A 61128-nucleotide genomic window follows, 5' to 3' on the forward strand; every position below is an offset into this window, starting at 1 on the left:
CTTGTATTTGAGTCCCAGGATTCCACAGTTTAGAGAATGACTTTGACATTATTTCATCTTTTTGGATTGCAGTTTACATATCTGTAAAATGAAAGCAGTATTTTATAATATTTTATAAAATATTGTACATATTTTATAATGTATAATGTATAATGTATAAATTCCTTTCCAGTTCTGACATTCAATGTCACTGTGATTCTTTGTTATTCTGCCTTTTGGATCAGGGCACTCTCTTTCATGTCTTTTAATGTCTCCTAAGTTCCTCAAATGAAGACCATAACTTTTCATTCTAATGTTTGATACATGTTAAAAATATGTGTGAACATCTAATCTAAATATCTCTTGAGCTCATACTTGTTTTTTTCTTTTTATTTTACTTTATTTCTTATTGTTGATACCATTAAATGTCCCCATTTTCCCCTTCTTTGCCCACTTCCTGCTACCCTTCCCTTCCCTCTGGCCATGACCACACTGTTGTCTGTGTCAATGGGCTATGCATATATGTTACTTGGCTCCTTCACCTTCTTTCATCCAGTCCTCTACTCTCCTCTCCCCTCTGTCTTTTGTTTTATCATTGGTGCTAAATAAACAATTTCTCTTGATCAGCCATAAATGAGTAAAGTAAAATCGAGAAACATGATCTGACAAGAATACTTAAAATCAAGACTTTCAGGAAATATAAGCAGTACCTAGGCCATTCAATTTATTTTCATTAGCCAAGAAGAACCCAAATGCTTTGTGTTAAGTTACTTGTAATGATTAATTAAATGTCTTTATGTTCAATCCCCCCAATTTAACTTGAATAATCAAGTGTCTTCTTTTCCTATATCAAAATGCTTTATTTTTTTAAAATCTATTAAGTAGATCCCATTCCATTCTCCGTACAGACACCAATTTAGTTCAATTCTGTGCCGAGCCGGCACAACCATGGGTAAACCTGAGAGGGGGTGGTGAAGGATTTAGAAAAGACAGACAAGAGAAAAAAGCTGAGTATGGGTGGGACGCTGATGGAGAAACAGCACCACGGCCTGTGAGCTGAGTCTTTATTTTATAGCCAGACTAGCGTTCCCATTGCAGGAAAAATCCTGCAATAAGGTTTCCTGCTGCACTCTACCCCGCCCTGCCTGCTCTCCTCCCTTGTCCCCGCCCCGCCTTCTCCACCAGCCCCCCTGCTTTTCTTCCTTCTCCGCCAGCCCGCCCGCTCTTCTTCCTTCCCCCCCCCCTCCGCTCCTCCCTTCTCCCCCAGCCCCGCCTGCGCTCCTCCCTTCTCCCCCGCCCCGCCTTCTCCGCCAGCTTGCCTGCTTTTCTCCCTTCTCCCCCGGCCCCTCCTCCGCTCCTCCCTTCTCCCCCTGCCCCTCCTCCCCCCAGCTTGCTTGCTTCTCTGCATCTTTGCTCCCTTCTGCAGCTCTTGGCTTCTTTCTACGCTGTCTTGGTATGCAAATTAGCCACCATCTTTGTTGGGGTAATTTGCATACTTGTCCTGATTGGTTGGTGGGCGTGGATTGGCTGGTGGGCGTGGCTTGGCTGTAGCGAAGGTGCGGTCAATTTGCATATTTGTCTATTATTAGGTAGGATTCCACGAGGCAAAGTAAGGGCGTGATCAAGATGTTTACAATGTTCTAATCTACTCAATTACATGTACCTGAACTTTATCAAGCCCACATCACTCAGCCACGTGGGACCACAGGTTCAGACCATAAGGTCAAGCTTACAACTATAGCCTTTAGCTATAATTGTGCTGGGAGGGCTTTGCCCTCCAAGCTGGGACATGCACTTTGCCACGAGAGGATCGTGCCCTCTCATTAATCCCAGGCTTGAACCTGTCCAAACACTGTAGCCGCTCTCCACACACTTCCTCTATAAAAGTTTTCCTACCTCACCCTAACCACTCTATCTCCACCACCAATTCCCAAGGCAAAAATGATCCCTCCCAGAAAGAGATTGAACTATAGCCTCAATTAGTGGTAGAGAGTGATGTGGGTGAACTTAAGAGAATTTAAGTACATTTTTTTTAAAATAGAGGCCAATTAAACATGTAGGAGGAATCAAGAATAGTAAAAATTTAGCTGACTGACCACATGCATTTTCCATCTGTGTAGGTCAGAACTATCTGATATTGGCACTGTCATATGGTTCAACCTAAAATTATTATTATAATAATGTATAGATTTTCCTAAGTCTGGTACCTGGGGTAACTATTAATTACTCTGTACACTATAATCATTTTTGTATGTATATATATATGTGTGTATGTGTGTGTGTGTGTATGTATATATGTGTGTGTATGTATATAAATGTATGTATGTATGTATAACATATAGTGTATATGTAAGTAGAGTATATAACATATAATGTTTATACACTAATACATATTCAATGTAGATATTATCATAAAATCCCACTAAGAACATAAGCTCCTTGAGGGCTATAATTGTGTCTGTCTTACCACCCCTCTATTACAAACACCTGAAATGGATCCTAGTTTATGGTAAGTTTTGGATAAATGTATTTGAATATATTGTTATTTCTATGGGACAGGTATTTTTTTCCCTATGAGATAGGTCTTATAACCCAATTTTCTCACAAAGAAACTTAAGCTTAATGGTTGAATGGGTTGCCCAATTCATCCAGCCAGTAAGTAACGGGATGCACTAAAAATACAGCACCTCTTCCTACCGTTGATGTGAGGATAACAAGGCCCAGGGGGCAACATGAAGATTAAGGTGAGTTAGTGGCAGAATGGAAACTTCAAGCTAAGTCTCTTAAATTTTAATTCATTACTCTGTGCATTAAACTGTGTGTCCTCGGGGACAAGAGGGCCTAGAAGAGCAGTGGGAATGGGGGTGCCAGGAAACAGGACTCCTCGTTCTATTTCAGGGCCTACTTATAAGGAAGAGTCCCAACAGTCTGTTCAGTTAGGAGAAGAGACCACGCATCTCATCTGTCTGAGAACCTCTGAAATTCACACTGAATCTACAATAACAGGAAGAACCTCCCTCGCTCTAGCACTTTCCACCATCCCTCCCAGGAATCCGGAATCACTGGGATGATTCTATCCTATCATGAGAAATACCCAGCTGCTTAAGCACCCATCTCATAGGCGATAAGCAGGATGGGTGCAGTGATGGAGCCCATGAAGCAAACAATGAGTTGTTGCAACCCGTCCTCAAGTCCTGAAATCAGAATGTTTTCAAACTTCCCAATATAACGAAATTCACTGCCTTCTTGGAAAATTCATTTTAATCACATCATGTCTAAGAACCAGTTCATTCAGCACTGCAAATGATTACCAGAAATGGTGTTGCCCTGCCAGTGTGGCTCAGTGCCTGAGCATCAACCCATGAACCAGGAGGTCACAGTTTGATTCGGATCAGAGCACATGCCCAGGATGTGTGTGGGCTTGATCCCCAGCAGGCGGCGTGCAGGAGGCAGCCAATCAATGATTCTCTCTCATCATTGATGTTTTATTTTTCTCTCCCTCTCTCTTCCTCTCTGAAATCAATAAAAACGTATTTTTTAAAGGTATCTGGAACATAAAAAACAATCTCCAATTTTTTTTTTTAAAAAAAAGGTTGTTACTATTGAATGATTCTCAACTTTTCTAATCTTATTTCCCAGAAACACTGTTGTGGGAACTAGCAAGTGAGACAAAGCAAAAGGCACCAGCCAGGCCAACAGAGCTTTCCTCTAGGCCTGCACCCCCACGAGGCCCTGGCCAAGGCCTTGGTAGGGGTGTTTGCAGTTTCTGTGCGGCCAGCCAGGCTCCAGGCAGCCTCCCTGATTCTCCCTGCTGCTCAGACACCCCACCGACAGGCTCGCCTGCAGTCCATCCTCCCTCTGTCACAGACTCTTCCCAGTGGAGGACTGTCCCTTGACTCTGTCCGAACCTTACTTCACTCATGCCAGCACGATCCTGGCACACGAATCGCTGGACCTTCCCCAGGCAGCTGTGAACGAATGTCTGCCTGTGAGTGGCAGAAGCAAAGGGCTCCAATGAGACGTGGGGGATGGTGTGGCTGGGGCGGAGACATAAGGATGCATTTCATGAGCACATGAAGCTAACTTCAGGAAACAGGGTTTCAGAACTGGGGGTCAGCATATAACCAGTGCCAGGTAATTATAAAGATAAGCTGGGCAGAGGAGGAAAAAGAATCCCTTCTTATGAAATAAACTCAGCTTCCTCACCAGGGCACCTTTGGGCAGGAAACAATGGTCTAAAGACCAAGAAGAAAGCCCGGCCACTCCCTGTGTAGTTCAAGCATGTCAAACTCAAAGGCAAACACAGGCCAAATAAACAAGGCATGAGTTTGCCATGCTTGTTGCTTATTGTAGTTCATTCTGGCACCAGGTTGCCTGGATTGGAAGCCGCTGGTTTTGCTACTGATGAGCTGTGTGACTTCAGAAGTTTCCATTCTGCCACTAACTCTCTGTGTCCCAGTTTTGGGGACCCTGCTATGTTGCAGGAATTCTCTGGAGAAAGAATGACAGCAGTGGGCCTACATACTACTGACATGTCTAAGTTTCGAGGACCATAATGAAAACCATGGCAAGTCCTGAGCGTGCAGTTCAGTGCTTTCCCTGTCTATGATGCCCTATGGAGGGCATCATAGCTGCTGGCATCTGAGCTTCCTGCCCAGTTGCATCACTTTTCAGGGAAATATTGGCATCCGGGTTCTGAGGAAGAACCTCCACTCACTGGTGACCAGGTAGAGGCCTTCCCAGGGCCAGGCCTGCGGTGCTGAGAGCTTGGCCTGGCAGCCCTGCCACCTCCCTCCTGGGCGGGGATGGGAGGGGCAGCTGACTATCAGAAGTTCCCCTAACTCAAAGCCAACAGAATGAGTGACGTCATTTCCTTTTCCTGCGTTTTTTCCATCTTGCTCTGTTTAACCAGCTCAACTTGCTGTCATTCTTTCTCTAGAGGATTCCTGTAACTTAGCGGGGTCCCCAGAATTGGCTACTTCCTACTGCTTCAGCCCCTGGGAAATCCTCTCCCAGACATGAAGTCTGGGAACAAAACTCCAGCCTAGCCTTGAATGAGCAATTTCCTCACCTGGGAGAATGGCGATATATGCAATTCCTTTCCTTATAATTCCACAAACAAACAAGGAGACTCTTGCCAGCACCAAACAAAATGGCCCAAAGGTACCAAAATGGACAAGACATGGGCGCTTGGGACCTCAGAGCATCATAGGGGAACAGACCCTCTAACGCAGGGGTTCCTAACCTGGGAAAGGTGGATTGGAAAAAAACCACATTCTTTTTTTCTTTTTCCACTAACCTCTGTTCAAAGCATTTCCTCCCATCATGAGGCTGGGAAACAAACACAAACCACAATAGTATTAGCAGCACCTGTGCATCTGTCACTGCTAGAAATCACAGCTATTTTGTATCCTATTCCAGCATTATGTTCCTCGCAACTTAGACATGTCAGTAGTGTGTAGGCCCACTGCTGTCATTCTTTCTCCAGAGAATTCCTGCAACATAGCAGGGTCCCCAAAACTGGGACACAGAGAGATGAGTTAGTGGCAGAATGGAAACTTCTGAAGTCACACAGCTCATCAGTAGCAAAACCAACTGCTTCCAATCCAGGCAACCTGGTGCCAGAATGAACTATAATAAGCAACAAGCATGGCAAACTCATGCCTCGTTTATTTGGCCTGTGTTCACCTTTGAGTTTGACATGCTTGAACTACACCGTTGACAACAATGTCACTGAGGTGAAAACATGACTCACGCCTTCTCCTTTACTCCTCATAATAAGGCAAAGGACACCCAATTAAATGGACGAAGAAGTGTGAAGTCAAGTAAGTTTCAACGACACACCTAGAGTCATACAGCTCTAGTTATGGAACTGGGATTTGTGAAATTAAACAAGGAAGTCATTAGACTGAGGTGAGACTAATGCCATGGCAGCCTGAGTAAGCAAACTATAATCTAAGCCTGGAAATGCCTCAAGTCATGAAATCAAAATGCCAAGGACAGCCAGTCCCAACAGCCACGTGGGCTTTATGCTGTAGCCAATCAATTTCCTTTCTTGGCTTTTGCACCTTCTCTCTCTGAGTCTTTCCCCTGGATCCTGTCAGCGGAGCGCTCCTTCTGGTCTGGCACTGCCTGATTCCAATAAACACTGATTTGCTCAAATAAACTTGTAAAGCTTTTGATATGCCTCCATTTACCTTTTAATAGTTCCAAACTCAGAGTGTCCTACTCAAAAGCCTGGGTCCTCAATCATGATGAAATGCGGCCTGCACCTCTTGCATGCATGATGGGAGGTTGGGAGAGGAGGAGCCTTACTGGCGTAAGGAGCTGTGCCTGCATGGAGGACGGGTTGTTACAGGGATGGTTGTAAAGGAGGAGAAGGGGAAGAGAGAGGGAAGGAGAAAGAGAGGAGAGGGAGGGAGGAAGTATTAACTCTTGCCTGCCTACCTCACTTTGCCCACTTCCCTTGTACACCTGTTCTTTCTCTCCATCCAAACTTGAAGAATGTGTCCTGACTCTTGTAGTCCACAGAGTTGTGTTTTTGGTTTTGGTGGTGTTGTTTCTTGTTTTATTTATTTATTATTTTTATTTTTTTTATTGATTCAGAGAGAAAAGGAGAGGGAGAGAGAGATGGAAACATTAATGATGAGAGAGAAGCATGGATTGGCTGCCTCCTGCATGTCCCCTACTGGGGATTGAGCCCGTAGCCCTGGCATGTGCCCTGACCAGGAATCGATCTGGTTCAGAGGTCCACACTCAACTACTGGTTGAGTGTTGTTGTTTCTTGTTTTTGTTTTCACAGAGTTGGTGCTTAATAAATACCTGCTAAGGAACCAAGTATAAAATTCTTTCCCAAACCATTTCTTCTCCCTCCTCCATCAGCTCCTAGCAGCACCCTTGAGAAATCTGGGCTCACCTTTAACCGCCAAGGTGCAGGGGAAGGGAGCCCATAGCTCATGTAGGACTGTGCCAGGCACACAGAGGTGACCTGCCCCCATCAATTCAGGACAGAAGCCTTGGAACCAGACCTGGCTCTTGGCCTGGTGTTCTTCACACTACACCTGGCAGCCTCCCCCTGCTGGGGTTACGGTGGGGGGCATGGGGTTGAGGGGCTTCCCCTCACTTGGTGCTCACAGCAGCAATTGAGACTGGTGTCGTATCTCCATTCTACAGAGGAGGACACAGAAACTTAGAGACACACGTAATTTGCTCAAAGTCAATAGTATTGGAACCAAGTCGTTCTGACTTTAGGGATCCTGCCTTGTCCACTAAAGCACGCTCTGTGAAATCTCCTTCTCAGGTAGAAATGAGAAAGGATGTTTCAGGCTCAGTGGATAAGGCTTCAGACTGTGGACCAAAGGGTCTGGTGTTTGATTCCGGTCAAGGGCACACACCTGGGTTGCAGGCTCATCCCTGGCTCAGGCCCTGGTCGGAGCGTAACCACTCAATGTGTTTCTCTCACATCGATGTTTCTCTGTCTTTCCCTCTCTCTTCCACTCTCTCTAAAAATAAATAAATAAGACCAATGGAAAAATATCCTCGAGTGAGGATTTTTTAAAAATAAAAAGAAAGGATACTTCAGCCAACTGGTCACGGTAGAGATACCAACCCAGGATGGCAAGTATAAAATGCTTATTTCAGCAACTGGCACATGACAGATGCTCAGTAAGTGTCAATTGTCATTGTCCTTAACCATCTGAGGAGGGTCCATCTACAAGTTGGTGCCCATTTTGGCCTTTCTCCACTGTAGCCTGGGCCCAAACTCCTCTACCCAGGATACCCCAGCTTTATCTCCATGACAACCATGCATCTGTAGGAAACACTCTTCTCTAGCCCAACTTATACACACACACACACACACACACACACACACACACACACACACACACACACATATATATATATATATATATATATATATATACACACACACCCATGGAGACTTAGGGTTAGAGAAGATGTTTCTAGGTTGGGAGCAGTAAGAAAGAGAGGACAGAGAGACAAAGACGAAGTCAGGCAGAAAGAAAAGGCAATGACACAGAGAAAGAGGAGGAAAAGAAGAGTGATGTCTAGGAGAGTCAGTGGTCAGAAGCCCTCCATCCATCTTCCTGATTCTTATTCAGAGGACAGGGTGCTGGATGGAGACTTTAGAGACCCAGTTTGGAACTCTCCTCTCTTCTCATCCCTCTCTACGCCTCAGTTTCCCTAGTTATTTATGTTCTTTAAGGCCCCATTCATTTCTAATAGTCACCATTTATGATTCCTTAACTGACCCTCCCTCCCCCCACAAATCAGAAGACACTTTCACTAATTGGTAAAAAAACAGAGTTTATTAAGAAAAATCAGTCAGTACAATATGCACTACAGGATATCACTCAGCTCACATCACAGACATGGATCAACAAGCTCACAATAAATTAGGGGAAGCCAGTCCTTTTCCTCCAGGATGGCCCGCGAGACCTTTCAAAGAACATATTTCATTATAAATATGACAGTAGACCAGTAGGTTATTTTCAGGTGGGGCCAGACAGCCTGGGACTTCCAGCTACAGAGCCAGATCCATCCAAACCTAGATTTTGCCCTACAATCCCTCAGCCCCAGAGGAGAGAATTCTAAATCCGCAGAGAAGTTGCTTTAAGATCATGCTCATTTGCATTAAAATGGGGGTCTTCCCCATCTCCCTGTCCTTCAATGTAGGCCAAGCACCTCAAACTCAAAGGTTCCCGTGGCCACGAGTTTGACCTGCTTGAGGCTGTCTCCTGGAAACCTCCCAAGCTGTTCACCTGGGCAACCAGATTCTGTGTCAGGAGGCAGGAGTTCCTTGATAATTCTTGTCGATCCAGGCCAAGAAGACGTCCAGCTCTCCCAGAGACTTGAGGGCAGCAGACCTGACCTCCAGCTGGAACCAGAGAGACCATGAGAACCTGCCTTTCAGACCCTGTAATCGTTTTAAACCACTTTCCCCATGTTCTGGTCCCCACGAGGTTTTCTTTTAATTCATCAGTTATATTTGCAGAGTATACAGACCCCAAATTATTTTCCCAACAGGCAACCCAAATTGTTTGCCACAAACAAGCAGTTAAATCATCTCAGAAACTTATCAAAATTAAAAATTCTTCATTCTTTGCCCCTTGTTTTTCTTTTTCCTGTTTTTTTAAATATATATTTTTATTCATTTCAGAGAGGAAGGGAGAGAGAGAGAGAGAGAAACATCAATGAGGAGAGAGCGACACTGATAGGCTGCCTCCTGCATGCCCCACATTTGGGATCGGTCCCACAACCTGGATATGTGCCCTGACCAGGAAACCAACTGTGACTTCCTATTTCATAGGTGGACGCTCAACCACTGAGCCATGCCAGCCAGGCTTTTTCCTGTTTTTCACAGGGGAAACAGAAATTGCCTTTTCTGGACAGTTCTTTAGCTTATTTTCTTTTTCCAATTAGCTTTAAGAGGTCTCCATCCCAGGGTGCTGTGCAGTGAGCAGGGAGAGCTTGTTTTCCCCATTGGACGTATTAAAGCACCAAAGTCCCTAAGGATCAGTGTCCTACCCAAAGTCACACAACCGGTAGTGGAACTAGAACCCAAGTCTCCTGACCTCCTCCATCTCCTCTTCAGCAGACTAAAAGAGCCCGAGGGCATGGGATCGAGTCCTACCTTCACCACTTAGTTGCAATATAAGCTCAGTTCAGTTTCTTAACCTGTTTGTGCCTCAGTTTCCTAATTTGTCAAAAGCCAATAACAGCTCATCTCACTGTTGTAAGCACCAAATGTGTTTATACTTGTACTAAGCTTAGAACAATACTTGACTCCTAATAAGAACAATAGGACTCTTAGCCATTGTTGTAACATTATCCTATGGGACCTCCCCATAAGGAAGCAGAGCTCTGAACAGCTCTCCCCACCTCCTTGCTATTCCAATAACTAGCATCTCTAGAGAGTGTGGTTGAAATGCAGAATCTTGGGCCTCATTCCAGACCTACGGAGCCAGAATCTGCATTTTAACAAACATCTCCAAATGATGCACATAAGAAGCATCGCTTCTACCTCCACCTGTGTATGAGACATGCATCCACCGCCGCATGAGCAGCCTGCTCTGCTGCACCACACAGAACACTCATGCCCATTACTGGCCACAGTGACACCTGGCAGGTAACATGCTTCATGCAGAACAGCTTCCAATTCACTGGAGATCTCGCTTCCTCCGGATCACCCCCATCTTAAGCAGTATGTGCTTTCCCCAAAACTTAGATCTGATACGTAAGGGCGTAAGAAAACAGTGGAGGGATGTGGGGGAGGAGAGCCCAGGAAATTAGCAAATCAGGTAAGACCAACACTCTGTATGTTGGCACACACAACTCGGGAGACCTGCAATAAATACTTGGTGAGTGAATGAGTGAATGAGTGTGAGTGGAGTGGAGGCAGAGGGTGGTACACGCCCACTTGTCATCCCCATCGTCCCTTCTTCTTCCCTGCCCTCACCTGATTGTAGTTGTCATGGATGATTCTGGTTGCATTGGCAGCTTCCTGCCCGCAGTGACACAGCCTCTGCTCCTGCTAATAAAGTGGAGGCAGCACCCATGAGAGGACCTTCCCATCCTGGCCCGCCATTTCAACTACCTCCCCTCCTGAAGTGATGTTTCTCCTTCTGCCCAAGGTGAGCGCCAGGTAAATAAACTCAGTGTGGAGCAGCAGGGGGAGTAAGGCCTATTTGTAGAGTCACCCTACAGAGCTTTGGCTTTCTCTGGGTTGACAGATTAAAAGAGCCAGGAAGGTAGGTGCCAAATCCGTCTTGCCCCCACTCTGAATGCAGCGCCCCACAAGGCAGGCACCCAATAGATACTTGTTGGGTTCGTTAATTAAATAATTGATTCAATGAATCTTAATGTAAGTGGGACAGGGGTCATGATTCCTAAGTTTTAGACTCTGACACAGAGAGGTGAAGTAACCCGCCACCAAGTCACACAGGAAGTCCTTGGCGGGGATGGGGCTACAGCCCAGGATGTCTGCTGTCCTCTGTTTCTGTTGGTTTGTTTGAGTTTGGTTTTATTTCTGATGTTTGGTTTTAATAGATAATAATGAATTACAGGGGATCCTTAGGGGAAGGCTATATTGAGAACCTACCCAGAGGTTATAAAAACCCCAAAGGGACAGAAACAAAGACAGCAGGGGTGTGCCTAGGATAAGCCTGGAATGCCCCTCTCACAGGCCAGGCCTGGGGTCACCTAAGGGATACTTTGACGTAAGTGGTCACCCCAGGAGGACTATCCTCAAGGGAACTTGGTTCTGGTGAGGTGTTGGCAGGGAGGAAGCCCTGGGCAAGGAGCGACCACTGGAAGAGGCTCCTGACAGTTCAGGCTCCTGACAGTTCTCCCCATGGCGGATGAGGGAGGGAGTGTCCTTTGCCATGTGAGAAGGCGACTGGGGCCAGCACAGCCCGGGCCCTCCCCAGCAGACAGCGCGCAGATGCTGGGAGTTCTGATGTGGGGACTCACGCATTGCTGCAGAACCTTCTGCATGTAGAGGAAAGAGTTGGCGATGCTGCTGATTTTTCTCAAGATCTGGGGGTTCAGCTCCTGATGGTCCTTGAACACCCTGTCCATGTAAAACGCCAGGAGGTTCTTGGTCACACAGCACACATCTAAGGGCTACAGATATGAATCAGAGAAGTCCAGGGTCATTTCTTCTTTATTATCTTGGAGACCAAAGTAGCCTATTTGAATAGGAGCAGCCAGGACCAAGATAACTAAAAGTTAATTTTATTTAATTCATATTGATTTCAGAGTGTCCATCCCTTGTTACACTGAAGCTCCTTATGATGAAGGCACTGAGGAGAGATTGTGGTTCACCCACTCTTTTTATAGGGCCAGGAGATATATTAACAAGGGGTGGAGCCCAGTCAGAGACCAGATTCTCTCTACAGCATCCCCAACAGGTCACCCCTCAGTTCTGTTTAGACCCCTCCAGGAAGCAGGCACCTGCCTTTTGAAAGCATCCATGTCTGAGCAGCTTTCCTGAAAAGCACTTCCTTACATTGTGCAGAAGTCTGCCCCTCTGAAATGTCTCCCTTTGGACAACCTGGATTTACTCAGTGGCTGTTGCTTGCCAGGCTTATGCTGGGCACATATTCCTTCTATCGCAATGGCATTCCTTCTGTTGCAATGCTCGGCTCTCCTCCAGTCTGTCCTCTCTAAACCGCAGGGATCATTTGATGGGGCTGGGATGTGCAGGAATGGAAAGTGGCCGCTGTGGAAATGCTGCATCTGAGCAGGTCCGCAGCTGGCAGAGGGCAGATCTCTCTAAGGAAGGGCTCCTGAATTCCCAGAGCACAGCTCAGAGCAGATGGCCAGGCTGTTTCCTTCTAGCAGCCTGCTGGATCAGTGAGTTGCTCTGCAGGAGGCTTGTAGCTCAGTCTGAGGAGGGAGGGATCTACAGCAGAGATAGAGCCTTCATCTTCATTAGCATTAATGCAGCAAAACCGCGTTGGCCCCAGGGGTAGCTTTTCCTGGATGGCAAACACTACTTGCCACACACACAAAAAATGCTCCTCTTCCATCACTCCTGCCAGTTCCCTTAACCAAAGGGGCTAAAGTGGCACATCTCTTTTATCAAGTAGGAAAAGGGGGAGACAGAAATGTGATAAAGTCCAGCCGGCATGGCTCAGTGGTTGAGCATGGACCTATGAACCAGGAGGTCAAGGTTCGATTCCCGGTCAGGGCCTATGCCTCGGTTGTGGGCTCAATCCCCAGTTTGGAGAGTGCAGGAGGCAGCCTATCAATGATTCTCTCTCCCTCCCCCTTCCTCTCTGAAATCAATAAAAATTTTTAAATTAACACACAAAAAATGTGAGAAAGACCTGAATCCTCTTGGACCCTTTTCTCACATCCCATCAGCTATTTCTAGACCTTGAGAGAAGAATGTGGAGACAGAGGCATGAGACATGGGCCCACCAGGAACTAGTCATTCTCCCTCCCAAGGTATCAACTTGGTCATTTGAAAATTGTGGTTTTGGAATAGGTAATCTTTAGGGTCATTTTCAGCTGTGATATCTAATGAGTTTCTTGTTCAGCTGGCTAGAATAGTAGTCCGTAAAAGGCTGCACAGCTGTTACCACAAATAAATCAGGCCCAGTACTGACTAGAAGAATCAGCGGGTGCAGAGAAGCCGCAGGAAAAAAAGTAAATCATTGCAGATATAATGTATACTCTGCTTCATACATATTGAAAAACAAAAAAATAAGATCTTTCTAGAATTCTTACAAGGACTGAAGGAGCTCACTTATAAAGGCATTTCTCAGTGACCCCTTCTGTAAGTGAATGATCACCTCAAAAGCCAACTGTTTGGTAACACACTCTCATCAGCTGTGGTCTGGACCATTGGACGGGTCTCGCTGGCTTTCCTGCCTCGGGCTGTCCATTGCAAAGAACCCCATCAGACCGCCTTTCTACAAGTTTTGTGGTCATATAGCCTTTGGCTCAGAAACCTACAGGGACTCCTGTTGCCTCTGTGATAAGCCCGAGGCTTAGCCTGTCACGGAAAATGACTCCAATGTATTTTTCCACCTCATTCTCTCACCTTCATGTCCCTTGCGCTGCAAGCCTGGTTGCCTTACCGTCCCCTGACACAACCATTGATCTTGTACACCCATTCTCCCATGCTGCCCAAACCTCTGCCTTCCTTTTATCCACTAACCCACAGCCTTCTCAGCCTGTAGGTCACGGCTCCTTTTCTCAGCTTCCCCATGAGAGCTGCCAGAATCACCCTAAGCCGCAGGCATCCTGCCCACTTTGAGCATGTGGCCCCTCACTCATTCTCTGGGTAAGTGGCGCTTCTTTAATTCCTCCCAGGAGCTTCTTTTTTAAAAATGAAATGTATTGGGGGTAACAATGGTTAATGACATTATATAAATTTCAGGTGAACAACTGTAAATATGACACCCGTATGCTCCAGTGTGTGCTCACCATCCAAGACCTATCTCATTCCGTCACCATACATTTGACCCCCTTTACCCTCTTGGTCCTTCCCCACCCCCAAACCCCTCTGGTAACCACTACTCTGTGGTTTATATCTAGGGGGATATAAAACAAAAAGCAACAAACAAACCTCATAGATACAGACAACAGAATGGTAGCTCCCAAGGGTTCAGAGTTCCTGAGACAGGAGTGTGCCCTAACGTATCTGGTGATTAATAAAAAGCTGGGAGCATTTAGAGGACACGGGAGATTAGGAAAGAGACAGGGACAGGGCCGCTTCGCCGTGAAAATAACAATACAGGCAAGAGCAGACACAGGCCAGTACCTTGATGCTGTGCAGGGTCCCCGATGTGGACAGGATGGTGACATTTTGGAAGGTGTCCTTAGCTTGCTGGGGAGGAAAACATAAGAACGCGATGAGTATCCCATATCTTCCTGAGACACGAGAAACCATGAGCAGGTACTTGTTCTTCATGTTTGGACGTAAGGTGAGGCACACGCCCTTGCCCAGACCTTCACCCGGAGCCCATACTCACGATGGCTCCTTTGATTTGTTGGAAGCTCTCTCCTATATGGCGCATGTCCATGGCAATCAGACATCTCCTGAGACCTCGGGTGTGCGCTGAGCTCAGGAGGAACACTGTGCCCAGGAGCCAGAGGGAAGCCTTCATGTTCTGCAGGAGGGGTGGAAGTCAGCTGCCCGGCCCGAGTGGAGAGAACGAGAGAGACCCCTGATGAGCTCCCCCTTGGTCCTCACAGGGCAGGCCCGGCAGCCACCAAGAGAACAGACTCAATGCCCCAGCATGTGGAGTCCAGAGGCATGTGTCTCCTCCCCTGGCTTTCTTGACGCTATTGAGTGAGCCCTCCTCCTACCCCCATGCTCCCACATCCACTCTAGGAAGCACAATACTGTTCTCTCTCTTGAGCGCTTTCTCTCTCTCTCTCTCTCTCTCTCTCGCTCTCTCTCGCTCTCTCTCTCGCTCTCTCGCTCTCTCGTCCCAGGGATTGTGTCCGTGAGTGCATATCACTCTATTATGACTCAGCACAGCTCACTTTGAAAAGCATTGTTTTTAATCAATTAAATAAGAAAAACAGCGTTGTAATATGCCCTAGGAATTAGGCAACAGATCTAAAAAGCCATAAGAGCACATTTGTGTGGTTTTCTTTTATTTGCCCCCAAAATAGGCGGCACCCTTTTATTATCTGCTTAAAATCATCATTTGAAGCCAGCTATGAAGATGTCACCTCCTGAGGAAGATGGGAAGGAAAGAAGCAAGCCATCTCCTAATAGCTAGCCACAGGGAAGAGAGAGAGGAAGGCTGCCCCCGCCTCCCCTCGGTCTCCCTCTGAGCCGGGGAGATGAGGGTCATGTTTGAGCTGGCCGGTCCCTAGGCAGGGCCAGACCCTGAGATGCCTTCTCGCCCTTCTGCACCGGCTTTCTCTGCCTTTTTCGTGTAACCGCTTCCAGCTGGTATGTGACCGTGGAGGACAGGGAGGCACCCACATAGGAAGCCTGTTAAGGGGCTGCAGAGCACCCCCACCTCCTGCCTTCAGTTACAGTGGCTCTAACTATAAAGCACATACGTTGGTTCCAGAGCGGGAGCCGCAGCTGTCCCCGTACCCCACCACCACTCCACATTTCTTCCTTGGGATTCCCACGCTCTTTTCCAGGAGGGCCAAGAAACAGCAGATCCTGCTTAGGGAGCCATTCCGCCTTATCCCTCCTGGCCTCAGCATCTCTCCCAGTGAGAGAACCGGTGTATAATGAGACCTCACCAAGCGGGGGGCATGCATCACACCACAGAGCTTGCTTGCTCCTTTTCCAACCTCTCTCTTTGTGACCAAACCAGAGTACAGACCCCACGGGCAGGGATGTCTGTAGATTCCCTCAGCGCTCTCTCCCCGCTAAAGGCAACTGGGCTGCTTCTAGAAAGCCAAGTGACTGGGAAGGGGGCACAGTTTTTCTCCTGACAAGGTAACAGCCAGAAGCAGTGGGACGTTCCCTGCTCGGCCCCTGCTGCCAGGGGGCCCAGGCATCTTGTGCAGGAGAAAGATGCCTCCCTCGGCTTGGCCACTTCAGACATCTTGGCAGATTCAAATACCAGTGGTAGCAACATTCATCATGCGTGCCATATGTCAGGCACTGGGCCAGGCATTTTTCCGAATTATTTCATGCTTACAACCACCCTCTCTCCACTTTACCAGAGGCAACGGAGACTTAGAGAAGTGAAGGAACTTGCCCAAGGTACGTGGCCACCAAGTAGCAGGGCCAGAGTGAGAAGGCAGGCAAGCTGGCCCTGGACCCTCTGGCCTCTACATCACCCCACTGACAGCTCTGTTCCCTGGAGGATCTCAGCTGGAGATGCCCACAGATGCCCTCATGCCGGCCAGAAAGAAATGCCCTTCTGATTGGGTAGACGGAACTACAGATGCTCCTTGCAGTGAAAAAGATATTTAAGCCCGGCCGGTGTGGCTCAGGGGTTGAACCAGGAAGGTACCATTCAATTCCCAGTCAGGGCACATGCCTGGGTTGTGGGTTTCGTACCCAGTAGGGGTACGTGTAGGAAGCAGCCAATCAATGATTCTCTCTCATCATTGATGTCTCTATCTCTCTCTCCCTCTCCCTTCTTCTCTGAAATCAATAAAAATACATACTTTTTAAAAAGATAGTTAATACTACAAAGGATTTAAAAGAAGATATAAAGTGCCCAGCACAGGCCCTAGAATAAAAAGGTTATAGTAAATGTTAGATTCCCTCCCCATTCCCTGCCCTTTCTTCTTTCTTTTCTTCCTTCCTCCCGCCCTTCCCCCCTCCCTCCCTTCCTTCCTTCTTTCCTTCCTCCCTTCCTTCCTTTCTCCCTCCCTCTCTTCCATCCTTCTTTCCTTCCTCCCTTCCTTCCTTTCTCCCTCCCTCCCTCCCTTCCTTTCTTTTTCCTTCTTTCCTCCCTCCCTCCCTTCCTTCCTTCCTTCTTTCCTTCCTTCTTTTCCACTCTCCATCTTTTCTTATTGAGAGTAAGGTACCAGAAAGTTCACCTCTATATTGAGTACCAAGCACCTGGGACATCCTAGGCCCGTGGTCAGCAAACTGCGGCTCGCGAGCCACATGCGGCTCTTTGGCCCCTTGAGTGTGGCTCTTCCACAAAATACCACGGCCTGGGTGAGTCTATTTTGAAGAAGTGGCATTAGAAGAAGCTTAAGTTTAAAAATTTTGGCTCTCAAAAGAAATTTCAATCATTGTACTGTTGATATTTGGCTCTGTTGACTAATGAGTTTGCTGACCACTGTCCTAGGCCATACACAATGATGGCAGGCCACCTCTCTGCAGCTGTAAAGGATGAGGGTGAGGATGAAGATGAATAAGAGCCTGAGATGGGGCTGGCAGGAGGCTCACCTGTCTCCGGGTGCTCAGGCTGCTCCTGTGTCTGCTCTCTCGGTGCTCTTTGCCACGTGGAAAGGGTGGGTTGCTTTTATGCAGGTGGATAAGAGGAAATGCTGTCAAGGTGTATTGGGTGGGTCCACCTTTGGGAGATTTTTTTTCCCCCTTGTTTCCTTAGCATCTCATTTCCTTAATTGTTTTCTTTTCTTTCAACTTTGAAATAGAGTTGATTAATCATTATGAAGAAATGCTTCCCTCTCTGGGTCTAGACATGCAGATTCCAGGAAAAATAAACTCCCCATCTACATGCAAATGAGAATTTCTTGCAATCCTGTGTCCATAGAGAAAAATCAAGGTTAGGTCACTTTCCTGAGAGCTGTGGCAAGCCACCAACTGTACCTGGCAGGCAATCTCAGGAAAGCACTCTCCTGCCAGCCACACCCTGAGACTGCAGGTGCCAGTGACTGTAACACACCCCACCTGCCCAATGGCTCACACAGCACCTGAGCAACCTACCAGGTGCCAGGCATTCGCTACTAGTAAATGCTTTATGTGCATTATTTTGTCTAACTTCATGGAGAATGTTGTGGGTTTTCCCCTCAGGAATGCAAAGGATTTCTTTGGACATCATCTCATTCCTCTTCATCTTGTCCCTGGATGGTCATTTCATTCTCAATGAACACACAGAGAGAAAATGAGACTGGGGAGTAGAGAGCCTAGAATACAGAGCCAGGAACAGAGCCTGGAATCCTTGCAGTTGGGCCAGAAGATCTTGTATCTAAATTGCTTTTATAATATATGTTTTGATTGATGTGAGAGAGAGAGAGGAAGGGAAAGAGAGAAAGGGAGAGGGAGAAAGAGAGAGAAACATCAATTGTGTTGCCTCCCATACGCATCCCAACCAGGAATCAAACCAGAGACCTTTCAGTGCACAGGGCAACACTCAACCAGCTGAGCCCCATCAGCCAGGGCTCTAAATTACTTTTTACACAAACTCTACACGATGAATTCTCCAAGGATCAGGATTTGGGGCGATGGTGATGGAAAGTTAGGGTATAGAGTGTCCCTCCCCCCAACACAAACTCTCAAAATAAACAGAGCTTGTTTTTACCAAATGAAGCAACTCTGGGGTGGAATGCAATTACAAAGGGTCCCAAGGGCCCTTTGGACAACGGGCTGGTACAATGGGCTGGACCAGGCTCTGCCCTGCCAGACCGGTGAGCCAGAGTCGTGGACAGGCACTGGCAGAGAAGGAAGAGGGACAAGGAGGACTGGAAACTTTTATGGGGGTAGATGCAAGGAAAAGGAGCCTCGGGGGCTAGGAGCCTTGTTGCCCAGCAGCTTAGACAAAATGAAATCATAATACATGTTGAGGGGAGCAGTAGACTGGAGCTCTGGATTTAAAGCCCGACTCTCCTTTCTCTGTGAGACACTGGGCTGCTTACCTTTCTGAAGTGCCATAAACTAGGCGAAATGAAGTGTGAGGATTTGAATGAGCTAATGGAGTTGGTCCACAGAAAGTGCTCGATAAATACTATGTATTCTGATGTTATGCACAGGCACCGGGAAGGAGAAGACACCATTGGTAGGAGTTAAACATAAGTGTCTTTCTGCTCCTTCTTGGGAGGAGAGAAAGAGCTACTCTGGAGTCCAGAGATCTCGCCCACTTCTACCCCTGCTTCCCTGGGGAGGGGGAGGAGCAGGCGAGCTGAGCGCTGCTTCCCAGCTGGGCCTGAGCTGCCTGGCTCAGAGCCTGTAGATGGTGGCCCAGCCCCACATGTGAGCGGCTTGCCTAACCATCCCTGGGACTCTGACCCCGCATTCACCCCCTTGTGTTCAGACTGTCTGTTCTGACCCAGCTTTCATTTCAGGGGGACGGTGTCATTGACATGAAACTGGCAGAGGAAGGAAAAATGAGCGATGTGTTTCAAGCTGCTTTCCCGCACGCATGGAGGGCCAGGGCGGCTGGGACTGTGGCTTGGAGGCAGCCAGCCCAGCCTCGGCTGACTGTCTGCTCCCCGTGGCTGCCAGAATGAAGACAAGCCAGCTCCTCTCTGTGCCTCTGTTGATTCATCTGCAAAATGGTGCTCATGACTCCTGCTGAATATTCACCATGAGGGCATGTGTGTAGATTGAAGGATTAAGCCATTAGCATAGCAGCTGGCACATAGTAAGGGATTAGAAGAGGATACCCTTTGTCATTAATCTGATAGCCTCTAAATTGGGAGGAAGAAAGGACAATAAGAAACGACTTCTCCATCCCAAGCCTTGCTGCCTAACACTTAACATAGAAAATAAGAGACGCGATGGAGATGGAATGGCATCCCTCTAGGACTGAAGTCGCACCATGGACTTGCTCCACAGGCGTAGGGTTGTCTAGCCTTAGAACTGGGTATTCTAGAACTCCACCCACTCCTGGGATACCAGCGCTCGGTTTTCCATGTTAAATGGGGAAGCAGGAAGAATGTGAAGGGGGACCAGGGAGCCAGCTGAAGAATGAATGCTCCGAGAGACGTGTACTGGACACAGCTCTCTCCCACTTCTCAATCCCCTCTCCCCGTCCTCCCCACCATCCACTCTGATTTCATGAACGTTCAGGGTGGTGCCGGGGTAATTCCCTCTTTATAAAACAGTGCAGGCTGCTCACTCATAGTGCTAAGTCCTGGAGCTCAGACAGAAGTGAGCCAGGCACTGCACAACTCCAGAGGGCGCCATGCCCACGGCCTTCTACGGGAACGAGGCTCCGTGGAGAGGAGCGAAGTGTGGCCCTACTGACTGGTCTGGACGAAAGGGACTAGGTCTAAGTGAGCAATTTCAGTCACAGTAGAGGGAGAACCCATCACTGTGAGAATACAACGCTAGAAAGTATGGTAGAGAAAGGATCTGTGGAAGAAAGAAGCATTCATTCTGATGGTGCATATTCACTTGGGAAGTAAATAGGGACTTAACACCAGAAAGAATATAATTGTTCAGACGGCTTGGTAAACTTCTGGCTTGTATATAGCTTTGAAAATAAAGCAAAAAAAAAAAAAAATGGTACATTTCCCAGTTCTGGGGGCCCTTAAACCTAAACAGTTTCTCATCTGTTTGGGATTTAGAAGTGAGAGAAAAGAGAGCAGAGAGAACCCAGTTCCACGTGCCCATTGGAGCAATGGGCGAGGGAGGGCTGTCAGTCACAACACGGAGGGGCGTGCTGTGCTCAAACCGCCATCCCTGCCTTGCAGCTCGGTGCCCTTTCTCACCCGCTCCGCCTCCTCATCTGGGGAGCAGGTGGAGTGGAACAGAACGTAAAGTAAAGCCGTGGGGAACCTCAAGCCTGTTTGACAGGAAGGGTGATGTCACGCTCCCAAGCCATGCTGTTCTGACTTGCCTTCACCCAGGAAGGCGATGGCCTGAGGAAATGCAAACTGGTGCTCCTGAGTGGTGGGGAGGGGAGCACAAACCCACCTGGGCACCTATGCTCTATCAATGAGACACCTTCCCGTTGCCCACACAGGGCTCTCAGTCAGGCCTGCTGATCCAGAGCCTCAGAGCCCAATAGACCTTATGTCAATGGGTTCTATGGCTCAATTGCCATGAAACAGCCCTGTGGAGACATGGGAGGGGGAGCCTAGGTTGGGTAATGGGAAGAGCCCAGTATTTGCCTGGTCACTGACCCTGTCTCACGCTAAACCGCCCATCTTCTCCTAGACAGCCAGACTTTCTAAAATGCAAACCCACCCTGGCCAGTGTGGCTCAGTCGTTGAGCGTTGACCTATGACCTGGAGGTCATGGTTGGATTCCCAGTCAGGGCACACGCCCGGGTGCAAGAGGCAGCTGATCAATGATTCTCTCTCATCATTGATGTCTCTCTCTCTCTCTCTCTCTTTCCTTCCTCTCTGAAAAAAAAAAATAAATATATATATATATATATATATATATATATATATATATATATATATTTTTTTTTATGTAAGCCCAGTCTTGGTGCTTCTTAGCTAAAACTCCCAGCATGGCTCCCAGGGAGCCTCCAGGATAAAGGGTGAGCCCCTTCCCATGGCATTGGAGACCGATCATAATCCAGACCCTGCCCACATCTCCCACCTCATCTCTATTGACTAGCCCCCCACACCTCACTGTCCCCTCTCACCTAGAAAGCACTGCCCTCACTTTTCTGCCTTGCAAACACCTCCCCAACTTTCAAGACTTAGCTGCAGTGTGACTTCTTTTGTGAAATCTTTTGTCTCTTCCTTTCTTCCCCCCTCCCCTTCTCATCCCTACTCCAGAAGCCACTGTGCCCACTGCCTTCTTTGGAATGAGGCTCCATGGGGTTGAAAGTGTGGCCCTACTGGATGAATTTGAATGAAATAGATTAGGTCTATAATGAATACTTTTGATTCCCTACCCCAACCCTAGCTGACTGCTATTTCTTTCATATTCCCACTGGATGGATTTAAGATGCCCAATTAACCTTGGATTTCAGATAAACACATTTCAGTGCTTACGCATCTGAAATTCCAAGTGAACTGGGTGTCTTGTATTTTTATTTGCTAAATCTGGCAATTCTCTCCTGAGCCCTCTATAGACTTCAATGCCAGCCAGGGCCAGATTCAGCTTAAATGGGCCCTATAGCTCACGGGTTGCTTTTTAAGAAAAGAAATTTTAAAATGGAAGTACAAAATTAGGGACAAATGTGACTATTTACTTAGAACAAGAAATAGATCATAAGAAATTGCAAAATTTTAAAAGCTGACAAATACCACAAGCACCAGAAAGATAGCTCAGCACTGTTATAAATTAACCACCTGACACCTCTGTGTTTGCTTCTTCTATGTCAGTGGCTTTTAACTGTTATTTTCTATAAAGGCAGCAAAAAATAAGTCAGTCTTTTCTCTGACACAATTGTTCAAAATTGGGTTTTTGGTTTTGATAGTGGAAATGCATAAAATACACTACAGGTTTGTGCCCTACAAACACAGAAATTCTGATAAATTCTGCCTCATAAGATTCCCATGAAAAGGGAAAAAAAGCAGATGATTCATTTCTAATCGTATACATGGCATTATTAAGTAATTTTTTCCACTTTGACTAGATTTTAATAAGAACCAAATCTTTGGCTTCCAATCTTACATGCCCAATGCCTGGAAGAAATTGAACACACTTCCTTCTGGCTCATACATCTCAAACCTCGCTTCTCTCTTACCACCCGCACACTTCCAGGAATGAGAGTCAGCACAGTGCTAGGAGGGAGCGTTCCTGGGTGCCATTCTCACACCATATGGGCTGCAATATCTTAACCACACACAGATGTGATTGCGATCCATTAAAGATGTTTCTCTTAAAGACCAAATACATCTCGGGTCGATTACTCCTTAGCCAGATCCCCTAGATAGTGTGGCCTCTCTAATGTCACCTGACTTGAGAGGAAGTGAGACAGAGGGGAAGTCAGAATCAGAAAGGACACTGATCTTACTGATTAAGGCCAACGCTCCTTACTCTTGTGAATTTCATAAGAACATATGACCTTGTGAACCCATCGCTAGGGCCTCTCAAGGAACTTGAAGGGAGAGCATGCAAGGGAGGGGCCCAAAGCTTGACTTTCCTTAGCTAAACAGTAAATCCCTGCTGGCCACAGACCCTGGGATAATATATTGTATTTCTTTGCATTTTATAACTTCATTTTGTTTTTAATAGAAGATTTGCACTGCGGTCTGTTGCCCCAGTCCTCCCTAACTCCCTATCCTGTACCCTATAGGCAACAGCTTCCGACGTTCACCTTCCTCTTCTACTATTTATCTCCATAATTGTAAGGAACACACTTTTATTGCTGTTTTTTTAATTCTTGATATTTGAAATGATCTATCAGCTTACTACAATGAAATATAAATATTTAATTATTTTATAATACCCCATAGAGCCCTGGCCAGTTGTAAAACTGGCTGATGGTTAAAGCATCAGCCCATGGACCTATGGGTCACAGGTTCAATTCCATGTCAAGGGCACACACCTGGGTTGCAGGTTCAATCTTGCATGTGGGAAGCAATCAATGAATGTTTCTCTCTCTCTCCCCATCCCTCCCTTCCTTCCACTCCCTCTAAAAATCAATGGTTAAAATGCCCTCCGGTGAGGATTAACAATAAATAAATAAATATAACACCCTATACAAACATGTGCACTTTCCTCCCCTATCCGACCAATATAAACACATCATAATGACGCCTCTTCAGAGGCAACGTGTCACTCAAGTCCACTCATGGAAGCCTGAGCCACTGGGTGAAGGCGAAGTCCTGCTTGCTCTCCTGACCTTGTGTCTCAGCTCCCTCCAGGAAGAATCAGAAGAATGGAATCAGGTCCAAATGGTTCATGTGTCTTTCATTCCATTATCTTATGTCCCTCCTGGTCACAAACTCAAAATTTATAGACAGAGGAGCCAGACTAACAGTAGAGCAAAGAAGTATTGAGCATGTATCTCCGCCAGGCACTGTACGAAGCACCTGCGTGCATTATCTCTTTTAATCTCCACGCCTGCTCCATGAGGAAGACAGTTTTTGAGTCTATTGTTGTAGAAGAGAACGCTGAGACTTAGAACTGTCAATGAGCTTGCCCAAGGGCACCCAGGGAGTAGGTAGGTGGCAAAGCTGGATGCAGTCTTGGCAGCCTGACTCCACCATTCTTAGCTATTGCCCTCTACCAGCCTTGAGGGAACGTCTACTCCAGACTCGAAGAGGCTCAGAGAGAAGCGCCTTGCCCACAGCCACATGGCTGCATGGTGGTGGATCAGGGACCAGAGCCCACAACCCTGGACTCTCAATCCAGTGCTCTTTTTAATTCAATGCCTTTTGTCACCTCTTCTGACTTCAAGCCTTCTTTCTACAGAAATAAAAAACATCTATCCCCATCAAGCAAAGAAAAAGCAGAGCAGCAAACGATGCAGAGCATAGCACCCTTTTCACCCAACAAATCCGGGCATGTCAGCAGAAACTGTGATTCTGAGGAAATCGGATGTGGTTTTTCCCTTATTGTTAAAATGAACCATGTCACTTGAAAAGCGCTACTCCCACGGGCACTGAGAGCCAGGGAGTTCCTGGGGAGACCTGCACCTCAGGACACTTGGTGGGGGTTGGGGGAGGGTGTCGGCTGGAGGCTGGAGGTTTACTGTGTAGTCGCAGTAAGTGGGCAGCAGGTGACAGATGGACACACGTGAGGTGTGAGCGCAGGCCAGGCTCAAGGACTGCATCTTGTGCCCACTGGTTCCTGGAGGAAACCCCGACCAGCAGCCCTCTTCAGTGGTGCCAGCCCAGCTCTTAGGGTCCTGTCTGCTCACTTGGACTTCCTTTCCCAGAGGACTTTCTCCCTTGGGTGGGCTAACCCTCCATTCTACTCAAGGTGCAAGTTCACTCCATCTGGCATGCTGAGGGGGAGCCCGTTGTCATCTCTTAGCGGCGAGCTAGAACTTCCAGCTAGAACTTAAACCTCAGCACTTGTGAGCTTACTTGTGCTGTTTACTTTCACTTGAGGTGGCTAATCTCGCCCCCCTCAGACTTGAAGCTTGAGGAGGACTAAGCCGGTCTCCCCAATTCCAGCTGATGACCAGATGCTCCTTTGTTAAATCAATCTCTCTTTTTTTTTCTTCGATGTTTTGTGTTTTTCTTTATTGATTAAGGTATTACATATGTTTCCTTATCTCCCCATTGGCCTCCACCCACCCCACCCCCCCAACTCTTGCCCTCAACCCCCTGGTGTCTGTGTCCATTGGTTAGGCTTATATACATGCCTACAAGTCCTTTGGTTGATCTCCCCCCTTTACCCCCACCCTCCCCTACCTTTCCTCTGAGGTTTGACGGTCTGATCGATGCTTCTCTGTCTCTGGATCTGTTTTTGTTCATCAGTTTATGTTGTTCATTATATTCCACAAATGAGTGAGATCATGTGATATTTATCTTTCTCTGACTGACTTATTTTGCTCAGCATAATGCTCTCCAGTTCCATTCATGCTGTTGCAAATGGTAAGAATTCCTTCTTTTTTACCGCAGCATAGTATTCTATTGTGTAGATGTACCACAGTTTTTTAATCCACTCATCTGCTGATGGGCACTTAGGCTGTTTCCAAATCTTAGCTATGGTGAATTGTGCTGCTATGAACATAGGGGTACATATATCCTTTCTGATTGCTGTTTCTGGTTTCTGTGGCTATATTCCCAGGAGTGGGATTACTGGGTCAAATGGGAGTTCCATTTTCAGTTTTTTGAGGAAACTTCATACTGTTCTCCACAGTGGCTGCACCAGTCGGCATTCCCACCAGCAGTGCACGAGGGTTCCTTTTTCTCCGAATCCTCACCAGCACTTGTCGTTTGTTGATGATAGCCATTCTGGCAGGTGTGAGATGGTAGCACATTGTTGTTTTGATTTTCATCTCTAGGATGTGTTAAATCAATCTTTTAGGTTGAGAACCTAGGGCCAAGTTCTTGCTTGAATGTAACTCCATGACAGCAGGGATCTTGCATGTCATGTTCATAACGTCCAAAATATAGTACGTAGTAGGCACGCCTACATTTATTGAGTGAATGAAAGGATGAATGAATGAGTGACAGGGAAGGGGACCTCCCAAAGGCACAGGCAATTGCATAGTTCTTTGGTGTTCCCCACACCCACCTGTTGAGGTTTCGGTGAGTTCAACATGAACAGCTTGCCTTCTAAGCTGGGTGCCTGGTGGGAGGGGCCTATATTTGTGCCATAGAAACACTATTCTTTATTGCCCCTCAGGCGAAGCCCTTCCGTAGAAAAATCAGAGAGTTCAGGCCCAAAGGGTTTGCTTGCTTCTCTCCCAGGGTCCTCAACCATCAGCTCCCAGGAAGCACTGCGGGCAGAAAACCCTGGGTATTGAAGAGTCGAATGTCTTGTGTGTGCACCTATGTTGAGAATTAAACGAAACATGGTACCAGAAGAAAAAAATTCTGAACATGACATGTCATAGATATTGAAGAAATACCACGCAGGAAGAGAGAAAAAACTCAATTTGGCCCGTTGTATCAAAGTCAAGTCACTCCTTTTGCCTAATGCCCTTGCAGTACAGAAACAGGCATATTTTAAGTGTCAGAGTAACTAGCTTTCCCTGAAGCTTTTCTCAGGATTCCATGAGACCCAAATTAAAAACCTTAAAAGAGTTGGATTTGCGTCCACTTTGGGCACTGGCTGGCTGTATAACTTTGGACAGGTCAACCTCTCTGCCTGAGCTTCCTCATCTGGGAAATGGGGATGGCAATTCCTGCCCTCTTACATTACAAAGCATACGCTGTCTACCTGCGTGAGGAATAATTAGCACAGAGGGAGGGCGCTCACGTAGAAAGGAAGAGTTGCCTTTTCTCTCTGCCTGTTTACCTAAGAGCAGGTTACGGCATGCTCAGTGATGAAAGTCACAGAAACAGGGAAACGGATCTGACGCCAGAAGGGCTCTGCCCACGTGGTCTTTCTGTGGGGTTGGTTCAGGCTAGTCCTGCCTGTGGAAGGGTCTTCCCAGGGCTGGGGCTCAAATTATTTCTCCCTTAGGAAAAAGCAGGGGTGACTACTTTCCGGCTCCCATACGTCTGCCCCTCCACTGTGAGTGGCAAAGCCAAATGGCACTGAGTTATGAAATGAGCACGGGACTTAGGTTGACCATCTGTCCCGAGATGCCCAGAACTGAGGGGTTTCCTGGGACACAGACTTCCAGTCCTAAAGATGGCAATGCCCTGGGCCAGTGGTTGGCAAACTGCGGCTTGCGAGCCACATGAGGCTCTTTGGCCCCTTGAGTATGGCTCTTCCACAAAATACCACGGCCTGGGCGAGTCTATTTTGAAGAGGTGGCGTTAGAAGAAGTTTAAGTTTAAAAAATGTGGCTCTCAAAAGAAATTTCAATCGTTGTACTGTTGATATTTGGCTCTGTTGACTAATGAGTTTGCCGACCACTGCCCTGGGCCATCTGAGACAAGTTGGCCACCAGGAGTCGGACCGAGAAGGAAGAGCTGGGTTTGAGTGCTGGCTCTGCCTCTTTGGTGGTGTGACCTTGGGCAGGTGCCGTAAGGCTATCTTCTATTAGCCTCGGTTTTCTCATCTCTGACATGGACAAAGGAGGCGGAGACAGTATGATACACAGAACACCTCCATAAAAGGGGGGTGGGGGGCTCAGCAAATGTTTTTAATCTGAAAATGCAAGCAATGGGAACACGGCTCACTGAGGAGAGACTTGCTTTCTTCTTCTCCAATCCTCCTCCCATTCACCAAGAGCATCTGCCCATCACTTCCTGCTCTAAGGCACTTTCACGCATGCTGTTGCTTTCTACTTAAAAACCCCAAATGATACTGAGTAGAAAAGATGGTCTTCTCTCCTTTTCCCAAGTGGAGAAACTGAGGCTTGGTGACTGGAGGACCATGCAGCCAGGCAGAGCTAGAACTGCAACCTAAGCACCTGGGGCCTTTAATCCAGGCCTCCGTCAAGCCCACTCTCCTCCCTTCCCCACGGGGCAGCTGCTAGAGCTTCCCCCATCCTGGGGGCTTCAGGCCTCTGAGATCCATGGATGTTGAGTGGCAGTGCCAGGGTGAGCACCCGGGAAAGACGTCCCACCCTCACCACACCTCGTCATGGTCGTTTCTTGGCACCACAAGTTTCAGAGCTGGGAATGTGTTTTCCCTCCTAAGACCTGGAGATCCTGTGAGAGCTCTAACTTGCTTCCTAAAGTGTGGAAAAGTGGGAGCCTCGTCCCCACAGCCTTGTTTGTGTTTTGAGAATTCCCTTGGCAGGAAGCAACCTGTGAGACCCCCCAGGGGGCCCCGCAGGGCTGGGAAAGTGATGCCCAAGCCATCTTCTATTCTTATCCTTCGGTGACATCTCCTCCCTTCCAGACAATGTTTGTTTTTAATAACATTTTCTCTTTTTGATGCATTAGAAAAGTCATCCTTGTTTGGTACAGAAAAATTGTAGAGACTACAGAAAAATAGAGGGAAAGAAAAGTGGTCACTCGTAGTCATCTCTCCAGGAGTATCCTTGGTGCCTTTTTTAACTGGGGATCATCTAGAGAAAATCATTTAGAGGGCATACACGGTGACCTATGACCCTAGGCCTTCACCCCACAAGAGCCCTAACCCGAGCTCACTTTAGTCACTTATATGTTCATTCACCAAACACTTAACTGGGCCCTGTGCTAGGCTCTGGGAGCGCAGTGCTGGACAAAGCAAACAGTCCTGCCCCCGCTCTCACCCCCTCACCCCCAACCTCACAGTAGCAGGGGTGGTGCCAGTAAGCAGTCATTGTCATCACATCCCTTTCCATTGAGGGAATTTAGGTAAAAAGAGCTTAATTACCTAGATCTGGTAAGGGAGGAACTGGGGTCTGGACCCCCCCCCCAGAGTCCAACTCTGAAGTGGGGCGAGGGTTATGACGGTGCTGCCGTGGGGGAGCCTGAGTAGGAGGACCTGGCCAGGTCCACAGGTCACGCAAGGCCCCCCAAAGGAAGTGAGGTTTAATTGGAAGCGTGAGAGTTGCACACCCCACACTGGGGCTTGGGCCTGCAATCCGGGCATGTGCCCTGACCGGGAATCGAACCATGACCTCCTGGTTCATAGGTTGACACTCAACCACTGAACCACACCAGCTGGGCAGTCCCCACTGTTCTTAAGGCTGTTACCTTCTCAGTGTCTCAGAGGCATCTTGGAAATTCCCCTCTCCCCTCACCCCCAAATTTTTCAAGCTTACCCAAGAACCCTGGTTTTCCTAGCACCAAATATTAATCACAGTTCAGGCTAAAAATGCTCAAGTTCCCCCAAATTCCAGGCAGGGTGGGGCCAGGACGTGATGAGGAGTACACTGGGACTTTTCAGCCCCAGGCCATCCCAGAAAGGCAGGGCAAGAGCAAGGCTTGAGGGAGCCTGTAAAACCCGGGCACCTCCTCCAAATTAGGGTGCAGACCAAGCCTCTCCTCAAGTGATATTAGCCTTCATGCCAATGGGTGAGCGTTCCCTCCAGCTTTTCCCCAAACCACCCAGGTTCAAAGGGCAAAGGGAAGGTGGATGTTATGCAGGGGGGGGGGGGGGGGGGGTGGCCGATACCAGAGAAGCCTGTCACTGACTCACTGCTGCCTCTCCTCGGCTCTGCCAGGCCTGGGGAAGCTCAGAAACACCTGGCAGGTGACGATCCCTGCATCTACCTGCCTCGGTGGCAGCCAATAGGAGAGTGGCTGATGGTGCTGGAGCAGGGACTAAGCTTTGGCCAAGAGAAAGACACACCCAGACTCCAGTAACCCTGAGCACACTTCCTCTTCCAGAGGATTCCTCTTTAGGGAATTCTAACCTCAGGGGACTCCCAGAGTAGAGGAGGAGGAGGAAGAGGAGGAGGAGGAAGAGGAGGGGAGGAGGAGGAGGAGGATCTGAGAGGGTGCCAAAATCCTGCAAGGTCCCATTCAAGGGAAAAGCCTAAAGAAAGAGTGAACATAATTTTTGACAGGACAGCTCTACTTCTGAGAACTGCAGAAGTTATCCTTGTCATGTAATCACAACAGCAAACACTTACATGTTGCTAACTGTGTGTGAGGCACTGTCTGAAATGCTTTACATACTTGAACCACAAAAGACCCCAAATAAGCCACAGCAATCTTGAGGAAGGAGAACAAAGTATAATAACCTTTTTGTAGATTCTATAAAATGTTCTATGTAGACTATGAATAAAGGCAGTTTTACTTCTTTCTTTTCCATCTGGATGCCTTTTATTTTATTTTTTATTTAATTTTATTTATTTATTTTTTTTTTGCCTTATTGCAGTGGCTAAAATCTCAAATACAACATTAAATACAAGTGGTGAAACTAAATATTCTTGTATTATTTCTGATATTAGGGAGGAAGTATGTAGTCTTTCTCCATTAAGTATGATATTAGCTATAGGTTTTCCATAGATGCCCTTTAGCAGATGGAGGAAATTTTTTCTATTACAGATGTTGTAGTGTACCCCGAATTTCACAAAGGACGCCTCAATCAAGAAGTCGAATTATGGAGTCATTTATTAAAGGCCGGCAGTTTACGAGGGGGCAATCAGCACTCCAAATCTCGCAGCCCCGAAATGCTCACCACATCTGGTTTATATAGGCAGAATATCACAAAGGTATCAATTACATCTTTGGGTTTGGAATGAGGAACCTGGTTTGCCCAAATCAGTTACAGAAGCGAAATTGAGCAAGTTAGTTATCTATAAAGATTAAGTACAGTTTGGGGTCTACGGATCACTGAATCAACAGAAACACATTATCTGGAGCCACTGAGGCAATTTAGAATAATTGTGCTGTCCTAGTCTTGGGACCACTGAGTCAACCAGAACGCATTATCTGTAGCTACTGAGACAATTTAGGGTAATTGAGCTGTCCTGGTTCCCAGGTACAGAAGAATGTGCTTCGATAACCAGTAAGATCACAATCAATGGGATATTCAAACCACCAACCATGGAGTATTCAATCGATTGGGATAGCATACATAAGTTCAGAAAATCAAAATAACTTTTCTATTGTTTTAGCAAGCAAATAAGTACAGAAGCCAAACAGCACGGTTAAAGTTAAAGTTAAAACTGCAGTTTCTACCTGAGATGACTGCTACCATACTTCACAGGTATTAGGTGCTATAAACCTCCCTCTAAGTATTACTTTAGTAGCATTCCACAAATACTGACAAGTGGTGTTTTGTATTGATTCAGTTCAAAATACTTTCTAATTTCTCTTTTGATTTCTTCTTCAACCCAAGAGTTATTTAGAAGTCTATTTCATTTCCAAATATTTGGCGATTCTCCAAATATTTTCTCCTATTGATTTCCTTTTTTTAAAGCAAACAACTATGATTAGACATGCATTGTTTCAAATAACACAAAACATTGCTAGTTCTAAAAATATTCTAAAAGAGTACACCGAATTCGTAAGAACAGAACTGTTTCTTAGATTTCTCAATGCAACCAATTATCTCAGGGGTTATGATATGCCATTCTGACTTTTTAAAGAAACAATTTTTAATTCCCATATGTCTTTGTTTTTCTCAAGACCTATTTCCCATGGGGTACATTTTATCTTCATGCTTTTCCAAGCATGATAACAAATGACATGAGCTCTTTGTTATTATTAGTTATTATTATTAGTTATTATTATTACTTCATCTACAAGGGGAAAATTTATTGCATTTTCAATTGCTTTATTTTTATCATTAAGATAGTTCCTAACCTTGCCCAGCTGGTATGGCTCGGTGGTAGAGCATCAACCTATGAATTAGGGGATCACAGTTCAATTCCTAGTCAGGGCACATGCCCGGGTTGTGGGATCGATCCTCAGTAGGGGACATGCAGGAGGAAGTCAATCAGTGATTCTCTCTCATTATTTATGTTTCTCTCTTTCTCTCTCCTTCTCCCTTTCTCTCTGAAATCAATAAAAATATATTTTAAAAAATAAAAAACTAGGTTAGGAACTATCTTTTTTTAAAAATATATTTTTATTGACTTCCTGGTTCACAGATCAATGCTCAACCACTGGGCCACGCCAACCAGGCTAACCATGTTTTATGATTCTCTGCTTTAAATGTCAATCAAAAACTTCCCTGTGGGTTGCTATGAGTCCAGAGGAATAAGATTATTTCAAATTCCAGGTTATCACATTTGTGACTAGAGTTTCTTTGAGGTTAGCTGCAATCCCATTGACCTAGAAAAGCTTTTATTAAAAAAAAATATATATATATATAGCCTTTTTTCTTTATTTAAAAAATATTGTTGAGAGTATTACAGATGTCCCTCTTCCCCTCCCTTGTCCCCCCACCTTCTTTTCATTCTCAAGGGTCTTTTTTTCATTTATTGGCATGGCATTGCTTCGTAGGGTCATATAAGTTTCAGATGTACACTTCCATGATACATGATCTGTATATTGTATTGTGTGCCCACCACCCTAGGTCAAATCATTTTCCGTCACCATACATTTGGCCCTCTTTACACTTTTATACCCTCCCACCCCCTTCCCTCTGGTAACCACCATACTGTTGTCTGTCTTTGTAAGTTTCAGTTTTATATCCCACATATGAGTAAAATCATATGGTTCTTAGCTTTTTCTAACTGACTTATTTCGCTTAGCATAATATTTTCAAGATCCATCCATGCTGCCATAAATGGCAGTATTTCATCATTTCTTATGACTGAGTAGTATTCCACTGTGTATACGTACCACATCTTCTTTATCCAGTCCTCTATCAAAGGACACTTAGGTTGTTTCCATGTTTTGGCTACTGTGGATAATCCTGCAATGAATGTAGGGATGCATATATCTTTAGGAATAAATGTTTTCAAATTTCTTGGGTAGATAACCAGAAGAGGAATTGCTGGGTTATATGGTAACTCTATTCTTAATATTTTTAGGAACTGCCATTCTGTTTTCCATAGTGGCTGTACCAGTCTACATTCCCATCAGCAGTGAATGAGAGTTCCTTTTTCTTCACAACCTCCCCAACCCTTATTATTACTTATCTTATTGATAATAGCCATTCTAACAGGTGTGAGGTGGTATCTCATTATAGTTTTGATTTGCGTTTCCCTAAAACTGAAGTTGAACATCTTCTCATATATCTGCTGGCTGTTTGTATGTCTTCTTGGGAGAGGTGTCTGTTCAGGTCCTCTGCCCACTTTTTAATTGGATTGTTTGTTTTTTTGGTATTGAGTTGTATGAGTTCTTTATATGTGTTGATCCTATTGATTTCTAATTTAATTCCACTGTGATCAAAAGACGTGTGTGTGTGTGTGTGTGTGTGTGTGTGTGTGTGTGTGTATAATCTTCAACTTACTTTTGACTGGTGTTAGTCTAATATATCTTTTGGCATTTTCTGCATTCTTTTAACTTATTTTTCTCTTATAGTGTGTTCCTTGTAGACAGCATATAGTTGGGTTTTGTTTTTTAATCCAATCTGATGCGTTCTACTTTTCAATTGAGGTGTTTAGGCCATTCGAATTTAATGGGATTATTGATGTAAGTAGGTTTAAGTCTACCCTCTGGCTATCCGTTTTCTATTTGTACTATCTGTTTTTTTATACTGTCCCTTACTTTGAATTCATTGAGATTATTATTATTATTATTTCACTTTATCTCCTTTTTTACTTAACCCATATAATAAAGCGCTAATATGCTAATTAGACCGAACAGCAGAACGACCATCGGGACGACCTTCCAGACAACCATCCAGACGACCTTCTGGATGAAGCTGGGGCTGCGAGGGCCGATGCAGCCAAGGTTGTGAGAGCCAAGGCAGCTGGGGCTTCCAGGGCCAAGCCCCAGCTGGGGCTTCCAGGGCCAACCCCCTTGCACGAATTTCATGCATCGGACCTCTAGTTACATATAACTTTGTTTTGTTGTTTTAGTGGTTTCCTTAGGGTTTAATATACATCCTTACCTCATCAGTCTACTTTCAAATCATGTCAAGTATAAAACCTTACAATGGTGTACCTCCATTTCTCCCCTCCCAGCCTTTATGCTATATTTGACCTATACTTGTTATCAACTCCAAAATATAAAATCACTTTTTAAAAATAGTCAACTACTATTTTTTAAATCTGATACATTTACTCATATTGCAGCATTTCCAATGCTCTTTAATCCTTTGTGTGCATTCAGATTTCTACCCGGTATCGTTTTTTCTTCTGCCAAAGGACTTTTCTTTAACATGTCTTGAAGTATGGATCTCCTGGCAATGAATTCTTTCAACTTTTGTATGTTTGAAAAAGTCAATATTTTTTATTTTATTTTATGTTTCAATTACAGTTTACAGTCAATATTATTTTGTATTAGTTTCAGGTGTACAGCATATCGGTTAGACAATCATATGCTTTAAAAAGTGATCCCCCGAACTCTGTTTCTTAAATTTTCAATGCGACAATTATCTCAGGGTTATGATATACCACTCTGACTTTTTAAAGAAACAACATTTTACATTCCCATGACTAATTTGTAACTACCAATTTGTGTGTGTGGGGGGGTGTTTTGTTTTCAAATATATTTTTTTTAATATATTTTATTGATTTTTTTACAGAGAGGAAAGGAGAGGGACAGAGAGCTAGAAACATCGATAAGAGAGAAACATCGACCAGCTGCCTCTTGCACACCCGCTACCAGGGATGTGCCCGCAACCAATGTACATGCCCTTGACCGGAATCGAACCTGGGACCTTTCAGTCCGCAGACCGACACTCTATCCACTGAGCCAAACCGGTTTCGGCTCAAATATATTTTTATTGATTTCAGAGAGGAAGGGAGAGGGAGAGAGAGATAGAAATATCAATGATGAAAGAGAATCATTGATGGGCTGCCTCCTGCACGCCCCCTACTGGGTTTCAAGCCTACAACTCAGGCATGTGCCCTGACCAGGAACCCAACCGTGACCTCCTGGGTACGTAGAGCAACGCTCAACCACTGAGCTACACCTGTCGAGCATAACTACCAATTTGTACTTCTTAATCCCTTCCTCTTTTTCACTCAGCCTCCCAACACCCCTCCCCTCTGGTAACCATCAGTCTATTCTTTATATTTATGAGCCTCTTTCTATTTTTGTTTTTTAGGGGTTTTTTGTTGTTGTTCTTTAGACTTTGCATATAAGTGAAATCATATGGCATTTGTCTTTCCCTGTCTGACTTATTTCACTTAACATTATAACTTCTAGGTCCATCTATGCTATCACAAATGATAAGATTTCATTCTGAAAATGTTTTTATTTTGCCTTCATTTTGAAAGATTTTTCACTACCTATAGAGTTATAGACTGAAGGTATTTTTTCTTTCAGTACTTTTAGATAATGCTCCATGGTCTTCTCACTTACATTGTTTCCAATGAGAAAAAGCTGCCATCAACTTCGTCTTTGTTCCTCTGTGCGTGTGTCTTTTTATCTGGCTGTTCCTAAGACATGTTTGATTATAATTTGCCTTGGCGTTGTTTTCTGGCTAAGACTGTGTTTTACATAGGATTATGCTGCTCCCATTTTGCTGATTTTAATTCTCCAAATCACGTTGATAATCAGGTAGATGGACCTAAACAAGAAAGCCACATATGTAACAATAATAAAAAGAGTGCTGCCGAAACCCGTTTGGCTCAGTGGATAGAGCGTCCGTCTGCGGACTGAAAGGTCCCATGTTCGATTCCGGTCAAGGGCATGTACTTGGTTGCGGGCACATCCCCGGTAGGGGGTGTGCAGGAGGCAGCTGGTCGATGTTTCTCTCTCATTGATGTTTCTAGCTCTCTGTCCCTCTCCTTTCCTCTCTGTAAAAAATCAATTTAAAAAATAATAAATAAAAAATAAAAAGAGTGCTGGTATCCCCCACTTTCCAAACGTTTGTTTCTACATCAGTAACGCTTTTGCTAACTGAAAGAAATCAAAGGAGGATTTTCACTTTTACAAAAAGACCATTACCATATGGATGTAGGTCTTCCCTAAGCAAAGTGTAGCAAGGTGAACGAACTTTCAGAAAGCAGGGGATACACTTCACTTTACACTATTTTGGCTCACAAAAGGTTTCATAGGAGCTCTTTCCTTTCAGATAGCCGGGGAAAACCTGTGCTTTAAGCTCAGGGTTGCAAAAGGACTTGTGTGACTGAACCCACCCAGTGGAAAAAGACTTCCATCCATTGTATCAATTATATTTTTCAATTAGGCGTTCTCCAGAGTAAACATTTTTTTAAGCTTTTTAAAATGTTTTTGGATTTTTTTTTTAATTGAGTTCAGAGAGAGAAAGAGAGAGATAGAAACATCAATGATGAGAGAGTCCCCTACTGGGGATTAGGCATGTGCCCGTGACCTCCTGGTTCATAGGTCAGCACTCAACCATGGAGCCACACCATCAAAAGTGACATTTTGATTGCACTTCTAATATTTTCTCTGCAGCAGTTTGAAAACATGGCCCCAAATTCTTTGCCATTCTTCCCACTGAGAAGCGAGATCTACGTCTTCTGCCCTTGAATCTGGGTTCTGTGACTACTTGACTAATGGGATGCAGCAGGAGCAACACTGTGCCAGTTTCTGGGCCCAGTTTTAAGACACTGTCATTCCTACATTCTCTCTTGGAATGCTTGTTCTTTGATCCCAGCTCTATGCCATAACTGACCCCAAGCTGCCTGGCTACAGGCCCGCACGGAGAGGAGGCTCCCATTCCACTACCTTGGCTGAGCTCCCGGAGAGCCAGCCCAACCACATGAGTGACACATCGTGAAAGTGGACCTGCCAGCCCCAGTCTAGCTGTCCCAGCTGACATCGTGTGGAACAGAAGTGATCTGTCTGCAGGGAGCCCTGCCCAAACTGCAGAGTGGAGAGCAAAATGGATGGTTGTCGGTGGGTTGTTCGTTTTTTTTTTTTTTTAGATGGTTTGTTACACAGAAATAGATAAACAAAACATCCTCCCTAAAACATTGGTTTCTAAAGCAACATCACAAGACAAGTAGGTTTGGCTCAGACCCACTGTGGTTTCTTCTCTTCCAACTTCTAATCCGTCCTATGATGACCCACGGTGTTCTGTTCTCTTTTCCTTCTGCGCTGAGATAATCTTGTCCTTGTAGCGGACTCGGCTGTTTGTAGAAAGCACTGGTTCTTCACATCTGCACACATTCCAAGAGTTCTTCTGAGACGGATTCTCCCCATCATGCTCTGCAGGACGCTGCTTACCTGCTCTCTGTGTTAACCATTCTTTCCTGCGCGTCTTCCAACCTGTTTCCTCTGCCCAATCAGTGTTCTATTTACTAGCCAGGACCTCTGCTCGCGTTACCCGTTAAAACTCACATTTCGTATGGGCGTGTTTATCAAGAACTTCCACCACCTGTGCCTCGCTGAATCTGGGCTCAGTCAGGAGATCAAAACCACACCGGTTATTTGAATAGAGAGAGTTTAATATATGTTCACAGATATAAAGGTCTTAAATAGGTAACTGTGTCAGTCAAGGAACTCCAGAGGAATAGAACCAAAGTCTCTTATTATATACTAGAGGCCCGATGTACAAAATTCATGCAAGAGTAGACCTTCCTTCCTCCCCCCCCCCCCCCCCCCCCCCGCTGCTGGCACCAGCTTCCCTCTGGCACCTGGAACCCGGGCTTCCCTAGCAACCTTGGCTTCGTCCAGAAGGTCGTCTGGTCTAATTAGCATATTATGCTTTTATTAGTATAAATAAATAGATCTATTTCAAAGAATTGACTTACACAGTTCTAGAGGCTAGCAAGTCTGAAATCTGTAGGGCAAGTCAGCAGGTTGGAAATTCTCAAGCAAGAGCTAATGCTGCAGTCTTGAGGCAGAAATTCTTCCTCCTCCACGGAAACCCAGGGTTTGCTAGTAAGATTTTTCATTAGTGAGAGCAATCTCCTTCACTTAAAGTCACCATAGCTATAACATATTGTCACAGCAACATCTAGGTTACTGTTTCATTTAGAAACTAGGTATATAGACTGGCCTTCACAGTAACTAAAAATATTAAAAGTCACTTGGCCAGCATGACTCAGTGATTGAGCATAGACATGTGAACCCAGAGGTCATGGTTCAATTCCCAGTCAGGGTACATGCCCAGATTGTGGACTTGATCCCCCAATGTGGGGCATGCAGGAGGCAGCCAATCAATGATTCTCTCTCATCATTGATGTTTCTATTCTCTCTATCCCTCTCCCTTCCTCCCTGAAATAAATGTGTGTGTGTGTGTGTGTGTGTGTGTGTGTGTGTGTGTGTGTGTGTAGAGAGAGAGAGAGAGAGAGAGAGAGAGAGAGAGAGAGAGAGAGAGAGAGAGAGAACTATAAGATATCATGGAAGCTGCAACTGCTGAGATCTGAGGAAGCAAAAGGAAAAGGCAGAAATTATTAAAACTTAGTAGAGAGGCCCAGAGGAACTGAACCTCAGGCCTCTGAGTAGGAGGCATTGTTCAGTCAGCCAGGACTAGCTGTCTGAGTTCCGAAGAAGGGGCCCAGGCTGGCTATTGATGGTGTCCCCAAGGGAAGCACTGGGGTCCAGCTCTCTGAGGAAGGGGCACTGGCTGGCTATTGATGGTGTCCCCAAGGGAAACACGAGGCTGATGTTGCAAGTGTTAGGAAAACTGCAAACTGAATTCAGCTGCTGCTATACCAAGAAAAGAAAAAATGCTTATGTGATGATGAAGAAGTGTGCTGAGGTCATACTCACAGGAACCTCCAGAGTCAGGAAATACACAGCAAAGAGAAAACCCCGTGTTCCTCCTCCAGCCTTGCAGTCTCCACCTAGAGTCCCTATGGGCAGAGCCACTGAGAAAGCATAATTGTGGTTTTCAGAGTCACACATACACATACATACATATGTACACATAATAAGCAAGTAACTGGTCCTTAAGCCATAACTGGTATTTATAACCTGCTTTTTTCACTAACCATTCACATTTCCTTTGCCTTCATTCTGCACCTCAGATGGTTGGGTATTTTTTATATGATGTGGTAATCATCTTGCCTGAAGGGGCTGAATCATCGGGGGTAATGCCTTTGGCAAGGGGGTAGGAAAACTGTCATTTTTCTACTAACTATTGCCATTGGACTTGGAAATACTAAAAGCCACTTCTGAGAATACCCTGGGTTCCAGATATAGTTTTCCCTTCCCGCTGAGTGGCAGTAATCCAATCAATGTCGCTCACCCAGCCAGCAGAGTAACTACTCTTTTTGCTTGTTTGTTTAGTAGCATGAGGACCCCAAAATGGCCAGGTGACAACCTCATCTTCCAAATCAATGCAATATAGGTAGACGTTGTGATAGAAGCATTTGTGTTTGGCTAATTAAGACTCCAAACCAGTAAGCGCTCAAAAAAATCCACGGGCAGCCTATGAGATTTAATAGTGGGAGGGGCCAGTCCACATCCACCTCTGATTCCCAGACCCATGTAGCTCATCAATGGGAAACACAGAACTATATATGTGTCTATGAGTCAAGGTATAATCTACATCCTTTGAGCTAGAACTTCTCTCCTTTCAGGGTATAATCGCTCAACTGGTACCTTGAGTAAGCCAGCTTTCCAATCTTTCTATTAGGCCAGCTGTTTCTGGGTGGTGGAGTATGTGCCTGAATCAGTTCATCCCATTGTTGCGCTTCTTTTGAAATGTCTATCTTGATCAGAAGTGATGCTGTTTACAGCACACCATATTCTGTAATCACAGATGGTGCTGGCAGATTCTTGGGCAGGAAAGCAATTATGTACTACTCAGAATACATGTCTCCTCCGTGAGGAAAATGTTGGCTCCCGTCCACAATGGAAGGGGCTCAATGTAATCAACTTGGCCCTGGAAGCGAGCTGGGCTGCCCCTTAGGCAATAATGTCATGCCAGGGGCTCAGTTTAGTTGTCAAGTGAAGCATTCGACAGCATTGATAGGAAAGCCTTAATTAGGGCAAGTCATGGTGTTGAACCCACACTTAGTCCTCATTCCTGCCATGACTGCCACTTTATACACAGGCCCATTAAGCCAGACCTGGAGTAGCTACGGAAGAAGCTGACTGAAATCCACAGGATGAGTCATTTTGTCCCACTTCAATCAAGGGACTCTGAGTCTGGAATTCGCTTAGATCTGGAAATTGTATAAGTGGCCATTTAAGTCAAGTTTTTGGCCACTAGAATTCTTTTTCCATTTTAATTTATTTTTTTCCGTCACCATTTATGCCCCTTATGCCCTCTTCCACCTCCACCCACCCCCTTCCGCACCCTGAAATCACCACACTGTTGCCCATGTCCATGAGTTCTATCTCTTTTTCTTTTTTGCTCAATCCCTCCATTCCCCTCAAATAACCCTCACACACACCAGAGGTGTCTGCCTGCTCTCTGTCTATGAGTCTGACTCTATATTGTTTGTTAGTTTAGTTTGTTCATTAAATTCCACATATGAGTGACATCATATGGTACTTGTCCTCCTATGACTGGCTTATTTCACTTGGCGTAATGTTCTCCAGGTCCATCCATGCTGTCACAAAGGGTAAAATTTCCTTCCTTTTTATGGCCGAGTTGTATTCCTTTGTGTAAATGCACCATAGCTGTTTTATCCACTCTTCTACTAATGGACACTTGGGCTGCTTCCAAACCTTGGCTATTTTAAATAACGGTGCAATATAGTGGTGCATATGTCCTTTCAAATTAGTGTTTCCGGTTTCTTTGGATAAATTTCCAGAAGTGGAGTTGCTTGGTCATAAAGCAGTTCCATTTTTAATTTATTTGGGTAACTCCATACTGCTTTCCACAGAGGCTGCACACATCTGTATTCCCATCAACACAGCTCAAGGGTTCCCTCTTCTCTACATCCTTGCAAACACTTGTTGTTTGGTGATTTATGGATGACGACCCTTCTGACAAGTGTTAGATGGTGTCCCGTTGTGGTTTTAATCACATCTTTTCATATGTCTATTGGCCATCTGTATGTCCTCTTTGGAGAAGTGTCTATTCAGGTCCTCTGTCCATTTTGTTGAGTTGTATAAGTTCTTTAAAAATTTTGGATGGTGCCGAAACCGGTGTGGCTCAGTGGATGGAGCGTCGGTCTGCGGACTGGAAGGTCCCAGGTTCGATTCCGGTCAAGGGCATGTACATTGGTTGCGGCCACATCCCCCGGTGGGGGGTGTGCAGGAGGCAGCTGGTCGATGTCTCTCTCTCATCGATGTTTCTAGCTCTCTGTACCTCTCCCTTCCTCTCTGTGAAAAAATCAATAAAATATAAAAAAAAATTTTGGATGGTAACCCTTTATCAGATGTATCTTATTAATCTGAGGAAATTCCTATCAATCTCATTAGAAAGGAAGGAACATATCTTTTAAGTCATGTAATGGAAACATACCCTTCTCACCGACCCCAGCCCGCTCCCACTCCCACAGCTCCCGTATTTCTTGTCTGAAGTAGTTCTCATTCAATGAATGGAGCCTGTGATGATGCCATCTAGTGCTCTTCAAACCTTATTTTCTCATGTGCTACTTTGAACAGGTGGAAAGGGGTACCTTTTCTGATCATTCTCCTAAAACTAGATAAATAGATGGCCAGAGGTTGATGTGAGCGTGTTGCAGACTTTCTCAGAGACTGGATGAAAGATAAAATCACTTTTAAAGTCCCTCCCAGAGCTGAGAACTGGGCAGAGAAATGTTCTACTCAGCTGGCCAACAGTCTGTCTTCGAGCCTGAGCTAAAGTGAGGGCCTGGCAGAGAAAGCCGGGAGAGGTCAGACCCACAGGCAGCATTTCCAGGAACTCTACACCCACCCCCCCACACACACTGTTCAGGACCCAGTACAGCTGACCATACAGATTCAAACCTAACACACATGGGGAATCACACACAGGGCTGTAGTCATTACCCCTTCTTTTCAAGGAGAGCAGTCTTAGCTATTGAACTAGCTTGAGGCTACAGATATACAAAATGGCAGGGACCGGTAAGCCAGCCCAGCTCTCCTGCCTAAGAATGCTACATCTGTTTCTCCTCTCTGTTCCTTAAGGCACCCAGGTCTGCAGGCAGCGACTCCCATGGAGCCACCTCAAGGTACATCATTATCAACATCCAGATTGTTCTCCAGGAACAGGCAGCAGCTTTGCTCCTGGATTCATGGGGAGTCATGCAAGTTCGTTTCCAGAGCTTTCTGCCCTCCCTTTCTGTGCCCAGGATCACCAGGCACCCCTTTCCTTGTGATGCCCCGGCCCTTTCTGAAACAGCACCTCTAGTGCCTGTGGCCTGTTACTTCTTTCTCGCCTCTTCCTTATTGTGCCACAAGGTGTCCTTGTTGTCCACGGACCAGATCACCTAGGTCTGCTGCAGGCACACAAGCAGACCCGCAGGCCCCTCCCATAAGAAAGCTTTGTCCTGGTGGCAGTGTTTTCTGTATTTCCTCTGAATCTGAACCTACGGTGAGTCCTCTGGTACATGCACGTCTTGCTGAGCTCCTCACCTTTCACCGCACCATTCTTACTCCATCTCAATTCTAGACCTGTGCTTACTTAGTCTTTTCCTACCTTACCACCACACACACACCCCACACACACACCACACACCACATACCACACACATACAACCCCCCCACACACACACACCCCCACACACCACACACACCACACACACCACACACACACACACACCCCACACACACCACACACACACATACACACACATACCACACACACCACACATACACCCCACACACACCCACACACACACACACACACACACACACACACCACATACCACACACATACCCCACACACACACCACACACACACACACACACACACACACACAAACCACACACACACATACACACACACCACACACACACCACACCACATACACACACGCCATACACACACCACACACACACCCCATACACACACCACACACACACCACACACACATACACACACACCACACACACACACACACACACACACACACACACACACACACTCACACACACGCGCTCGTGCAAGAAACATTCTTCTTGCCTCCCCCTGATTTATTGAATGCTACCCTGTCTTCAAGGCCACAATCACTCTACAGGCACAGCTCATTCTGTTCTCAAAGCTTCTGCATCACATCGTCCATGTCATCTTTGATGGCACTAAATCAGGAACAGAAAGCACTAAAAACTAGGCTTGTTCATTTAATCTAGAACTTTCAAACCTTCCCCCTACTCCACTTTTTAACATTGTAGCTCATCTCCTTCACATAAAAAAAAAAATGTTTTCCATCACCTTAGAACAGGGGTCCTCAAACTTTTTAAACAGGGGGCCAGTTCACTGTCCCTCAAACCGTTGGAGGGCCGGACTATAGTTTAAAAAAAAACTGTGAACAAATTCCTATGCACACTGCACATATCTTATTTTGAAGTAAAAAAACAAAACGGCAAAAACACCTGCATGTGGCCCGCGGGCCGTAGTTTGAGGACGCCTGCCTTAGAAATTATAGTTAAATCAATTACTTCAACTTCTTTCTATAAATATTTATTTCTCTATATAGTTACCTTAGTCCCGTGTTTTGTCTCTCCTTTCTCTTAAAAATGTATACTATGCACCATTTCTGTGTCCCACATAGTGCCAAGACCTAGGAATTCAGTGGTAAACAAAATAGATATGGTCCCTGCCTTCACACTCTAGGGCAAGACGGACATAACACAAGTAAACTCAGTAAATATATATTCACAGATTCTGATTAGTGGTTTGAGATGAATGCCAAAAAAGAAAGAAGAAGAAGAAGGTAGCCTCGTTTTAGATTGTGAGAACAGAGAACACCTGAGGGAATGGTACGAGTAATCTGAGATGTAATAAAAGAAAGCAAGCCAGCCAAAGAGAGAATTCAGAGAAAAGAATTCCCAGCAGAGGGAACAGCATGTGCAAAGGTCCTGACAGAGGAAGGAGCTTGGCACATTCACAGAAAAAGCCGATAGGTAACTGTGTGACTGCAGTTAGGTGAGCAGGGGACAGTGTGGTTGGAGACCATGTGCAGAGGCTGAATCAGGCAAGTTCTCGATGGCCACAGTAAAGAGCTTGAATTTATTCTACATGCCGTACAACGACATAAGTTATTTTAATCAAGGGAGTGACACGATTTGGTTTACTAGGAAACCATTGTGTAATATGTGGGGAATGACTTAGAAGGGTCAAGAGTGGAAGAAAAAGGCCGAGACCGGTTTGGCTCAGTGGATAGAGCGTCGGCCTGCGGACTCAAGGGTCCCGGGTTCGATTCCGGTCAAGGGCATGTACCTTGGTTGCGGGCACATCCCCAGTAGGGGGTGTGCAAGAGGCAGCTGATCGATGTTTCTGGCTTTCTATCCCTCTCCCTTCCTCTCTGTAAAAAATCAATAAAATATATTTTAAAAAAATAAATAAGAGTGGAAGAAAAAGGTTAGTTAAAAGGCTGTGGTGCCTGGCCGGCATGGCTCTATGGTTGAGTGTTGACCTATGAACCAGAAGGTCATTTCCCGGTCAGGGCATATGCCCGGGTTGCAGGTTCGATCCCTAGTATGGGGCATGTAGGAGACAGCCGATCAATGATTCTCTTTCATCATTGATATTTCTAATCTCTCGCTCCTTCTCCCTTCCTCTCTGAAATATATATATATATATTTTAAGGGTTGTGATGAGAGATGAGGGTGGCTTGGACTAAGGCAGTAAAAGACATGATGGCAGAAAGAGGACCAATTTCAGAGGTAGAATCCCAGGGCCTGGTGATCATTTGTATCTACTTTTAACTTATTTGTATTGTTCTGAAACACATTTTTCACTAGTTTGCTCAAGGAGAGTCCTAGAAGTATATTTTCTGAGTACAGTTATTGTGAGTGGCAATTTGCTCAGGCATAGAATTTGGGGGTCACACAACCACTTGCCTTCACAATTCAAAAGGCTGTTCTGTTGTCTTCTAGCATTTAATTACGGCAGGAAAAATATTATGCAAATGTGACTTTTTTCCTTCCTGTATATTTATTTGTAGGGTTTGGTAATATTTTATATTTAAATTTTTTACAGGAAGAAAGAAAAAAAACAAAACAAAAAAAATGAAAAAAAACTTTTTACAGGAATAGGTCTGAGGGTAGTTCCTTTCTCAATCTGCCCAACACAATGTTATTTAGCCTAACCAGCATCCATTCCTCTTTCTTTTGCAGTCAGCACCCCTATTGTCCTGTGGGAAATTTTCTCTCTTACTGGGAATCTGTGTGGGCACTGGATAGAGCTGACCAACCTCTCATTCTAGGAGAGGGAGTGAGCTGCCAATGAAACTAATGCAACAACACTTCTCAGCTGCCTAGAGCAGTGGTCGGCAAACACATTAGTCAACAGAGCCAAATATCAACAGTACAACGATTAAAATTTCTTTTGAGAGCCAAATTTTTTAAACTTAAACTTCTTCTAACGCCACTTCTTCAAAATAGACTCTCCCAGGCCGTGGTATTTTGTGGAAGAGCAACACTTGCAAACTGCGACTCTCCAGCCACAAGCGGCTCTTTGGCCCCTTGAGTGTGGCTCTTCCACAAAATACCACGGCCTGGGCGAGTCTATTTTGAAGAAGTGGCGTTAGAAGAAGTTTAAGTTTAAAAAATTTGGCTCTCAAAAGAAATTTCAATCGTTGTACTGTTGATATTTGGCTCTGTTGACTAATGAGTTTGCCGACCACTGGCCTACAGTGATTCAAAGGTGAGTGGCCCAAGCCAAGCCAAGCCAATCAAAGTCAATGAGGTTAATGCCACAGGGATTAGAAAAGAGAAACTTTCTTCCTATTGGATTTGGAAAACTGAAAGAATATAAGCCCGAAGCTACTAGGTACCTCCTCATGGGAACAACTTACCCAAGAATGAAGCCAACCCAGAGAAAAGCCAGAGCTGAAGAGAAGGATTTCTGGTGAGCCTGCTGACTTTGTTATGTGAGCCAATAAAATCCCCTTTTTCTTTAAACCAGTGTGAGCTGGGACTCTGACACAACCCTACGGTTCCATTTTTTAAAATAAAAATTTGCTTAAGACCAATAAATGTTCTACATATGGCTTCTGCTCTAAAGGATTCTCTTAATTATTTTTGAAACTCCTATTATTTGGAGGTTGGCTCTTTGATATCTGTCTTTCGTAATTACTCTATTCTTTCATTTTCATTTCTTTATCTCTTGCTTTTGTGTTCTAGGAAATTTCTTTTCAGTTTATCTTTTACGCACTAATTTAGTTCCATGCATTTTTCATTTGCAAGTCGTGGCTTCCAGTTTAGAGTTTAATTCAGTAGCTATGGTTTCCAGCTTAATAACATTTTTCTTCCACTCAGATGTAATCTTTTAGCATATAGTACTCTTTGATTAATTAAGAAAAAAGAATGGAGTTGTTATTTATTTTCCTGATCAATAATTTACCTTGCCATATTATTGAATTCCCCTCAGCCTACTTTGTCTTTATAGCACCTGCCACTGAGGATGATTGATAGATGATAGATAAATAATTTCCCAGGACCTAGAACAATGCCTGGCACAGGTGGCATTCAAGAACTATTTTTTTAGACATGTAAATGGATTTTCTAAATGTATTAGTTTGCTCAAGGTATTCTTGAGAAGGTAAAACTAGCACACACAAAAAGAAATAACAACCCACGGCAGCCAATTGCAAACTCTCAGAAATACATTCATGTTGAAGAGCTGAATGAATTGCACAGATACAAGGGTACTCTGGAGTCAGCACCAGGTATGGGCAGGGGACAATACTTAGTGCTTACACAATCAGAACAGTGTCCATGCAGGAGCCCAGGACTAAGTGGAACTTTGAAGAAGGGGTATGTTTGGGATAGGAAGGGGGCTGGTGGATTCTCCTTCCAAAGAGCATTCCTCTGGGGTTCAGATCATTCTACCCATGGGAATCAGCACACCTCTTCAATCCTTAAAGGCACAGCTACTTTTCATGTAATGTAATAAAATTCCAGGGCCCAAACAAATAGAGACTTTTAGATTGAAAAATGTCAACCCATCTTCTACTCCTCCACCCCCAAAGGAAGGTGCAGGTGGCTCTCTGGTGTCTGTGTTTGATTCATTGGTCACTATGTCAGGCACCTCTAGTCAGGAACACATTTAAGCACCAAATCTCCTCCTTACTAGGCTTGTACTATGCCTAAAATGACACTGACATCAATAAAAGCTTGTTATTGGGAGTAAAGATTCAGCCTATGACTCAAGTAATGCACATGTGGGAGACTTTATACACTCTAATTTCTTCCATCTATAGTCACTTTCAGCTTCTCACTACCCATATGATTTCAATGCACCCAACCTGGGAGTAGTCCCCAGGTAGGAAATCTAAGGAGGTGTAGAAAACAGATGAAAATCAAGAGAAGAACAAATTTAAATGGTTAACAATGAGGCCAGAAATGTCTATGTTGGGAAGGACTTCAGAGTTCATTGGACCCCAACTCTCCCAGTGCAGGGACTCCCTATGCCATGACTTGTTCAGATGTCACCCAACACGGCTCCATGACTTTCAGATGCTAATCCCTTAAGCAACACCAGGCTGGCTGCTCCAGAATCCCCAGGGAGTTTTATGTGGACTCCCACGACCCACCCCTGAAAGTCTGAATTCTGTAGATCTGCCCTGAGGCCTACGCATGTTTGTTTGTTTTTAAGCTTTGGGTTATTTTGAAGTGCATCCAGCTTGAAATTCATTTCCTTAAAGAGCGCTGGCCTAGATCACCCCATCCTTGGTGATATAAAACAAAAGCAAAAATGCTATAGTCCCTAAAACTCATGCAAGCAGGCAGCTCTTCCATTCTTTGGCAGTGTCTTCTCTAATATTTTTGTACTATGAACAGCAGGCCAATTAATGTTTTCTGCTCTCCCCAACCAAAGCCATGATCTAACCTAAAGCATCACCTGAGGCCTGTGTCTGGCCCTCTCCACCTCAGCTTGCCTTCTGTGTTTTGGGCCAGCTAAGATGCTGACAGGAACAAAAATGACTTGTTTTTTAGAGTGAGGATACAAGCTTTGACTGAGATGACGCACACAGGTTCACGGAGGGAGACTCTCACATCCGACCTACCTTCTTCCGTCCACAGAGAATCACGTTGCTACTCTAACCACATCACTAATTCCGAAAGAAGGGGACTCCTACACATGGCCTCCAGGTCAATGCCTCTGATTGGGGCAGGGACCTGGATGGCATCCAGCCCCAAGTTCCTGGCACTTCAAGTTCTCTTGGCACCAACAGCGAAAACGCATGGGTGTAACTACACCGCAGAAGGCTTGCTCACGATTTGTAGAATCTCTCGTCTGCTTGTTTTAAAAGACAGACTCAAGCCCCCAAAAGCTTTCTGAATATCAGGGGTGAGACCAGGAAATCGGCCTTTTGAAGGAGCAGTCCCAAGTAATTCTGAACAAGGCTGGTTTTGAACTTCACTCACTTGGGCCTGAATCCCTATAAGGAAAAGTACATGGAAAAGGGGACAACTTTCTCTCTGCCCTCCCAGGGCCATTGCTCCCTCTCTTCTTGAGACCTTGGCCGGGTGTCTTATATTTTTACATCCCCCTCACCTTTCTATCCATTCTCTTCCTCAAGAAGAGGTCTTATCTGCCAGAAGACTGGTCTCTTTTTAAGGCTAGTAGTTAACTTTTATGAGGCTCCAGTTCTACTTGGGTAGAGGGGACAGGACAAGTGGCCAGGATTCACGGGGAGGAAAGGATAGTGTTGGAAGAGAAGCCCAGGTATAGAACTTGACTATGTCAAAAATAAAATCCATATCCCAGGTATGTTATTCAGAATGAATTATTAAGTGATGACACCCATTAAGTTCTTTCCCAATGAGCCTGTGTCGTGGATTCAAAAGATCTGGATTTAGTCATGGCTCTATTACTTATTGGCTATGGGGCCTTGGGTGAGTTATTCAAAGTCTCTGAGGTTTAGTTCCTTTATCTATAAAGTGGGAGTAATCACCTAACAGGGCTGCTGTTAGTTTCAGTGAGGTGACGTATGCTGCCTAGCACATGATAGGCAGTCGGAAAACACGAGGTATTATTAGTATTACAACTCTGTAATGTACATCTTCCCACACTTCCCTCCTCTTGCTCCTCTTCACTTACTCTAAGTTCCAGCTAACCTGAATTACTTACTGTTCTCAAAGGCCCTGATAAACATGGGTTTTAGAAGCTAGCAGAATTGGGGTTTGTTTGTGTTTTCGTTTTTAGCAGAATTGGCTTAATTCTGTCTGTCACCAACTCATGAGCTAGCTGTATGACCTTTTTGGGGCCTTGGCTTTCTCTGGGAATAAGAGCCACCTCACCAAGCCTTTATAAAGACCGAGTACAACAGTGCACCAAAAAAGCCCTGCACCATACCTGGCCCTTAGCATCCTCCACCCTTCCTTCCTTCTCTCTTGCCCTCCAGGATTCCATATTTGTCCATGCTCTCCTACCTTGGTGCCTTTGCCCATACTGCTTCTTCCACCTGGAATGCCTTTTCCCCATTTTCTGCTAATTGGAATTCTTCCTGAAGCTGTCTTCCTGCTACCCAACCCCAACAGACAAGTGCCCAGATAAGCCATCCTTCATTAACAAATAGAGTATTTACTGAGAGTCTATTATATGTTAGGCACTGTTGCTAGTGCCTAGGAATGCAGAGATGATTGAGGTCTCGTCCCTGAGCTCAACAAATTCAGTTAACTTAACATAAAAACAAATAACTATTAACACAATGAGGTGAGAGTAGCAACAAAAGCCTAAAGTGCTGGGAGAGTACAGAAGAGGGAGCTCTTGGGTCAAATGGGTTGGGGAAGCCATCACAGAGACAAGGTACCTTTGGATTGACCTGGAGGATGAGTGATGACTGATAGGCAAAGAAAAGGAAAAGGGTGTCTAAGACTGTCCCGGACCCCAAGCATCTGAGCTAGACAGTAGTACCAGCATGGATGAAGACTAATCTGAAGTAGGGAGGGAATGGAGGCAGAGCTGGAAAGGTAGGAGGGGACCAGAGTATGAATGGTGTTGGGACAGAGGAGAGGAGACCTAGAATCCCATGAGGAACACCATCCCAGGTCAGGAGTAGTCTCTAGAAGTCACTTATTTCTAGCCCTCATGATAACATTAGCTAAGGGGCCATGGGATGTAAGATTGTAACTCACAGTATTACTGGTGTTGGTGGTAAAATTGCACCTCAGCTCTTGAGTTCAGCAAAGAAAATTCAGAGACAAGAACTCAAATTATAAAAGAAAGTTTCTTTAGAAAGTTACAGAGGTAGTAGAAGAGCCAACTGAGCTGCGTAGGCTTAGGAAACAAGTTAAACAAGGGCCCTTGGAGCCTAGGAGAGAGAAAGGCAAAGGGGGAAGGAAGAGGGGAGAGGGAAAGGCGTGGGCATGCTTCTGGGGAAAGAGCTGGGTCCTTCACCTGGAGGGTTTTAAAGGCTGGGTGTTTAGGGGATGTCTCAGGAGTGGATCTCAATAAAATATTCATCAGCTTTATGCAGTTGTGCCAAAATGAGATTTATTCTCTTGACTTCATCCGTCCTTGGGTGTGGTTGTAACAAATGGCGCTAATTGGATGTTTGTTATCTATCTCCCTGAGTAGAGTGATTTAAGCTGTTTGCCCTCTGGTTAGGGAGGAGAAGTATAAACCATTTATTTTCTGTTAAGTGTCCATTGTTATGGAAGATATGATTTTGCGATTTACTGGATGGCTGTAAACTGCTTGGCCAATTAACTATGTCAGTTTCCCTATTCCACTTGTCTTGGCTTACTAGCCTGTCTCAGGACATGAGGGTATGGAGTGCCCCTTCTGCTGAACTTTTTTCTTTTTTAACTAAAAATAGACTTTTCTTTTGATTTCTTAAATTCAATTGCAAAATTTAGAAAATCCCACTCCACTCACGAGGGAGTGAAAGTTGGAAGATCAGTACTTTCTGAAGAAGGTCGCAATTTGGGAGTGAAAATTTTCTCTCACCATCCAGTCACCTCTGTGATCCAGAGGCCAACCACAGAGCTGGTGCAGCACAATACCTCATCCCTGGGTCTTTTCACAAATGTTTCTGACCACATATTGTTGCTGGTCTCCAGGCTTTGACTGGCTCCATGCCTGAAGCAGCCAACATCATTGCCCTCTAGATACCATGGCCACTGGTAGGGTAAGCTATACAAGGCCAGGCAAAGCCCCAGCCAACATCAGCAATCTTTGCCGCCATGTTCCTTGTGCCCCAGGCATGCTGAATATCTCATCACACCCCCAGCAGCCCTTTCACAAAGCTTGAAGTCTTCTTTGTGTGTGTCTGTTTGGCAAGGTCTGATCACTGTCACTCCTAGTTCCTTTCCCCTGCCCCAAACCTACACACACACACACACACACACACACACACACACACACACACACATACACAACTCACACTCTCCCTGGTAAACTCCTACTTACCCTTCAAGTTTAGCCACGTGTCACGGTACATCGTTCTCAGTGAAACCTCCTTCAGCCACCCACTCCTCCCCAGGGGATCCATCACTCCCTATGAAGTAATCAGTACTTCTCCCCACTCCTCTAACAGCACTGTCCTATGGTGTGAAAACTTGTCAGATGCTCTGTCTGTGACTCCCAGGGAAACTGAGCTCCTTTGGGGCAGTGCTGGAGATGTACATGTCTCTAGTCTTAGCATCCAGCATAAAGTCCAATCTATAGCAAACATTGTCCGTGGATGGTCTAAGGTGGAAGCTCAATAGGGAAAGAACTCTCTTTGTCTTACTTCATATTGTAGCCTCTGCACAGCCAGGACAGCGCCTGGTTTGTAAAAGTCCCTCAATAAAAATTGGCTGAATTTATTAATTCATTGAATTTGTTTAATTTAATCAACTCAAGACGGTGTGATGAAATGAAAGGCTTGGCCATGCTGTTTGAGTTTCCTGAAAATTGATTTATTTGGGGATTATCATGACTTCAAATATTTATTGAACACACACCTTTTTTTTTCTTTTCATAAGCCATAAGATATTATAAAGGAAAACAAGCAAGAAGCCTCTAGATATGTGGAATGTGAAAAAAGATGTTTAAAACAATATTAACACAAGGTAGGAAGCAATAAGTCATGGAAAAGGGGCAGATAAAGTGCTATGGAAAGTCAGGAGAGAGGGGACTTCTAAAGTCTTCTTCTGGTTGCTGGGCATCTTCATTTATGATTTTCTAGTCTGACCCTGGCAGCACATGACCCTGGTCCTCTGGGTGTAGTTGATTGGAGGGGGCACCTGACCTGAGCAGAGCCATTAGTTTCTGTCTCCCAGGATTTGGGATTAGAGACTAATCAGTTTATCTTTTTAATATGGTTTTCATATTGATTTTAGAGAGAGAAGAAAGGAGAGGGAGAGAGAAATATGGATCGGTTGCTTCATGCACCCACCCCAACTGGAGATCAAGCCCACAACTTGGATATGTGCCCTGACCTGGAATCAAACCCTTGACCTTCAGGGAGAGACTAACCCGTTTTTGCTGGCCCCTTGAATGAAAGACAAGTGACCTCCAAAGCTGTGTAGTTGTGGTCTTTTACAAACTTCTCAGAGATGCAGAGAATGCTGGTCTGTAGAGAGAGCAGAATGCATGGGGAACAACAAAACAGAAAGGAGTAGCCATGTGGTCTCAGCAAGCTAAAGGATGAAGCCGGTCTTTCCAGTGGCTTCCGTTCCTCATTTCAGCCCTCAGCGACCCGCAGCAGCAGCTTCTGACCATGGACCTCCCGAGATTCCCAGGCTTCTTACAGTGAATACCCGCTTTTTGTCTTAGAGAAAGGAACTATAGCACTGCAGCCAGCAAATCAAGGTGGAGGCTCTGCAGACGTGAGGAAATGGGCCATGGCCAGGATGGGAGCTAATGGGGAAGGGATGTGAGGGTATATGGTCTTCATTTCCACTCCACATTCCCTCCCTTCCCTACAGCCCCTCCAGTCCAAAGGGCCTCCATATGCTCACACCCAGCCAGCAGCCTAGCAGCAAGGGACCTGCATGGCTCAGACCTAGACAGTCCTGGAGATTGGTGGGTGTCTGGCAGCTCAGTGTTATGGGACCCTGGAATAAACTGGACATCTCTGGTCCCAGAGAATGACTCTACGGCCAATTCCAAATGATTCACCCCATGGAACAGAGGTCAGGAGTATTTGCATACATGCATGCTTACATATATCCACACATGTGGACAGTGAGGAACACATGAGTTCATATGTAACACCCCCTCTTTATATCTTCTGGGAATCATGCAAGTGCATGCAAGCATCTATCGATGCAGAAAATCCTAGAGTCATCATTACAAAGCAAGTCATCATCACTAAGCCCCCACCTTCTGGTGGCTTTGAGGTCTGCAAAAGTGCATACACAGAAACCTCTTTACAAAAATTTAACCCAGCTACTCTGAGTGGAATCACACCTTCAATCAAGGCTAGTACTGTGTGGGAGAGTCGAGGAGGAGGGTTCAGTAGTGCTTCTCAAGGGGTTGTGGGATTCTGACATTTGGCTCATTGGGTGGGGGAGGGGCACAGCCAGGTTTGATGGAACCTGAGGCATATTCAATGGGATGGAGAGCTCTCTTTTATAGATAGATAGATGATAGATAGATAGATAGATAGATAGATAGATAGATAGATAGATAGATGATAGATAGATTTACTAACATAATACTAGGTTAAGGGCTGGTGCAAGTGAGAGACCCTGAAGCTTTAGGGTTATTAGCTTTGCAAGAAATCAACTTGGGTGTTGGGGGATGGGAGCATAAACTTAAACTTCACTTTCCTTCTTCTGTCCTTGTCATTTCCATACCAGTTGAAGTCCCCAGAGGATGTGTGGTTCCACAGAAGAGCCATTTTTACCCTAAAGATGATGCAGTATGGGCTTCTACAAGCCTCCTGCAAACTAGAGGGGGCAAGCAGATGAAACACATGGCCATGTGGTGAACATGAGCTAGGCAGCTTGAGAGGGAGCGAAATGAGCAGTATTTCTCCCATTCCTGACACTCCTTTAACTTGCCAGTTTCCAAACTTATTAATCTTGTTTGCCTTTACTTCTACTACTCATAGATCATTCCCTGTGGTCGCCGGCGGGGGTGGAGGGTGGCGGTGCAAATATAACTAAGAATGTGATCTTGGAACCAGCCCAGTTCTTGCCACTTTTTAGCGAAATGACTTTAGGCAAGTTATTTCAGCTTTATCTGTGACTTTTTGTTTCCTCTCTGCAAAACTGAGATAAAATTTGACCCCACCTCGTAGGATTATTGTGCAAATAATTCAAGGGAAATGTGTAACGCAGTAAATGCTTGTGAGGTTGACTCCCATGCATCATAGCTCCCAGCACCTGCGGGCCAACAGCTATTGGCTTTAACGCTCTGGTTTTCATAAGGACCATGCTCTCCTCTTGTTGAAGTCTCTTCACTATCCCTCTGTCTGAGGAACTCAAAGCACTTGAAACTGTCGATAATGAACTTGGGATGATTCTCCCAATTTTACAGCTGACCAAGGTAAGGCTCAGAGCTGTTAAGGGCAGGACCAAAGCTTCAGAAGAAGCAAAGACATGTCTACAAGAGAAAGCACAGCCCCATGTCCTCACAGTACTGTCTGCTGAACTGGGAGCAGAGTAGGGCTGTCCCTGTAGAAGCTTTAATCTGCTGGGATCTGTGGAGAAGGAGGAAAAGGCAGCAAATGTTCCAGAGGAAGTCACCTGTGCCCACAACCTACCACAGTTATGTTCTGCTTCCCCCTTCAACTCCAACTCAGACAGCCAAACACAGAAGGTTCTGGATTCCCTGAGCCATCAGGAGTTCTGTGGCCCTGATCAATTGCTCTGTTACTAGCTTGCTCTGAGATTCTGTTTCTTTCGTCTCTAAAATCAGAGATTGGGCTTGCTGACAGCCAGGGTTCTCATCTTAACCTCTCATCTCAAAGTCTCCTGGGGAAAGGGCCAAAACCAATATCCCAGAATGTTACACCTCTCCAAACCACTACACCCTCTTGGATTCCTTTTATGTCTCAGAGAGTCCTCATCCCTGATGGGACATGGCCTGAAATGACCACCTGCTGTCATCCTTTGTCCATGGAACCTCTAGTGTTTGTGTGTAAGAGGTGTGGATATGGGGGCAGCAGCAGAAGCTTAGTGGGGTCTTGAGCAAGAAACAAAAATTAGGGAACTGAGATGCTTCAATTTGTCGAGCAATTTTTCAAGTTATATATATTAGGCAAATAGACATAGGCACCTGTCTACTCCCATACTGTCAGGTAACTCAGTATCAAGTTTCAATTTGCGATATTTAGACATCTGCAGGAATCGCTGAGGTGTGGGATACTGAAATGGGCGATCACAGGTAAATGTGGAAACCCCTTGATGCCTCTGACTTCCATGTGTTCTACTTAGGAGGATACATAACATGATCCCGACCCCCACCTACCCCCACCTACCCCCACCACGGATTCTCTTTCTGCCTGAGAATTCTAGAATTCTTCATGGGTTGAGCAACAAAGTACAAAGGAAGACTGACTTGTCAAAAAGAATAGGTTTGGCAATTAATGTGTCACAGAGTGACCCCAGACAAGTTACTTAACTTGACCATGCAAAAATCAAGGATGTTCACATCCTGTTCAGCAGCAAGGCCTCTGCAATTCAGGGGTTGATTCCTGACCCTTAGAGCCTGACCCTCTGGCATGGGAGTCAGGGAAGGTTCTTCTTCCTCAAAGTCTTACCCCAGCCTGACCCTCAGCACAAAGAGACTTTGTGTCCTGGGATCATCAGGCAATGCTACCCGCCTCCTGGACTGGGAGCATCCCTCAGTTTGAAGCCCTGAGCTGGATGAAGAGTAAGGATTCAAGGAAGAAGATGATGGCTTTCATAGGCTCCTAGAATGATGGGGGAAGCAAGTTATAGACTCTACCTTTGAGATGAGAGGCTAAGATGAGAACCTTGGCTATCATCAAGCCCATCAAGACAAATGGGGATAATAAAGAACACATTGAAATAATCCTACAGGACCTCGTAGAGAAAAAAGCAATACTAAATGAACATTAAGATAGCTCAATAAAGGACGGAGAATGAACTGAATTAATCAGAGAAGGCATCTTGGATAAGGTGTGTTTTAAGACTGATAAAGAAGGAATATCAGGAGAAGGAAGTCATTAATTAAGATACAATTGAGAGAACAAGAATGGGTTGTGGGCATAACCTGAGGGCAAACTCCAATCCTGGGATAGGCAAGTCCACAGCTATCCATGAATAGAGGTCATAAGAGTTCACAGCAAGTTATTCCCAAACCCTGGGTCTGTCTCCCATCCATAGAATGAAGAAAAAGGTAAACTAGCTAGTTCCTCCTGCTCCTTCCAACTCCAGCATTCTACATTTTACAATCCTAATGTATAGGGAAGAGTTTGAAGGTGAGTTGGCTTGGGTACAGTAGAAAGTAGGTGGCAAGTAAAAGAGGATAGGTCAGGCTTTTCAGGCATCTAATCTAAGAGTAATTCAGGTATATCGGCTTGGGCTGAGCAAACTCAAAGCCCACCTCTGACCGAGCACCATCCAGGACTGGTGGTCCCTATAAAGCACCCCCAGAACCAAAGGCAACTGTGTACATGACAGAATAAACTCAGGTGGATATAAAGAAACTAGAGTGTGTCAAGAGGTGGAGCTGGGTCTAGAAAGGTACTACAGTTTTAAGATGACTCATTCATCCCCTCTAACAACAGACCACTGCCCACAGACTGTTGCCAGCAGAATAGTGCAAGCCCTAGCTGCCAGGTGTTACTCAAGGTTCACATTATTCAGTTGGCCCATGAGTCTGGATATAGATTGGCCCGTGTCTTAGGTGTTTGCACGGAGAAAAGAGCCCGTGAGAGAGAGGCCTGGTCAGGACAGCCAGGATTGCTTCAATAGGAACAGGGAGATCAGGTGGGGTTTGGGAGGCTGGTGTGATCTGCAGAGCACAGGTTTGGAGATCCCTCATCCTGCCCTGAAGGTTGCACTCACTGGCCTTTGCCCTGAGATTCCTGGCACTTTCCATCCCACAGCACCTTTGCCAATTCAAACGTGTGCCATGGGCAGAAACAAAGCAAGGGGCTTAGTACAGGTCATGAAACAAGGTCCAGGGAAATCCCCAAACAGAAGTGCCCCGCCTGGTTTCCCCATCACTTTGGGTAACTTTCCATTGCCACACATCAACCCCCAACCCCTAGGTTTCTTCTGAAGAACCTATTGCTCACTTCGTGACCTGTTGAGCATGGGACTCTAAATAAGCAATGAACCTGGTTCCTGAACTCGGGAAACTACAGTCTACATGGAAGACAAAGCCTATGTTCAGGCCATAAGTAGGGAAACAATCCCCAAGGGCCAGGCTGAACATATAAGAGGCTGAGAGCTGGAGCAGTGGGAGGAGGCTTCATGGAGGAGGGGATCTAGAGCACCATGGCCTGGCAACCCATGAATGCGGAGCGGGCAGGAAGGCAGGGCAAGTGGTCTAGAGAGCAGGGGACAGAAACTGGAGTATTGAATGGGACATGCCATAGAGAGAAACTGGAATGAAATAAGCCACAATTTGTTGAGTGCCTACCTTATGCCACTCGCTGTGCCAGGCACTTTCTATCTGTTATTTCCTGTTATCCTCCCCACAAGAGTGGTAATATCTTTATTTCCGTTTTGCATATGGGGAAACTGAAGCGTTTATATGAATTTAGACTTGACTTGGTGACCAATGAGAAATCTCTGGCAGTGGCCACAATGAGGAGTACCTTGATGGTAACGATGATGCAATAAGAGTGACCCGGCCATGGAGTCCAGGTGCTGGAGAACATTGCCCACCTACCACTTAAGGGGTCAACAGGAGAGATGGCCCAGGAGCCCTCTAGGTGTCTTTGGGAAATTGAGTGATGCTCTCAGACCTGGGGATTCACCCTCATGACTCAGGTGCCTTTGCCCCAAGGACGTTTACCCACACCTGGCGTCAGCCCTGTCGCACTCTCCTTTTCCTGCTGCTCAGCTTCTCTGCTGCTCAGCTTCTCCATCTTGTCAGCAGGAACACTCCTTCCTGGCCCGGCGATTGGATGAGGTCATTCAGCAGCAGCGGCTGTTAAGGAGGCCAACGAGGTGTTACCATCACAGCTACCCAAACTGCGGCTATGACTAATCAAGTAGTGTCAGAGATCCAGAAAACGTTAATAATTATTACAATTATTTTTTTCTCAAGCCTTTGTTTTTTTCTCGCTTTTGAAGTTCCAGGCACGAGGGGAAGAGTGAAAGGAAGGCCCAATCATTCTCAGAAGTGAGAGGACGTACCGTTTGTTCAGCCTCCCACCCAGCTTTGTGGTGGGTGAGGGGAGTGCCCACCGGGGTCCTATTTGACTCTGCAAACAGCATCTTGATGGAGGTCTGATCGGCACTGAGCAATCTGGGGGCTGGGGTGAGTCAGGCCAGATGGCGGAATCGGAGGCATTCTAGCAGAGCGTGGCCCTGAGGCGTGCAGTCGGGGAATCCCTCAAGGGAACCGACCATGCTGAGCCGAAGGAAAACCCTGTCTTGCTACATGATGCCTGATTCATGGCTTTCCCCTCCTGGGACTTGGCTCACGTGCTACCTCTGAAGCAGACAGCACCAGCTGCCTCATATTATTTTTTAAATCATCATCCCCCAAATTCCCCAGACAGCAAACTCTACCTGAGATGAAGATACTGAAGTACCAGACACTATAAAAGTCGCCTGCAGAAGGCCTGGTCAGGATGTGACTCCAGGACCACCCCAGGTGACTGCCAGTGGCCGGCTTGGGTACTTCACAAACATATCCCCAGCAACCACCCTTCTGCTCCACTCTGCGATGGAGCCAGAAGGCCCTCCGTCCCACTGTTATTAGAATGCAAGCCATTCCCCTCAAAAGAACAGAAAAGGGGGCAGGAGACTGACATTTATGGGGTACTTTCTAGGTGCTGGGCACCATCTGGTGAGCTTTAAATCCTTCATTTCGGCGCATGGTTACATAGTCTATAAAATGGACTATTCTGACTCTTAATTGGAGAAAAATCTGAGGCTCAGCGGTTCCCATTTGCCCAAGGCCTCCCAACAGAAGCTTTCAGGGCTGGAATTAGGACAGAAATTCAAAGCCAATGGTTTAGCTAATCTGACACTGGCTGCCCCACATCTCTGCCTATTAAGGGACAACAAAGCCTGGCCTCTGCGGCCACACTGCGCAGGTTCAAATCCTGGTTCTGACACTTACTAAGCTGCGTGTGCTAGGCTTGGGCACCAGGCCTCTCTGACACTCAGGTGCCCAACTGTAAGCTGGGCTAATTAATGGGAGGCGACATTAATTACATGACTCTAAATTAGCATTGTCATGAAGATTATATGAGTTAATGTATGTACACCATTGAGGACAGTGCCTGATATATTCCCGGGGTTAGCTCTGGTTTTGTTTCCATTATTTATTTTATTTTATTTTATTTTATTTTATTTTATTTTTAAAACAATAACTTGGCTGCTTTATTTGTACACTATATCTTATTGCAAACAAATTAGTTTGTCTTCCAATATTAAACTTAAGAACAACACAAAATTTATTGTAGCTGTATTTGATTTTTACACTCTTTCTTAATTTTCACCACCACCCTCTTAAGCATATATTATTATCCCCATTTTACGGATTTCATTACTGAGGCTCAGAGAGGTTATTTGGCTCAGATGACAGAGCTAGCAAGTGATAAGGCTGAGGTTGTAACCTAGATCTTTCTGACTTCACCACATTATCCCACCTAACATCTTTTACCCAAACATATATTTTAGCATCTGCTTTTAACCTTGTAACCTCACAGTAACAGTAGTAATATGTAACACTTATGTAGTGTCCTAAATTATATATATAATATGTGGTGATGGAAGAAGATTTGACTTTGAGTGGTGGACATATACAGATGTTATATAATAGAAATCTGTACCTAAAACCTATCTGATCCTATTAACCAATGTCACTCCAATAAATTTAATAAAAAATTCACTGTGAGGCTCAAATAAGAAAAATACACTCAATAAGCATGTACTTAATGTTAGCTAGGAGTCCTGGCCAGGTAGTTCAGTTGGTTAGAGTGTTGTCCCAATATGCCAAAGTTGTGGGTTCGATTCCATGTTGCTTCACATACAAGAAGCAACCAATGAATGCATAAATAAGTGGAACAACAAATCCATGTTTCTCTCTCGAGCTCTCAAATCATTCAATAAATTTTTTTTTTTTTAAGAATTAACCAAGCCTGGCTAACATGGCTCAGTGGTTGAGCATCAACCTATGAACGGTTCAATTCCCAGTCAGGGCACATGCCCGAGTTGTGGGCTCAATCCCCAGTGGGGGGCATGCAGGAGGCAGCTGATCAATGATTCTCTCTCATTACTGATGTTTCTCTCTCTCCCTCTCCCTTCTTCTCTGAAATCAATAAAAATATTTTTTTTAAAAGAATCAACCAATAAAATAACCTACACAAGTATTTTAGTGTACTAATAATAGATTTTCTTTTTTATTAACTAGTTTTTGTTTCCTTTATTTATTTTAAAGAATGCATGATACGTACAGCAGGCTCGGTCCTGAAAATGGCTTTTAAGAAGGGAGGAATATGCATGTGCCGAACCCCAAGGGGACATCCAGAGCAACCATGGTTTCACCATTACCCAGTGTTCCCTGATGGAGAGCATACACCACTGCTCACTAAATGCAGCCTTCAATGTGACAGAGAGAGGGCCAAGGCCAAAGCCAAGTTGGGACTGGGGAAGGGGGAGATGCTCTAAGCAATCCAGACCTGCCCTAAGGCTCGGGAATGCCCAACACATTTACTTGGGAAGTGAGTGGGAGGTTGGTTTGTTGGTTTATTATTTCCAGGGTGGACTTTTCTGCTCTTTCCCAGGCTTCCTCAAAAGCTTAGAACAACAACAAAAAAGGCATCTTAAACTCAGCCCTTAGAAGCCACAGATATTCCCAGGATGGGGCAATTACAGAGAAGTGGGCATGTGCTCGTGACTGGCACTATTCATCTTTCATAATGGGAAGGTCAAATAAGATGATACAGCCAACCAGTGTGGGAAGACACAGGGCCTGCCCCCACCCTGCCCTCAAATGTATCCAACACACACACACACACACACACACACACACACACACACATACTGACACTTCAGGTTAGGTACCCTGTTTGCAATATTACCAGTGAAGACGGTAGGAGTTGTCCTGGGAGGATAAGAAAATGCAGCTATAACCTTTTAGTGTTCGGTTGGCCAGTTACTCTAAGAAAATGGGGTTTTCACCAGGGAGAGGAGAAGCGAGCACCTGGCAAGGGTGAAGCTGTTGGTGAAGGAAACCACACCAAAGCTTTGAAAACCAAGAGAGACGATGAGAGGTCACTGGAGGGC

The 61128-nt window shown here is 45.4% G+C and overlaps 1 protein-coding gene across 1 annotated transcript; it reads right to left on the minus strand.

Moving 5' to 3' along the window:
• Positions 1–8321: 8321 nt before the first annotated feature.
• Positions 8322–17856, minus strand: IL19 (interleukin 19). The gene is made up of 7 exons (XM_008154275.3): positions 17843–17856; positions 17342–17414; positions 14487–14624; positions 14276–14341; positions 11473–11625; positions 10460–10534; positions 8322–8878 (listed from the first exon to the last, which is right to left on the minus strand). Exons 1-7 carry the CDS (start codon positions 17854–17856, stop codon positions 8783–8785), a joined length of 615 nt encoding a protein of 204 aa, XP_008152497.2. The 3' UTR covers positions 8322–8782.
• Between the last annotated feature and the right edge of the window lie 43272 nt (positions 17857–61128).

This window comes from Eptesicus fuscus, chromosome 22 (genome assembly GCF_027574615.1).
Source record: "Eptesicus fuscus isolate TK198812 chromosome 22, DD_ASM_mEF_20220401, whole genome shotgun sequence".
In the NCBI taxonomy this organism is placed as follows: domain Eukaryota; kingdom Metazoa; phylum Chordata; class Mammalia; order Chiroptera; family Vespertilionidae; genus Eptesicus; species Eptesicus fuscus.

Coding starts and splice junctions, on each gene's coding strand:
- IL19 (XM_008154275.3), bottom strand. Junction 14,625..17,341: donor GCCTGAGCACCCGGAGACAG/GTGAGCCTCCTG, acceptor CCCCTCCTGCAG/AACATGAAGGCTTCCCTCTG. Junction 14,342..14,486: donor AACAAATCAAAGGAGCCATC/GTGAGTATGGGC, acceptor TTTCCTCCCCAG/CAAGCTAAGGACACCTTCCA.